General features: G+C 46.9%; 1 protein-coding gene and 1 long non-coding RNA gene across 3 annotated transcripts; one reads left to right on the top strand and one right to left on the bottom strand.

Moving 5' to 3' along the window:
• Window positions 1-33,447: 33,447 nt before the first annotated feature.
• On the bottom strand, window positions 33,448-65,062 carry LOC112547379 (uncharacterized). The gene is made up of 4 exons (XR_003091118.2): window positions 63,399-65,062; window positions 62,456-62,589; window positions 34,751-34,836; window positions 33,448-34,291 (listed from the first exon to the last, which is right to left on the bottom strand). It is a non-coding gene; the product is annotated as an uncharacterized LOC112547379 (long non-coding RNA).
• On the top strand, window positions 49,952-59,726 carry NPBWR2 (neuropeptides B and W receptor 2). 2 transcript variants are annotated; one of them, XR_001368920.3, is made up of 4 exons: window positions 49,952-52,522; window positions 53,046-53,225; window positions 55,629-55,721; window positions 59,092-59,726. XR_001368920.3 is itself a non-coding variant. In XM_006132479.4 (2 exons), exon 2 carries the CDS (start codon window positions 53,694-53,696, stop codon window positions 54,690-54,692), a length of 999 nt encoding a protein of 332 aa, XP_006132541.2. In that variant the 5' UTR covers window positions 49,974-52,522; window positions 53,046-53,693; the 3' UTR covers window positions 54,693-55,547. The 2 variants fall into 2 exon arrangements, 1 of the variants encoding a protein (XP_006132541.2); XM_006132479.4 differs by lacking the exons at window positions 55,629-55,721; window positions 59,092-59,726 and having other exon boundaries at window positions 49,974-52,522; window positions 53,046-55,547.
• Window positions 65,063-71,496: the final 6,434 nt, after the last annotated feature.

Below are 71,496 nucleotides of genomic sequence, written 5' to 3'. Positions count from 1 at the left end.
ACACAAATCCTTTTGTCCATTTTTTTCTTTCTGGCTCTGGAATACATTCAGCTGCTGAAGGGGAAGCTGAAGGCTAAAAACAAAACGTCACTTTGTAGAAGTGTTGACCTGCCCCAAAGTCAACTAACAGCTCAACCAGGAACAGAATTTAGAATCCCAAGTTTCTAGGCCAGTGTCCTGACTTCCAGGCTAGACTACTTCCCAATCCTTTAGTCATGTCTCAGGGTGCGTCTACACAGCACCGTTATTCCAGAACAATGGCCGTTATTCTGGAAAAACAATACTAGCATCCACACAATAATTGCCTTATTTCGAAAGAAAATCAAAATAATGGAATGTTGGTAAACCTCATTCCATGAGGAATAACACCTCCTCTGAAAAAGCTCTTCTGGAAGAGAGTGTGTGTGGACGCTCCATGGTGCTATGTCGAAATAGCTCTTCCCGAGAGCCATTCTAAAGTTATTTCTCCCCAGTGCCTCCTGCGGCTCTAAATCGAGAAGATGCATCCATATTAGGGGAGCCGGCCTCTGACTAATTTTGAGGCTTCCCTGTAGTGTGGATGCTCTATTTAGAAATAATCTAGTCTGGAAGCTATCTTCTGGAATAGCTTTTTCCTAAATAAGCTTGCAGTGTAGACATACCCTCATTCATAAAATGACACGGATGTTCACTTCATTCAAGAAAACCTGAATATTTAGATCCTTTGTATTCAAACACCAGTACAAGGCAAGGTCATTATCATACTCTTATCCTTTCTATTATCTCTCAGTTCTTTTTCAATCATTCTGAGGTTTAGGCCTCTTTGTTTATTTCTTCTGCATTGAAGCTGTACGTGGAATCACATTTCTCTCCCTCCTCCAGAATAAACGGGCTTTCTAGCCAAGGATGTACTTCCATGAAAAGGACATAAAACAAATTTCAATTTAGCATATGAAAGATCTAAAATTTGCAGGGAGTTGACAAAAAGCTCCCGGGAAATGAAATACTTTATTTCTTTGTCTCTGTCATGTTGTCATCATGATAGTTGCAATTACTGCCTTTTCTTGACATTAACAATGCACGCCCAGGAGACATTCTTAATTGGGTATTTTGCTATTTTTTTATTTCAAAAGCTTTATTAGCATTTGGAAAACTTTTTCTTAAAGCACAATACTGCATGTGTCCTAGGCTCTTTGGGATAGGTCTGGTTTGGATCCACACAAGCAACCTAAGAGCTACCACAATGCCAGCACCACTAATAAAGTATCCGAGATATTTTCTTTCTGATTCAGACTTTAAGAGGACCAGAAAGTCTCTCTGAGCCAGGCCAAAAATTATAGTAAGTTTTCTGAATCAGGGGCTGTTCCCAAAGCCATTCAAGTCAATAGTGTTGATCAGACCCGACATGCTAAAACAGCCAATGGTGGCTGGTGGGCCGATTTTCATAAAAAGACTAAACAGATATAAATTATTTCCAGTTCATTAGGGCTTCCTGCTATTGAAAAGGTGTTTCCATTCACCAGCAGAAAAGGGAAATGTTGCAAAATGTCACAACACAAATCCCTGCAAAATGAAGAGAAACTGATTTAATTTTATACTGGCCCTTTCTGTACCTGATCCTAGAAAGAATCTCACCAAGTCAAAACAAGCTAATGTTTTAGCTACTCCACTTTAGAGCACGATCGTTATAGGACCGGAACCGTTAGAAGTGGAAGAGACCTACCGGTTGAACCTCTCTTGTCTGGCATCCTCTGGACCTGGCCAATGCCGAACGAGAGTTTACTGGACCATGGGAGGTCAGTATTGTCTAGCAGCATTATCAACCCATCCATGGCTTACTGGGCTTTTAGGCCAGGTCTACACAGAAGGGGAAGGTCGAATCAAGATACACAATCCCAGCAACATTAATTACATAGCTGGAGTTGACATACATTGATTCGAGTTTCCCCACCATCTCCACGGCAGGAGGCTGACGAAAGCAAATGCTCTCATTGGCTTCCCTTACTCCTCACAGGAGCAGGAAGACCAGCCACTGATAGGGATGCCCTCTGCGTTTGATTTAGCAGATCTTAACTAGACCTGATAAATCAAAGTCTGGAAGATCGATAGCAGCAGCATCGATCTTCCCGGAGTGAAGACATGACCTTGGAAGGCCTTTAGGGGTCAATTAGAGTTAAATCACAGCACAGAACACAGAGAACCAGGACTGGTGGTTGTAAACAGGAGGCAAGGTGGCTTGATGAGAAATCTGCATTGACCAATCTTGAAGACAAATGCAATTTAGAGTAGCTTCCCCTGTGCTGTTGTAGATTATGCCTATTGGCTAATGGCCCCACGTGGGTGTTATGGTGATCAGAGTTAGCTGTAACTTGCTCTTTTGTAAGCATGGCTGTTTCCATTAGGATCAGGGCATGGGACTTCGAGTGACAACAGGTCTGCATTCCCCAGAGAGTCTCCTTATCCCCAAAACAGGTTGAACCTCAATAGTCTGACACTCTCTGGTCCGGCAACATCCATGGTCTGGCATGATTTTAGTTCACCAGATGTCCATTCATCATGGGTGTGGCCAAGTTTCTCACAGTTCCATAAAGTTTGTTTAGAGCCACCAGTCCTGGCTCTCAGAGTTTAGCTCCAGTTGACCCCTAAATGTCTTCCAAGAGCCCACTAAGCAGTGGAAGTGTTGATGTTGCTGCTAGACAATATTGACCTCCCATGGGTTGGCAAATTCTCTGGTTCGACACCCGTCAGATCCCAAGAGTGCTGGACTAGAGAGTTTCAACCTGTAGTGGGTTCTTTTTCTTCGTTTTGTGGTTTCTCACCGAAGCACTTGACTCCAGGAGCGCAGGGCTTGAAGAGAATCCAAAATACATTGGATGATTCCCAAGAAAATCACCGGAGTGGGCAGTGCTGCTCGTGTCTCCTGATAAACAAGCCACTTAGGAGAGAGAGTCCCACCTAAGAGAGCCTGCTGAGTTGTTATGAGTTCTTTCCTGGAAGGATCAGGTTAAAGAAAAGGTCCTCATGAAATTGACAGAGAAGCTCAATCTAGTTAAAACATAGGACTGGGAATCTTAGGAGGCAGACTGCACAGACTCATGTGTGACCATAAGCAGTGCTCCAACGCTGCTTTCCTAGACATACAATCTTTAAGCGTAATTTCGGAATAACAGTGCACATCTACACTACAAGCCTTTATTGCGAAATCATGGCGAGCTGGAAGACTTCTTCCTCCGACTCCTGTAACCCTCATTTCACGAGGGCTATGTCTACACTGGCCCCTTTTCCTACTTCAAAGTAGGAATAAGAGATCCTCCGGAAAAGGGCTTTTTTTCTGGAGGATCGGGGCCAGTGTAGACGCTCTTTTCCGGCTTTTCTGAAAGCCGGAAAAAAGTGGCGGACATTTTTATTTAAATGCCGCGGGGGATATTTAAATCCCCCACGGATTTCCCTATTATGACCTGTAAAATTAGCATGCCCCTTTTGGAAAAGGGGCCAGTGTAGACGTACCCGAGGAGTAAGGGAAGTCAGAGGAGGAGCGCTCTTCCTTCAACTTCCTGCTGTGTCAACAGCGCCACATGCTGAGTTAAGCTATTTCGATTTAAGCGACGCAATTGACATAGCTGAAGTTGCAGAGCTTAACTCGACTTTTGCCCAGCTGAGTAGATGTGCCCCAAGTGACCAGGCACAATCATGCTCATCTGGTCTCACCTCCTGCACGTTCCAAGCCGCAGAACCACCCTCACCCACTCCTGCATCTTGTTCCTCCTCTCCCACCCTTCGTCTGCCTTGTCTTTCTCAGTTTGAAGAAGGGACCATCTCTGAGTATGTCGGTCCGGGCAGCTCCTAGCACAAAGGGGACCGGCTCTCAGCTGGAGCGTCTAGACTCTGCTGCAACACACATATTTATTGATAATAGAATGATCTATCCTCCCCTCTGCCCAACATTTCTGCTGGAAACGTCTTTAAAGTGCTCCTAGTTTTACTTCTGTCTGACATAGGATTTCAGGGGGAACAGCGGTCTGACAGGTGGAAGGAGCAGAGGTTACATCAGTTTGTGGACAATCCTTTGTGTTCCTAAGTGATTCATTTCTCTCACGCGCACCCTGTCCTTGCCTCACAGACAGTGTCGGCTCCCTTTAATGGAGGCCTCATTTATTTAAGCTGTTCTTGCTTTTGTTGCCCTGCAGTGCCCTCTTAGCCCTACTCTGGGGCCTTGATTTCCTTGACGAGTGTACAGTGGCTGGACAAAGTGGACTCGGTGTTATTAAGGTTAACCACCCACTCCTATACAAGATGAGGAACATTAATAACCTCCTCCTTTGTACGGGCTGCTTTTGCCGAGCAACCGCTGCCTGGATTAGACTTTTCTTTGCCTTCCCAACCGGTGTGAGAGGTTGGACTCAGCTCTGTTGACCTTTGGGTAATTGGCACTTGGAGTGTTATTTCCTGCACTCTGCTGTGCTCGGGCCTGATTGTAAAAGTCGGTGTGTTGATTTCAGATTCAAAGCGTTTTTAATGGAAGGAAATCTCATACGGGACCCACTTCCGCTAGGGAGGGGGAGCAGCCTGGGAAAAGGGCGGAGAACACTGAGATGCACGGAGGGCACAGTGCATTTTGGAATAGCACTGAGATGAGCCCAGGGCACATAGCAGGCCCACGCAGAACACAAAGGAATTAAGCCCTCTGCCCCCCTTCCCATTGTGGAAGAAAACAAGCCTTCACTCTGCATTTGTAAGCAACAAGTAGCCAGAGACAGTTTATTCAAGCAATATTGCAAGGGAAGCCTGATTAGGATGGGAGGAGAGGGGGAAGCCCCCCTTAGGCAGATCTTCGAATACAAACAGTTATGAAGCAGCTTATATACTATGCAACAATGGTTAGACAATTATCTCTTAGTTCGAATTAGTGCTGTAGTGTAGACATACCCTAACTTAATTCGAATTAGTTCATTCAAATTAAGCTAATTCGAACTAGTGCATCTAGACCTAAAAACTAGTTCAAATTAGCGTTTTGCTAATTCGAACTAGCATGTCCACATTGCGTGGACCCTGAACCGAAGTTAAGGCTGGCCAGAAGCAGTGCCGGCGGGGCATCAGGTTAGGACTTAGAGCGTGGAGCTGCTGTCTCAGGCTAGCCGAGGGCTGTGCTTAAAGGGACCCGACTTCCACCCCAGACAGACAGTTCTCAGGGTTCCCCGCTTGCTTGTCTACCTCGATGAGGGACAGCAAAGCAGTCCTGGCGTGGAGTGCCCTGGGTGCCCACACTCGGCACATAAATAGCACCCGGCCATCAGCCCAGCTGCACTTGCCGCAGGCTGCCATCTGGCGGGCGCTCGCCTCTTGCAGCTCCAGGCAGGCTCCCGGGAGCCACCAGCCTGGTCCCGGGAAGAGGTGGGTGGCTGGCTCGTGCCGTGCCAGGTGCAGCGTCTGCTGGCTGGGTGCTGGCAGGCTTGCACCTGGCACGGGCACCGTAGCCAGCCCGTGCCCCTTTAAGGGCTCCGGGGCTGGTAGGGGGGCAGACGAGTTTCCCTGGTTGTGCTCAGAGTGGCCACCAGGGCAAGCTGCGGAGGGCTAGCCTCCCACTAGTTCGAATTAAGTGGCTACACAGCCCTTAATTCGAACTACTTAATTCGAACTAGGCATTAGTCCTCATAGAATGAGGTTTACCTAGTTCGAATTAAGCGCTCCACTAGTTCGAATTAAGTTCGAACTAGCGATTTGCCTGTGTAGCACCTATGAAAGTTAATTCGAACTAACGGCTGTTAGTTCGAATTAACTTTGTAGTGTAGACATACCCTTAATTCCTCCCAGATGCTACCTTATTTTCAAGGTTCTCACTGCAGTCAGCATTCCATCCTTATCTCCGTACGGAGGTGAGAGGTGAAGGCAGCATCTTATTACAGCTCTCGCGTTGTCAAGAGTCAGAATTAGCCTGACTCTTGCTCTCTTGCTAAGAAGACTAAGATGGCTGCACACAAATTCCCTTATTCCCTTTTTCCTGCCTCCACACCATGGAGGGTACACCTAGACTGCAAGCGTCTTTCAAAAGAGAGCGTCCATGCCTCAAAACTGGATTGTAAAAGCGATCTGCTTTTTCGAAAGAGAGCATCCAGACTGCATGGATGCTCTCTCGAAAGAAAGCCCTGATTGCTAGTCACAGAATGGCCATCAGGGCACCTGCACTTTTTTCGATTGCCTCTTCTTTCAAAAAATGTCCCTATTTTGCATCCACATGTGTCTTTTTTCGAAAGAGCTCTTTTGAAAAAGGCATTCTTCCTCGTAATTTGAGGTTTAGCAATATAAAAAAACCCCTATGTTCTTTTGATTTAATTTCGAAAGAACGCAATTGCAGTGTGGACATAGGTGAAGTTTTTTTGAAAAAGCAATGTAGTCTAGACATACCCTTAGAGAAAGAATTAAGGGGAGGAAAGAGAAAAAGGTCCAGAATTAATCTAAAGCTGAAAGAGATGGCCAGCTCATCTAGGCCAGGTCTGTACTTACCCGGGATTGACGCTCCGGAGACTAATCTTCCAGGATTCCTTTTAGCGGGTCTAATAAGAACCTGCTAAATTGACTGTTGATGGCACTTCTGTCAACCCTGGGGCTGCACCGGGTCGCAAGGAGTAAGGGAAGTTGGTGTGAGAGTGTCTCTCGTCGATTTCCCACCAAGGGAATGCTGCAGAAATTCGACTTAAGAAATGTCGACTTCAGCAACCTTATTCTCGTGGCTGGAGCTGCATACCATAGGTCGCCTTTCTCCAGTAGTGTAGACCTGGCCCTAGTCTGACCTTCTGTATATCACAGGCCACCAGCTTTGCCCGCTACCGGCACGCTAGCCCTAACAACTAAACCACTGCAACCTGCAGGAGGTGAGATATGTGCCACAGGCAGAGAAAAGGAGGACAAAGGACTGATTAAGTGAGATTCACCCAGCTGATCCAGGTAGTCGATTCATGCCCCAAACTGCAGAAGGTGGCAAAATACCCCAAGGTCACTGCCAGACCAATGTGGGGCAACCCAGTGGAGCTATGCAGTTTTACACCAGCTAAGGATTTGGCCCAACAAGTTTAATAGGAGTGGAAGCCCCAAATTTATCCCCACAGCTACAGCATTGACTCAGCAAAGTTCTACAAGGGGTGTATTTGACCCCCCTCATGTTAAATGCAAGGGGTCTTGCAATGATGGAGATTCCACAACCTCCCTAGGCAATTTATTCCAGTGTTTAACTACCCTGATAGTTAGGAAGTTTTTCCTAATGTCCAAACTAAACCTCCCTTGCTGCAGTTTAAGCCCATTGCCTCTTGTCCTATGATCAGAGGCCAAGGAAAACAATTTTTCTCCTTCCTCTTTGTAATGCCCTTTTAGGTACTTGAAAACTGCTATCAAGTCCCCTTTCAGTCTTCTCTTTTCCAAGCTAAACAACCCCAGTTCTCTCAGTCTTCCCTCAGAGGTTATATTTTTCTAGATCTTTAATCATTTTTGTTGCTCTTCTCTGAACCTTCTCCAGTTTCTCCACATCTGTCTTGAAATGCAGTGCCCAGATCTGGACAAATACTCCAACTGAGGCCTAATCAGCGCAGAGTAGAATGGAAGAATGACGTTTCATGTCTTGCTCACAACACCCAAGATTTCTGAAACTTCCCCACAATACATGAAAACAGGACTTGGAGCAGACTACTGGTCTATCAAGTCCAGTATTCATAGAATCATAGAATCATAGAATAATAGGACTGGAAGGGACCTCAAGAGGTCATCGAGTCCAGCCCCCCGCCCTCAAGGCAGGACCAAGCTCCGTCTACACCATCCCTGACAGATGTCTATCTAACCTATCTATCAGCCTGCCTTGTCAGTGTCCAATATATTCAGGCTTCAGAGAAAGATAAATATCCCTATAATGCATTTGTCCAGTTGTATAATGCTGTAAAAGAGACCATCTTACTTGAGTCCTGCTGATGCCCTGGATTATGGGTATGGCCTACCCGTGCCTCGGCTTGCAGATGGTACAAATGTAGCATTTTTGCCATCCATCCCCAGAGATACAAGATTCTATTTACTCTTTCCAAACACAGGGTATTGTGAGAAGGTGGCACAGAGGAAACGAATGACAAAGAAGAATTCTGTAACCGTCTCATCATGGCAGCTGGGGATATCTTCGTCTCCACTGGGTTACTTCTGCTGGGGACTCTGTATCAGCAAATCCTGCATGGTGGACAGCTATGGGCTCTCGGTCACATTCCTGCAACTCCAGTCAACTAAGCTGAGCTCTCTGTTAGACCCAGCCCACCCACTGAAATCAATGGGTTTACAGCGATGCAACTTGGATCAGAGTCTGACCAAGTGGATTCAATATTTGGGAGACCTATTTTCAATACAACTCAGGACGCGTGTTCTCCAGGTGAGGAGTCTCTGCTGTTCTCAATGGAAGCTGCTCCGTGTCGAGCTCCCAATTGCACCTCTATAAACCGGAACTCTCTGGTCCGGCAACATCTGTGGTCTGGCAGGACCACGGATGTTCCAGGATCAGATAGTCCCAGTACACTGTGAGGGGTGGGGAGGCCTGGAGTCCGGTGCAATGGGAGCGGGCCTTGCACAGCTCATCTGGGCTAGGGGGGAGGAGCTGGGAAGCCCAGTGCACAGCTCATCTGGGGTGAGGGGGAGGTCTAGGAGCTGGCATGTGGCTTAACTGAGCTGAGTGGGGGTGGTCTGGATGCCTCAGCTAGGTTGGGGGTGGGTCCGGAAGCCAGTGTGTGGGGGCTGCAGCAGAGAGGCCAGAAATGATCTCCCTGGTCCAGCAAAATCCCTCATCCAGGACCAGTCAGGTCCCGAGGGTTCCAGACCAGGGAGGTCCAACCTCTAGTATATTTAGGTTTGGACCTGGGAACTGAGCCCTTTTTGAAATCTGACTATTCAGACACAATTTAGTAGACTCCCTCTGCTTTTTCAGGTTTGATATTACTGGGTGAGTTTTTTGACCTAGTGTTATGACGGAGTCAGACTAGAGGATCCTAATAATCTTGTTTGGCCTTAAAAGTTATGAATCTGAAAATTTAGGAAAAAAAATTGGAAAAAAGAATCCAGCAAGAAGGAAGGAAAAATTCCACTCTTGAGGTTTTCCTATTGCTTGACATTCTTGAAAAGCTGAGTTTCTCTATTGGGTAGCCATCCTTAGAGCTTTTCAATGTACTTTTGTATTTACCTGCCAGTGTGAGACCAAAAAAAGTTTTCTTCTTTAGAATATAAAATGCTGCAGAGCCACTGTAGGACTGAGAAAACCTCCCTCCTTTTTTTGTATGTGATGCACCATATTTCCTGGATGGTAGTAACTCAGTGGGAAATTTGAATGCTTTTGCAGATTTGGGTTCTTATTTCTACCCAGTAATGATTGCTGTTTGTGTTGCCGGGTGTACTGAGCCATCACGGTCAGTGTCTATCAATAACTGAAAATTAGCTCTTCTGCTTGCCAGCTGGGGCAGATTGTAAGGAGAGCAACACAAGTTTCTAGTGATCTCTAATTACAGGACACAAATAGCATACTATAAGCCTACGACAATAAAATGGTACCTGTTGCTACACAAATGTCTCCCCCTTATTTCCATTCTTGATTGACGTGGTTGTCTCTGAATTGGGACTCAAAATGAAGGAATCTATCAGCCCTGTTGTATATTTTTGTGATGTGTTTGTACACCCGGCAATTGTGATTCTGCTCCCTGACTGGGACTCCTGGGTGCTTTTGACCTACAAATAATAATAGAGACTCTTTGAGCCCCTTTCAGCTCCTTTCTATGGTCTCATTGCTAGGACCTACCAGTTGGGTCAATGCCCTGATAGATGGCTTTGTCCACGCAGATATTTTGCAGACCAGAAGTAGGTTGCTCCGACTGTCAAACAATCTTTAGGAAGAGCAATCAATGATCCTGGAAGAATTTCATGGAAGAGCTCAAGAGTTATCAGAATTCAAGGTTTCTTGCGGAGCGTCATACATCCCCAAGGAAACAGCTCAATAGCTATTGCTCCTTTTATCCTGTTAACATATCTAAGAGAGACAGCTTAAAAACAAAGAATTAGAGAGACTGGCACAGAGAGACAGAATAAATGACAATTGACTCAGAACCTCTGATCTACAAATGATCTCGTTCAGGAATATTGATTAATAAAAAGGTTGTTCAAAAATCTATCCAAGAAAAAGTGTACGTCACAGGTGCCATCAATTAAAAGTGACACCACTGCCTGCACTAAAAAGCTTCCCAGCCTGGATTTCACAGGGATTTAATGTTTATTTCCTGGGCTGCATCATTTGTGGATCCATTTCTGAATGTCTAAAACTTTACCCAACACTTTGATTCAACAGAAAAATTAGTTTTCTCCAAGTGAGTCTCATGTAAATTAGGACATTTTTTAAAATGCACCATTAGTTCCAATCTGTAGAGCCCTGCATATCGGGAAACTTGTGCCCGTGAGAAGCGGACCTCTGGCTAGCTAAAATCATGCTTGACTTCAGATATTGCCACATTAAAGAGTGCAAGGTTAGAGAGGTTCAACCTATGTTGACAACTGGAGACTCCGTTGAGGCTTCACAAACAGCAGGCTGGTATTTGCTGTTATTAGTCTCTGTCTGTGGTGCTGAAATACATGTGGCACCTGTGGCTATATTCTGATATCCAGCACCCTGGTTTCAAAACTCCACTGAACTCTATAGGTTTGCTCCTGGCTTAAGCTTCTGAGAAATCACAATTAGAACTCCATTTAGACAGGTGCATTGTTGAAGAGAACAGTGCCCCCAAAGACGTGTGAGGATGAATTTGAAGTCAAGGCATCGTCTTGTTACAAATTTGGTAGAGCCCTGAGCAGCTACAAAATTTGTGTCTGCCTCTGCATCTGTCCACACAACAACGAGCTGCAGATATCTACATTGAGATTTGCAAATGCGGATACCTGGGGATGTGGAACAGATATCTGCAAATTTGCAGGGAACAAAATGTGTAACGACATTTGCATCCACAGCTGCAAAAATGAGCTGCGGATATCCATGGATTTGCAGGGCTCTAGGCATCTGATCCATAATGCGCAAATATGATCTGCAGATATCTGCTCAGCTAAGGTGGATATTGGTAGATCAACAGGGCTCTAGAGATAAAATTTAGATCTGCATTCATCTGCAAACATAGTCCACAGATATCCACATCCGGATCTGCATATCTGTATGCACCAGGGAAATGGGCTGAAACTTGAAAATCTGCCTTTTCAAAATGAAAAGACGGATGTGTAGAAAGATGTGCAGTGTGCCCTGAACTGCACGTGCAAAATGTCTGTGCATTCAAGGCATGTTCAAAATTACATGTATGATTACAGGCGGAATCCTAAGTATGTGATCCAGAGCAGTTGCAGTAATCGAAAAAAACCCGGTGGAACATTTTCCGCTTCCCCTCTTGTAAGTGTGTTTAAAAATTAGTCCTTTTTGCCTTGTCTGGGTAGAGTGGAAAGGGCTTGCATTTTGTTAGTGGTAACACAGCTGGCTTTATACGGTCTCAGAGACATGCTAAGCAAAACTGACTGAGCATCAATTAATGAGGAAGTCTACTTCCTCACTCAATCACATTCCTCCTTGCACTTGTGTTCAAAGTGCAGGGAATGATCGAGGGAAGGTTGAAACAGCTGATTTCTGTGATTTCAACAGGTGCCAAACCATGGCTAAGCAAACACTTACTTTACTGCCTATTTACAGTGTTGTTTAACAGAACTTAGAAACGGGAGCAATGCAAGCAACTTCAGCGAGCTGTACACGGTGCCAGAGAATCAAAATGCCCTCCCTCCCCCTCCCACCCTAAGACTCAGCCCTAAAGTCCCCAGCTCCCATCTGTGGTCTTGACTATCAGGCAAACGTGTCTCCTATTGTTAGGTCTCCATAGCTTATGTCTTGCACATCCTCACATCTATCTGACTGACTGGTAATGGAGCACGACCTTGGAGATACTGCCACTAAAATTACTCCAACAAGAAGTTCAATGCCAAATTTTGCAACAAATTAGATAAACCAACAAAAGGAAGGTTTTTTTTCAAGTGGCGCACAATCAACTTGTGGAACTCCTTGCCAGAGGACGTAGTGAAGACTAGGACTTTAACAGGTTCAAAAAAGAGTTTGATGGATCCATGGAGGTTAGGTCCATCAATGGCTATTAACCAGGATGGGTAGGAATGGTGTCCCTAGCCTCTGTTTGTCTGGAAATTGAAGACAGGAGAGGGATTATGTGAACTTGTTCTGTTCACTCCTTTTGGGGCATGTGGCATTGCCCACTGTCAGCAGACAGGATACTGGGCTAGAAGGACCTATGGTCTGACCCAGTCTGGCTGTTCTTATGTGGATGCCCACCTGCACTTGCTGGCATTATTTTAGCAGAGGTTAATTGAAGCCCTTCTCTCAGTGGTAATTAACCATGGATCTAGCATTAGTTGTTTATTCCACTTTTCTTCCTGCTCTTGTTTCTTTTCACTTGTTCTTTTCCATTAAGGAAGGACTAGATGTCCATTGTGGGTGTTAGGCCCTAGAAAAATAGGCCTAGGGCAGTTATGCTAAAGCAAATGTAACAAAGGTTTCTGGGTAGTCCCTGGGCAGAACTGGAGATAGGTTCAAGCAAGGACGCACCCTACACGCTTGCTCAAGTTGGCAAAATGAGATAAGCAAGAAGCTGCATTTTTGTACCTGCTGTGATGAGGAACAGTTTGTTTTGAGAACTGATAAGGAGACTCCCTGTTTCTGCTCTCCCCGTTTGTTCCAAACTCCCTGTTTATGTTCTCCTTTGGCCGTAACAAACTGTCTCCTTATTGCCCAGTACCTGTCTTTTGGGCTGATAAGAAATTGCTGATGCATTATGAATTGCTTAAGGCCATGATGTATAGTTGGCCAGGTGTCCATGGATACTAAAAGTTTCTAACCGATAAAGGAGGGTGGGTTGCTTGGGCAAATAGTCTATGACGCGACGGAACTGTCTATATAAGCCTACCTGTTAATGAAATCGTGGCTGGTTCACTTTGGAGACAGGCCGCTCTCTATTGTAAGTGCGCACTATTCAATAAAGAGCTCGTGATTGGATCTTGCTGGTGTTGCCTGTCTCTTTGCGGTCAGACAACGAACAGAGGCCGTCCGGGTTCGAGTCCCCGACATGGGTAAAATGGATGCATCTGCAAAAGGCATACATCCTTGCACCTACAAAATCCTTCAACAGGATGTACAAATCAGGTAAATGCAGACAGAGTCTTAGCCACACAGCTACCTGTTTTGCACGTGCAAAAGCTAATTTACAAGTGCAAATAGGAGGAACTATCACAAGCAATCTATTTCCACCTCTTGGGATGTCTCCACAAATGTGTCATTGATTCTCCCTAGACTTCGTGTTTCAATCACTGCTCTTACTGAGGAACACGCTTGGGACTGGTTTCCCTACATTTTCATGGTAAATCATTCGGGAAATATAAAGAAAAGTCCATTTTCTTACCCTATAGAAAGGTTGAATCACCAATTTACTTTCACATTTTGCCTTGTTTCAGAGCATAAAGAGGAACAGCTAGGAAGTGACTGACTAATCAATCTTCTCCAAATGGAGCCAGGGTGCAAATGAGCCAACTGTGTTCATTTACACTTATCCCTGACACGGTCATATTTAAAGCCGATCAGATGAGGGAAGACACAACAGGAGCCTAGCTAGCATGACGGGGGGAAGGAGGGGTGCTTGGTTTATGAACTGCAGTCAGCTGCTTGATAAATCAGCAAGTGTTAAGCCTGGCCATGGGGCATGTTGGCAAACTGATGGAGAGTTCAAAAAAGCCAAAAGCAGAGGCTGAGTAGCTGAGCTGACTGTCACATCTGGAGCGTTGCCTAGAGCTAAGCCAAGGATGACGAACAAGTGTTCCTCAAAGCAGTGAGAATTAATGATCTCGTCCGTGAAAAGAGGAAGCAGGATGCCACATTAGAAAACCATCCACGTGGTCTGGAGCAAAGGAAGGTAATCAGACGAGTGGGTAAGTATGCAAAGAACGTCATGTTTATGGTCTATAATTCCACTAAACACCAGGCCAGATTCTCCACTGCGGTACATTTGCAGCATGCCATTGAGGTCAATAAAGTGACATCAGTTTACTGTAGCTGATGCTCTCGCTGATACTTTTAGCTCTCGTTTCCTCATCCCCACCAAATGATTTCTTTTATAACCAACTTGCATACCTAGAAATAGATTTTTCTCCCTAGCTGCTTGTATATACAAGTTAATCCTCTCTAGTCTGGCACTCTCTGACCTGGCAACATCTGTGGTCCAGCAGGATTTTAATTAGCTGGATGTCCACTTATCATGTGTGTCACCAAGTTTCCTGCAGTCCCATAAAGTTTGTTTACAGCCACCAGTCCTGGCTCTCAGTGTTCTGTGCTGTTATTTAGCTCTAATTGACCCTGAAATGCCTCTCAGAGACCAGTACGCAGTGGAAGTATTGGTAATGCTGCTAGATATTTACCTCCCGTGGTTGGCCAAATTCTCTGGTTCGGCACTGGTCGGAGGGTTCCGGACTAGAGAGGTTCAACCTGTATTTGCATACATTCATCCTTGTTTTATCTTCAGGAATTAAATCATCCACCAAACAACGTGCTAATGTCTATTGACTCCTTCAGCTCTTTTTCTGTAGCAGCAAAGGAGAGTTTGTGTAACCCACAGGTATTTGGGACTTCAAAGTCTATACATAGGCACCAAGAGGGTTGAAATGCCATATATGCATCACTCCACCTATTCAATGCCAAACACCCTTTCAAGACATGCCCCCTTCACATTTCTGTTCCCTTATGCAAGCTCCTATATTCTTTCCTGATATGTCTATGTAGCAGATTTTCCTGGCATTGCTTGGGTCCTTAACGATATGTCTACACAGCAAAGTTATTTCGAAATAACTTTCCTAGCATCTACACAAGCCAACTGCGGAGGGCTTATTTCGAAATTGGTAAACCTCATTCCATGAGGAATAGTGCCAATTTCAGAACTGCTGTTTCGAAATAAGCGCTGTGTAGACGCTTATTTCAAAATAAGATATTTTGAAATAACGCTCTAGTGTAGACATACCCTAACTGAATTAAGGGTGGTTGGAGGTTTTTTTAAATAAAAGGAAAATGTACATTCTGCAATTAAATAATAGCATTTTCCAAAAATACAGTGTTATTTATATTAAGTTTATTTTTTATTTCGGCTCTATTAAAAAAGGGATTGTTAAATTTTTTCCATTGAATTTTTTCAATAAATGTCTTAAATGGGAATTCTATCAAGTATATTTTTTTCTTCATCCCTATGAACTCTTATCATTTGCTATGTTTTAACAAAATAGGGCTAGAGTCAATTTGGCTCCCAACAGCATTTTCTTCTAGCTTTCAAACCGTCTGCAGTGATTTAGCTGTACCAAAACAGAGCACAACTCCAAAATTCTCTGTTTAGTCTCTCTTCTGTAAGGTTTATTGAGATGCAATCCTATTCCAGCTTCATCCTGTTTTTCTGGCTCATCTTGGTTCCACCTCTTTCAATGTTCGCTCTGTTATGTCAGTTTTGAGGACTGTGCTTGATTTGGAAATTCGGTCTCTTTTCTATTTGGTTTTATGAAAAGCACTCCTATTCCAGGCACAACCCATTTCCCTTGCCCAGCCGACCCCTGACCTTGTTTTAAGTTGTGATAAGAGGAAGCTGTTTGCCAAATTTGGTGGTCCTAGTTCTTACCATTTAGGAAGAGTTCTTGACCAAAAAGACAGACAAACAGAAAACTCTCGGAAATATATAGTGGATCTTTTCAATCCCACAGATTTTGTCTGTCTTTGTGAGTGGACAGCACACTCCAAGGGGGAGGGTCTGTCTCTCACTATATATATACAGCTCCTAGCACAATGGGATTTGAAAGCAGTGCTGTTATAAAACAAAATCAATAGCTTCCTTACATGGTACTTATGTTCATTACTGGTACTCCAGAGTAGCGCAGAAGTGACAAATGTCTCCCAGCATGGGAACATGTCCCCGTCTATTGATCAACTCTCCGAGATCTGTTAGCACAAACAAATCTGGAGGCAAGAGTTTATGGTATTCGAGTGCTGTCCTGCCATCTCTCACATACTGACAGAGAGATTCCGTGCCTGCCGATCCCCCTGATGTATATAGGCATATACCTCCACTCTCCCTTTTCAGTTACATAGCACCTAATTGAAAGCCCACTTGTATCTTCTTCCGGGCACTGCCGGGAACAAAAGGCAGGATTTGCTCATTGTGGTTTGGACAGCTGGATTTCTAAGAAGCCTGATAGTAAGTCAGCTGTCTCCAATCCATTAGGTGTGAATCTGCATTTATTTTCTTCCTCTCAAGAGCATCTAAATTAATCTCTCCATTGGGGTAGCGTATGTATATTCATAATACTGTTCACTGAAAGCTTTCTAATTTAACTCCCGCTCTCTGTGCATGTGAAGCACATTAATGATGGAGAAGGTCAACAGCTGGCATGACTCCGACTTAGTACTGGAGAAGTCATATGGTTATAACAGAGGGAAGAGGGATTTGTTCCTAATTTGCTACAACCCACTGCTTCAGAGGTGTTTAGGTGTCTAGCTCCCTCTCATTCCAATGGGAATTAGGCATCTAAATACTTTTGTGGATCTGGGACTACCTGGCATATGATAAACTGTCTAATAAACTAAAGAAAATCAGCCGCAGCAAGCCCCCCAAGTAGGGATGGAATAATTTGCTAAGCTGAGAACCCAGTCAACAATCAGATACTCTAAGAATTAGAACTCAGGTCAAAGATATTTGAGGTTCAAGTTCATTTCAGCTTTCAGAAATCTCAAGACCTGGGCTGCTGCATGGTACTTGATTTTAATTGCCAGCAATAGAGCAAGAACTTTCTTCCAACAAGGTTGTTTAATCTTTGTCCAGCACTGTTTTATATATACAGGTTGAAATTCTCTGGTCAGGCACTATACATGGTCCAGCATAAGTTTATTTAGACAGATATCCACTGATCATGGGTGTTGCCAAGTTTCCCATAGTCCCATAAAGTTTGCTAAAAGCCACCACTCCTGGTTCTCAGCGTTCTGTGCTGTTATTTAGCTCTAAGGGTATGTCTACACTACCCTCCTAGTTCGAACTACCGTTACTCCTCATTTCACGAGGTGTACGGGTAGTTCGGAATAGGAATCCTAGTTCGAACTACCTAGTTCGTGCCCCGTGTAGCCGCGCTGCACGGGGTTCAAACCAGCGGGGTTTTAAAAATGGCGGCTCCCCGCTTATGAAAATGAAGCCCGGGAAATTCAAATCCCGGGCTTCATTTGCAAGTTCGGTATGCCTACATTACCCCGCTAGTTCGAACTAGCGGGGTAGTGTAGACATACCCTCATTTAGCCCTAAATGTTTTCTAAGGCTATGTCTATACTGAAATGCTATTTCGGGATACTGGAGTATCCCGAGTCTTCCCAGCAAACTCGTTATTTCAGACTCGCTATTCCAATGTCCCTGTAACCCTCATTCTACGAGGAGTAAGGGACATTTTGGAATGGCACTTTATTTTGAAATTTGGTGCTGTGTTGCCAGTGCCAAATGACAAAACAAGCTATTTTGAAGTAGCATCAAAATAAGATATGCAATTTGTGTCACTCAAATTGTGTATCTTATTTCACCTTACGGTGCTGTGCAGATACAGCCTAAGAGCCCAGTAAGCAGTGGACGTGATGGTAATGCTGCTAGACAATATTAATATCCCATGGTTCGGCAAATTCTCTGGCTCAGCACCAGTCAAGTCCTAAAAGTGCCGGACTAGAGAGGTTCAACTTGTATTAGGGAAATATGTTGTAGGTCAACTTGCCTTCAGAAATTATGGTTATATCTAGGGATAAGTATATCTGGCAGAGCCTGGAACAAGAAGCAACTTTCACAAAATCTAGAGATATCCCAAAACTCCAAGGCTATGTCTACACTGGCAGCTTCTTGCGCAAGAACATCTTGCACAAGGGTTATTGTTCAAGAAGTCTTGCACAAGAACATGTCCACACTGTCATGTGGGAGATGTGCTTTTGCACAAGAGAATCCATGGTAGTGTGGATGCTCTCTTGTGCAAGAAAGCTCTGATGGCCATTTTAGCCATAGGGCTTTCTTGCGTAAGAAACCCCCGCCCTGCATCCACACTGCCCTCTTGCACAAGAGAGCTTACACCTGTTAGAAAAGAGCATAGCTCTTGCGCATGAAGTCCTTTCTTACCACGCCGTACTGTAAAGCTTCTTGTGCAAGAGCGGGTGGGCAGTGTGGATGCTCTGCGGAAGAACGGCCGTTCTTGCACAATAACCCACCAGTGCAGACATAGCCCAAGAGTCAAGCCAAGTGTTCCAATCCCAGCTGCCAATCCATAAGTTTGGATGAAACAAGGTGAGGAGAAGGACCTGGATCCTTTGGATTCCCTACTAGATTCAGATCAATAGCAAAGATATACACCAAGAAGGACATAGGAACTCTACAAATTATTGCTTGAGTGGGGATGAGGAATGAATGAATAGCTGTCACCCTTTTACAATCAGTTTGAAAGAGAAACATTTCCAAAGAAGAATGCTACCAAAACTACCATCATTTTTAACCTTATCTCTATTTTTATTAATATGATCATTGTTTTTATTGTCTTGATTTCTCCTTAGTATTTTGAAGAGTTTGGCAAAACTTGTTTTGGAGAATGTGAATTTCTTTTCTCTCTCTCTTGCCCTTTCAAAGGATTGGAGCAAAATTCCTTATTGTGCAGAAAGAGTTAGAAGAAGATGCCTTTAAATGTGGAATTTCAACTGGGCATCTTGTAAAAGCAGAACAGCTAAGAACTGCTTGTTCTCCGTTCTTGTGGTTTAAAGATGGGCCTGTTTTACAGGAGAAAAGCAAAAGGTGGACTGTTTCTTAGGTGACTTTGACAGCCTCCTGGTTTGTTACGCTTTAGTCTCCATACATGAGGCATCTTGGGAAGCAAAGATAAGAGAGATGATCGGATGAAGATTAGTATAGTTGGGCTGTGTGGGTCCCTTAATATTAGCAGATAATGGGGATGCTAGATCATCCCCTATTCTTGCAGGCTGTTTCCCCAACAGACATATGGCTGCTGCAAAACCAGCTCCACTGCATGTTCCAATCTGCTATAACAACTAAGAATAAGTCCAGGCAAAGTTTTAGGGATTCATTTCTAGGGCTGGTTCAGAAACAATTGTTTCACTAGAAAGCCAAAATGCCAGTACAGCACTCTCTCTCTCACACACACACACACACACACACACGAAAAGTTTAGACAACAATATTCTTTTTACCAGCAACATTTTTCTTCACGATTTTTGGGTGGTTTAATTTGGAAAACATGTTTTTGGTTGCTGAAAGTTTATTTTATATGGTGGAGTTTTAGGGTTTTCAACACCAACATGATGGATTTTTTTTTAAAGAAGTAACTTTATTTTGTATGAAAATTGCTGTTCAGTCAAAAAAAAACCACCCTCTTTCTAGCCAAAACATTTGAAAGGCAACATGACAATGAAACCCATCAGCTGTGAATAAAAGATTAGAGAAGGAGAAGATGCCTAATAATAATTGTGCAAGAAATGATGGGTAGAGATGAGCAGGAAATGGCTGAGATCTATGATTCTGAAAAATGTTCTCATCCTGAACATGATAAAAAGTCAATATTTCAACAATCTTCACAACTGAAAAGCCAAAGCCAATCCGCCCCCCCCCCCCCCCCAGCATTTTGGGTCCTTCAAAATTCATAGAATCATAGAACACTAGAACTGGACCTTGAGAGGTCATTGAGTCCAATCCCCTGCCCTCACAGTAGAATCAAGAACTGTCAGATCAACCTTGACAGATGTCTATCCAATCTGTTCTTAAATATCTCCAATGATAGAGATTCCACAACCTCCCTAGGCAATTTATTCCAGCGTTTAACCACCCTGACTGTTAGAAAGTTTTTCCTAATGTCCAACCTAACCTAAAATTGTTTCAGTTTGATCTTTTCAAAATGCTTGATTTCTATGGATGCCCTTTTAGAACCATTCTTTTGTATAAATTAACTAACATTTCAAAAAGAACATCATTTTGAACCAAAAAACATTTAAAAAAAACGTAAAATGTTCAAGCTGGTCATTTGGATCATTTCAAAACTTGTTTTCCCAAATTCTTTAGAAGCAGGAGATGCCTCAAAATCAGCCTTTTCTCTGCCCCCGTGTCTGAAAAAAACGTTTGTTGGAAAATTGTCTATCCCTCTGCTGATGGGTCTGATGCAGGACCTGCTGGGTGAATTGCCTTAATCTGTGTTTTGCAGAAGATTGGACTGGATGATCATAATGGTCCCTGCTGATCTTGAAATCGGTGAATCTGTGACAAGAAAATAACATGTATCTGCTTCATATGCAGCAGTGTCAGCTTGTAGTTGCCTGGGGCAGTATGTGGATGATCTGGGATTCACCTAATCCTGGTACAGAGACAATACAGCTTGCTGGGTAAAGAGAAGACATCAGTCCTTCCAGCTGCTAATCCATGTCCTTTAATAAGCACTAAGTAAAATTGCAACAGCAACGAACTACATGGTATCATCTCAGATAGTCTAGACATTTCCCCAAACTCAAGCCAGATCTATACAAACAGACAGAAATTGATGCAAGACCCACAACTCCAGCTATGTGAATTACGTAGCTGGAGTCGCCGTACCTTGCACTGATTTTCTGTGGCGGCCCCTCAGAAGGAGGTTGATGGGAGCATTTCTGCTGTTGGCTTCCCATACTCCTCACGACAGTGAGGAATGCCTGTGCCAACCGAGGTGCCCTCAGCATTCGAGTTAGCAGGTCTTGTAAAGACCCTCTAAATCAAATCCCAGAGCATCAATCAGCGCGCTGAGTGTCACTCCTCCAGTAAGTGGAGACATGGACTCACTAAGAACCATTGTTTCACCACCCTAGAGAGCCATAATGCCAGCCCGGCAATGCTGCTACAGCCTATCACTGAGGGCATGGGATGAACTATATGACGGAGGAGGGCAGATCAAGAGGGAGCTGTTTTGTCCGAGCTGCCTTTGGAAGTTGGCAGGATACTTGTTTGCCACAAACTGGGTCATTCCATGGAGCATTTTGTTTCCAGCTTTTTAGCACAGGAACTGAGCTGAAGCCCCTGGAAGTCAGTGGGAACATGACCGTAAAGAAGGAAAATGAAACTGAAGACATTTCCAACATGGGCTTTAGAATATCTAATAAAATGCTGCGCCGTGTAGCGAAGGGAATGATCCAATTCCCTGTTTATCGCTGCTTGGGACGTCATTGCAAACGATTAAACACCTGAGATGAGGAGCACTGAGCTCTGATTTACAACTCCCCCATCGGCCTCTCATAAAGCATAGTCCTCCTGCAGCAACTCCTTTTTACAATTGATTTCCTGCCGGTGGAATTGAATTGGAAGAGGCCCCCGATTTATGAGGAGAAAGGAAGAGATGGGGGATATTTTCCTCTGAATTCTTTCTAAGCAGCATGGTTGGATTTACATTTTCTGTTGCCAGGTGGCCTTTTGAAGAATGCATTTTGGGTAAATACCCATTCGCCTGCCTACTTGCACATGTAAATGGCAGCCGATGCTTGTAAATAGGATAACCACAGAGGGCCTGATCTAAAGCTAGTTTATGTCATTTGGAACTTTTCCACTGTTTCCACTGGACTTTGGATTAGTTCCATCATAGTCAAGGGGAGCCAGAAAAAGACTCCATTCTTCCAAGTCACAGTCCATGACTCTAGCCACTGGCGTATTCTATTATAGGATTAATCTACCTGCCTCTGAATCAGACTACTTCTACATTTCCATAAAAACCTGGGGCCTCAAATATCAGAGACTGGCTCAGCTGACTTGGTTCATGCTACGGGGCTCCAAAGAGCAGTGTAAACATTTCTGTTCTGGATGGAGCTTGGGATCTGAAACCTGGCAGGGGGAGTGGGTCTCAGAGCCCATGTAGGAATGTCTATGCTGCCTTTTTTTTTTTTTTTTTTTTTGCTCTACACCAGCTGAGCCAGGCTATGAGGTTTGATGCTGTCAGGTTTTATCACAGCATAGACACATCATGAAATGTGCTTGTAGTGGCTGCAGTGCAGACAGCAAATAGTTCTGTTGCCGACCGACAGGATGGGAGTAAAAAGACAAGTGTAAACCAATATAAGCTACAGGCACGATGCACACATCAGTCATTGAAACGTCGACTTAACTTACATGATAGCAGGGAATGATCAATGGAGTTCAAAAGACCAGCCAGTTTCCTAAGAATTGGTTGTGAAATTGAAACATAAATAACATCCTCCGAGTCACAGTTGGCTGTAACAGAATCCATTTACACACAGGAAAAGACAGGTATAATGGCTTCAATGGCCAGATGGTCTAAATTACCATGGCTCCATTAGAGACAATGGAGCTATGCCAGTTTACATTAGCTGAGGACTGGTATTTGGTTTTGTACATCATTCCTGTTTTGTGTATACTCCAAATGTATTTCTGTTTTCTGTAGCAATGTGGCAATCAAGTAAATGGTCTGCTCATCTTCTATCGCTTGCTCCCTTGCAATCCTCTCGTTACAATTATTGGGCCAAGCTCTGCTCATGCTATAAACTTACAATCACACGTGCAACTCATTTCTACCCACTAACCTCCCAACCTCCAAATGTCCCACAGTCTGCCAGGAAGAAAGAACCTTGAAAACACACAGGCCATGTCTACATTATGCAGAAGATCAATGCTGCTGCATTGATCTTCGGGGGTTCGATTTAGTTGGTCTAGTGAAGGACCGCTAAATCAAACTCAGAGGGTGCCCCCATTGGCACCGGTACTCCTGCTCCTCGTGAGGAGAAAAAGAGATCTCCCACAATGTGGATGGCGTGGAAACGCAACTTAAGATACATCCACTCCAGCTAAATAATTAACATAGCAGGAGTTGCATATTTTAAATCGACCTTCTGCTGCAGTGTAGACCAAGCCACAGAGAGCTATGCCAGACCTTGCTTCTGAGTACTGTTTGAAATGCATGAAGACAGAAAACATTGATTTTTCTTTCTTCCTGGCCTCTGACTATGAAAAGTGAAGAATAATCATTCAGAAAATCTCATCCTCTTGACTGCCACCTGAAACTTTGTGTGTATTGGAGTCGCCTGAAATCAACTAGCAAGTATATGTCGCTATTCTAGCTTCTTTTTTTTCCTCACTTGGTTGAGACTGTGTTGCCTGAAAAATACTGGGCAGCTTGAAAGATTTAAAATGCTAGGAAACTGCAGAGCAAAGCAGGGAGGGAAACAACAGGACACATTTTAAGGAGCTTTCTAAAGAATTAGTTTCTTTCTATGCACTGTGTGGGTTAGGTCAGTCAATCCTGATGAGTTACTGTGCCATCCGTAAGAATGAAAATGCTCAGTTTTCCAGCCGTTCTCTTACTCACCCCATTATGTTCATCCTATGTTCCACTAGCTGGATGAGATCCTGGCTTGGTGGGCCTGCTAATAGTGTGTCTCCATTGTGCTTGTGTTATTTTTGCTAAAAGCAGGTCAATTGCTTGGACATGAAAATCCTTCTCTCCATAAAGTTCCCAAGTGAATGTGGAGGTGAGACAGAAATCGCTTCACAATGGGGAGAAAATCAAGTGGGAAATTACAATCCATAAATACAAAGGCTGACCCCAAGACTCCTCAAAATCAATGGCAAGACTATTATTGACCTCAGAGGGGCCTGGATTGCCTCCAGCTCTCTGGGATATTTTAAATATCACTTATTCCCCCTTGTTCTGTAGCTGAGCGAATTCCCGGGGACACCTGGAAATTGACAATCACAATAGTCCCACTAATAAATATGCAAAAGGTCCCTTGATCTTTTGTGCATGAGACTTCCAAATGATCAATGCTGGAAGAAGACAGGTTGAGACCTGCAAATCCACGGCTATCCATTTATATCCGTGGGTATCTGTGGCTCATTTTTGCAGATACGGGCATGGATGCAGATACAATTTTGCATATAGAACCTTGCAAATTTCCAGATATCCCCAGAGGTGTAATCATTAATCATCATCATATAATCTGTGTCATTTTTGCAATGAAGATACTCATTTTTATCTGCACAGAGCTCTAGGCATATGCAACGTAACAGAACCTCATCTTCCAGAAGGTTAAGTTGCTAGTATCTTCACTGCGAAGTTAGCCCTGGTGCCCAGCATCCTGGGTAATCTAATTGTGGTGGGAGCAGCCACCCTGCAAAGCACTACTTAAGTACTTGTGCACTCACTAGTGTGTACTTGTGCACTCACCTGCGTGTGTCATGAGGACTTTGGGAGGCACGTGCCCCGGTGATTCACTCTGCAGTAAGTGGGGCGACTCACTGACTGGCAGGGAATTATAGGAGAGTTTGCCTGCCTTCTAGGGCACCCCTGGAGGAATGGCGGGATGACACTGAAGACCTTGCTGACATTTTTACTCCTCTTCCCGAACTGAAAATGGAGGCTTCTTTCAACACAATGCTGGTTTTGTGAGGGCTTCTGGTTTTACTCCAATGCAGACTGAAAGATTCTGAACCTTCCACAGTTATCACATGGAATCAGACCCACCCACATGGGGGGGAGCAGAGGGGCAACAGCCCCAGACTCAGCTATTCCAAATGCCTGGTCGTCGCCGCCGCTACTGGGGCAGTGGCTGTGGCCAGAGCATCGGGCCCTTTAAATAGCTCCTGGAGTGTTGTGCAGTGCATTCTGGGCATCCTGGGGGCTGTCTAGCTTCAGTCCCGCCCCTTCCTCACAAGGTCCCACCCCTTCCTCCTGAGGCCCCGCCCCTCCCAGAGGCGTGGAGCAGGGGCCCGCCACAAAGTGTGGGGGAGGGGAACCAGCCCAAGTGAAAGTGGAACCCTGAGTTCTCATCCGCCCCCCCCCACACCCATTCCCAGGCAGGCAAGCACCACTTAACTCCAACCAGAGAGTTTCGTGTGTGGATGGGAGCGGGGACAAGGGCAGCCAAGCTGCAGGTGTAGATGGAAGCCCGAAGACATCTGCCTTCACTTAGTGCCCTGACAATACAGTGTTACTGCAGCAGAGAAAATGGTGGGAGAGCCTAGGCACCCCGAGTCCATACCCTGTGTCCATGGCTCTTGGTAGAGGCGAGCCAGGGAGATACACAGAGCCATGCATGGATACAAAAATGTGGAGCCACATCCGCCCAGCTCAACTCATCGTCCAATCCGAAATCCGGGTTTTTCTTGCATCCACACAACAAACCATCTGGAGGGGAGATGGGGAGGGAGCACACAGAAGTGAGGAGGGGCAGGGGCATGCAGAGAAGCAGCAGGCAGTATGAAAGCAAGGACCAGGGGTGAGGGACAGCAGGGACCCAGGGCCGGGCTCCGGAGATCAGTGTTCACCAGGTGAGAGGGGAGAGGGGGGGAGCAGGGCCAACATTTGGACCCTCCTTCAGGGAGATTTAGGATGGAGCTTCATGCACCTTTTCCTTGCTAGCGTGCAGGGGCCTGCCTTGGCGCCCACCCCCCCCACACACCCTGCCACCAGGCAGCCGGGCAGAGAGGAGAGCCCTGTGTGGGTATCCCTCCACTATCTTTGGATATCCACAATATGAAGCAGATATCCATGGATACGTGGGCTCGAAAGATACGTGCTAGTTACCACTGATCAGGTGGTCTCATCTCACACTGTGTTTTGCCCTGACACTCAAGCTCTGATACGCAGGATCAAGACCTTGGCTACGTCTAGACTGGCATGATTGTCCGCAAATGCTTTTAACGGAAAACTTTTCCATTAAAAGCATTTGTGGAAAAGAGCATCTAGATTGGCACGGACGCTTTTCCTCAAAAGCACTTTTGCCATTTTCGTGATCGGGGCTTTTTGGCGCAAAACAAATCTGAGCTGTCTACACTGGCCCTTTTGCGCAAAAGCTTTGTTCAAAAGGGCTTTTGCCCAAACGGGAGCAGTATATTATTTCCGCAAGAAGCACTGATTTCAGACAGTAGGAAGTCAGTGTTCTTGCGGAAATTCAAGCGGCCAGTGTAGACAGCTGGCAAGTTTTTCCACAAAAGCAGCTGTTTTTGCAGAAAAACTTGCCAGTCTAGATGCTGTGTTTCTGCTACAGCGTTTTCCATTGCCCCCATCCTGACAGCTTTCATGTGTCCCAATTGTCAATGCCTAATAATTTGGTTCACCCTAGACAGTGACGGGACTCACAGCATGAGTACCCCTAATGCCTAACTGCAGGGGAAGGAGTTGATTACACCTAGCCTCAAAATAACATTGTGATTATTTGTGGCTCTGTGTGTAATTAACTGCCAAGCAAGTTGCAGGGACGTGTAACTAGGCCGCAATTTCGGACTACTTTACAGAGGAAAACGAAAGGCTTATCAACCCAGGTAGAGAGCATGGTGGTGCCATTTATGCATCCAAGGAAGAGAAACCAGTTGCACAGCACTTTCAAAGAGAAAGCAATAATTCCCATTATCAAAATCAGTTTCTTGGCATGGAGCCTCCGGCAGGCTCCACTTACAAGAAAATTATGCTCATCCCCCGTCTGCTGAAATTGAAAAACATGCTGACACAGAATTCTTTGCCGAGACACCAAGTGTGTTTCCAACTGATAAAATGGCATTCCATTATCGTACTTAGAATCTCTGACAATAGAGACGCAAAGGAATAGTTCATCATATGCTGGCCCTTCAAGACGAGGCAGGCTTTCTCCATGCATGACATTGTCTCCGGCTTTATCTTCCTCGTAGAAATTAGACACCTGATTAGAGGCTCTTGCACAGGCTGGTGAGTCTAGGTTACCCAATAGGCAGCCTACACTTTCTTTTCCCTCGCTTCCCTCCCATTCATTCAATTTCTGCTCTTGGAACGCCTCCTCCCAATCCTGGTTGTTTACACCCTTTGGATATTGACGCATAGTGGCTGGGATGTCCAAACAAGTTTACGGCAGTCGGAGACCCCGTTTGGTCGGCGCCTTTGAAAACAGCAACCAGCGACCCCAACGCTGTTAGTTATTTTCCCATCCATTCGGCTCTGGTGATCTGTTGAATGGGAGTTTTGCAACGGATGCCCGCAGAAGCAATTGGGCCTGTCGTCTTTCCTAGTAAGTCTAGTTCTCCTACCTCTGGGGATGACTAGACTACAAGTCTCTTTCAAAAGAAGCTTTTTCAAAAGAGCTCTTTCAGAAAAGCCTCTTTCGGAAGAGCTCATCTAGACAGCCACAAGACAATCTGGACGCTCTCTTTCGAAAAAGCCCTGTTTGCGGTCAAGAACGCCTTTTTTCAAGAGAGCTTTTTTGAAAAAAGGCGCTCTTCCTCAGAAAATGAGGTTTACCGCTGTCGAAAAAACCACCGCGTTCTTTTGATTTAATTTCGAAAGAACGTGACAGCAGTCTAGATACAAGTGAAGTTTTTTAGAAAAAAAAAAGGCCACTTTTTTTAAAAAACCCTCTGTAGTCTAGACATAGCCCCTCAGTCATTCCCTGTGGCTCACACCAAATTCCTTGCATTGTATAGATGCTCAGAGCTGTGCATTCCCTGTGTCCTTTGCCATGTGAAGAGAGAGCTGATGACTCTGAGTACACAGCCTCATGTTCAATAGAGGCCTTTTCTGCCACATTGCCTTGTGTTTCAATGTGCGTCCATGGTTTGCCCCATTGCTCTATACTGAGAATTAGAACATGGACACTGGCTCTATGAGGAGTCACCAAACAGAAGTTCTTTGGCCAACATTTTTGGCAGGCCTGGGCTCCAAGCATGAGCGATAATAAATGTATTCTGTTGGAACGCTACACGGTCAGGCTTGGTTAATCCAATACTTGACCGAGTCCAATTCTTTCTTCTGTACCATACAATTGTCCTAATCAGCCATCCCCCTTGGCGTGAAGACTATGCCAAGAAGCTGATGATCCTGCTTTCTGTTCCTGGAACCCATTGCGGCAGGAGACAGATTTTGATGAGTTTCTTTAACAGGGAACATTGCAACGGTCTGTCATGCAGTTGCTGCAGAAAAGGCTAATATCTTCCTGGGAAATAGTCAAAGGAGTATCTTATGTCAGACACAAGAGGTTTCTCTCCAGGGCTGGCGAGGCTTCAGATAGAGTCCTGTGTCCAGTTCTGGGGTCAACACTTTGGGCAAAATGTGGCCAAACTGTAAAGAGTCCCGAGGAGAACTACAAACATGCTACGTTAGGTTTAGAATACCTGACCTATACGGAAAGGTTTACAAAAAACTGGCCACACCGGGTACATCTACACAGCGGCACTGTTTCGGGATAACATCCGTTATCCTGAAATAGCGTCCTGCGCATCTTAACAGCACACCCATAATTTCAAAATACATTCGAAATGGGCTTCTTCTTCCAGCTTCCTGTAAGCCTCATTGCACGAGGATTAAGGAAGACGCCGGAATAGCGCTGTATTTCAAAATTGTGTAGATGGTGCCAAATTTCCAATAGAATTTCCAGAGGTCCTGCCTAGAGCAGGGGGCTGGACTTGACGACCTTCTGAGGTCTCTTCCAGCTCTAAGGTTCTATGATTCTATGAAATAAGCTCCGCAATGTGTGTGGCACAAATTGCATTGCTTATTTCGAGGTACATGCCACTGTGGAGACGCAGCCACTGTGTCTTGAGAAAAGAAGACTGAGGAGGGACTTGAGAACCGTCTTCAACTGTGTTAAGGGCTCTTGTCCCTCTTCAGTGAAAGTAGAAGTCATGGGCTTCGTTGGCAGTACGGGAGATGTAGGTTCAAATCCTCATCACTGGAAGTTTTTAAGAAAAAAGACTGGACCAATCTCTTTCAGGATTGGGCTAGTTTTCCTCAGTCCTGCCACAGCACAAGGAGTTTGACTTGGTGATCACTCGGGGTCCCCTCCCACCTGACATTTCTACAATTCTAAGTATTAAAACATTTTCTAAAACATGTACTTCAGGCAAATGTGAGTCATCCGGCTGTCATAACAGAGCCGGGAAGAATCCGGAGTGAATAAAGTGTATCAAACTGGCAAATTCATTAAGCAATTCACACTTACCTTACCCTGCCATGATTATAAGGCTTATGTACCACCCCACTTGTGCCACTTAAACAGGCTAGGTGATCCATTTATCTGTTGCTTAGAGACATTTAAGTATATTGTGTTGAATCTGTTCCCTGGCAGTCCTCCCAGGAACTCTGTGTGCTGTTTATCAGGGGGCCTATTTAGTCTATTTCGCTGTGGTTGCTTGCAAAGTCTCTATATTGTTCAAAACAAGTCAATCCAGGCTATAAAATGACTCCTTGTGAAAAAAAAATCCTATTGGTTGTAACCCACATGAGAAACCCAGTACTCATGAGCAACAGTAGTATCGCCAATGTGGGCGACGCAAAAGTCACAGACAACCCTTTAATAATAGATAGCGTGTCTATCTGTGGGGTTATAAGCAAATTCAATAAGAATTTGGTGTGAGTGGGAATTGTATTTGAATCCTGTTCATCAAACTTCCTCTCTTTCATTTCTAACTTCATCCAATCACAATCAAGAGGCAGTGACCTAGTTGGTAGTGGAATCATTAGGTTCCAGAGTTAACGCCACACCGAGCTATTGCTTGAAGTCTCAAGCAAGTCAGTCAATCAGAGAAGAATGTTACAGTATTCACAACACACACGTTTTTTCATCACAAGTCTCACAGTATCTGGAGTTTTTCTTATAGTCCCAGCTCCTGGAGTCATGTGATTATAGGAGAACCTCAACTTTCTTTCTTTAAAGTTGCGCTTCTGACCCTTGTAGTTGCAAGAAAAGTCTTTAAAGTGTGATCCACAAAAGCTCAAAAACCAGAAGCTGAATACAAAGAGGCACAGATAGACACATTCATTTCTAAAATCTCAAGATTTTGAAGCCAGGCTTGGGTTATCTGGGAGCCTGACACATGATTTTTGAGTGTTTAGGACTGGTTATTCATGTCAATATAGTTATTTATGCCACATTAGTGAACTGTGGACTTCAACCCATTCCATGAGTGAGTAATCCAGGCCAAGATTTAAGCAGAGCTGCTATGGGAACACTGTCAACTCACATTACTTGTACCCAGCATGCTAAATAAAATACTCTAGTTGAGTTTGCTGCAACTGACTCCTGCCTCTTGTTGGTCACCAGGGACACGATGGTGTGCAAGATTAATGTCTAAACCCTCAGGGCTAGAAACACAATTTTTCAAGTGAAAACTTAAAGGCTCTAAAAGCAGACTGAGTCACTGCCATAGCAATTTCAGAATGACTTTGCAGTAGCATCGAGACGCCTCAGTGATGAGGTCCCGTTGTGCTCGGTACTGTACAAACACTTAGTGAGAGAAAGTCCCTGCAATCTAAATAGACCTGAAAGTTTCAGGTGAGAAGGGAAACAGAAGCACGGGAGGATGAAGTGACTTGCTTAAGGCCAACCAACAGATCAGTGGCAGAGCTAGAAATACCAGCTCTCTAGATGTCCAGCCCAGTGCTTTATCCATTAGACTACACTGCCTCCCTTCTGGTCCCTGTTTATTTATAAGGAGCCTTGGATGTGAGCATGAAAAAAGCAGAGCAGAATACACGTCAGAGAGGTAAAAGAGTTTAATTGACTTCTTCCAGGTGGTTGTCTGAAGAACTATGAAAAGCATATTTTTGACTGCACCCTTTTAATCATAAGCATATTTTTAGACTGTACCTAGATTGGCAACTCTTTGAAGTAAAGACCGTGTCTTTTATGTAAATTACTAGGTACATTTACAGAGCTCAATTAATTAATAACAACATTTTCTGCTTGACGTGAAATATTTCTGACAACACTCCTTCGTCGTTGAGCTCCAGATGGCTTCTAATAGCAACCAAATGAAGTGGAACACCCAGCATTATCGAGTCTAGATTTCTGCATGACAAATGTTGGACCCAGGATTAGAAAAATGATATAGCATCATTGTGATTATCTGTTCCCTTTTAATCCCAGAGACGCCCTATAGAATTCAAAGCCCATCTCTTTGCTGCACATGTTATTAGCAAGCCCTTCCAGGTCTTGGATGGATTGTGCTGCAGCTAAATAAAACAGAATAAAGAAAGGAATCTGTTTCTGGTGATATCAATAAACACGTCGCTTTCTCAAAAGAACGACATGGAGGATGCAGCTCTTTGAAGAGCGCAAATAGATAGGAGTCTGTCCTGTCTCAGCGAAGTCACAATATTGGATGCAGAGGTGTTTGTATCAAAAGAAAAAGCAAACATAGCCAGCCAACTAGCTATACTTACCTATATACAGTGAAAGCTTTGTTATCCAGCACTCTGTTAACCAGAAAACTTTGTTAACCAGCATTGCCCCCAGCCACAATACTGTCACGTCTTCAGGCGCACAGGCCTGGCTTGATGTACCATGATTGGCTTAACAATTTTTTATTTAAGAAGTACTAATCATCTTTAACTCAGAATAGAAATGTGAGACAAACTGCCTCACACTACAATACTACCAATATTAAAAACTTGAGATTTACTATTATTGTCCATTGGTTTTTCCTAGGTTGATGGGACCCTCAGATAACCGGAATTTTTAGATAACCAGAACGCCCTATTCCCCGAGCGTGTAGGATAACACAGATTTCACTGTAACTTATTTTCAAACATTTCTGGGCCGAAATACAGACCAGAGAGAAAGACAGTAGTTCTCTTCATTGTTTGTTTGCAGCAGGCAAGGAGGTCTGCTCTGGCAGAATGATTTGTTTGACTCATGCATGAAGCGAGTTGCATGTATGTGACACTCTGTGCCCCAAACCGCAACCTAGCACCCCATATTTAGCGTGGTGATGTAATCATAGGTTTTGTAAAAGCTGGCCTTGTGAGCTATCACTCTAAGGGTATGTCTACACTACTACCTTAGTTCAAACTAGGGTGGTTAATGTAGTCAATCGAAGTTGCAAATGAAGCCCGGGATTTAAATATCCCCGGCTTCATTTGCATCTTGCCAGGCGCCGCCATTTTTAAATCCCCGGTAGTTCGGACTCCGTGCCCGCGGCTACACACGGCATGGAGTAGGTAGTTCGAATTAGGCTAATTCGAACTACCGCTACTCCTCGTGGAACAAGGTGTAACGGTAGTTCAAATTAGAAAGCCTAATTCGAACTACCTACTCTGTGCCTTGTGTAGCCGCGGGCACGGAGTCCGAACTAGTGGGGATTTAAAAATGGCGGCGCCCGGCAAGATGCAAATGAAGCCCGGGATATTTAAATCCCGGGCTTCATTTGCAACTTCGATTGACTACATTAACCACCCTAGTTTGAACTAGGGTGGTAGTGTAGACATACCCTAAGGGTATGTCTAGACTACATGGCTCTGTCGCCAAACCCATGTAGATTAGTTTACTAGACAGACCCAAATGAAGTGGCAATTTAAATAATCGCTGCTTCATTTAAATTAAAATGGCTGCCGCACTGAGCCGATCAGCGCTAGTCTGGACGCTCCGCAGTCGACATCAAAGGCATTTGTCAACCGCCCCGTAATGCCTCATGGGATGAGGTTTACCGGGGTGGTCGACAAATGCCTATGATGTCAACCAAGACATGGGTGAACGTGCACCACCAATAGAATCAAGAAAACCGGGCTATGGGCACTCTGCTAATCAGCTGGGAGGCATTTGAATTTCTTCTGAACAGCTGCACGAGCACCCAGCTGACAGGGAACACTGGAGCTGGATGTATTTGGGGCTGCAGTTTCTCTACTGCTGGTTCATGCAGTGGCTGGCCAGAGTCTGCACGTAAGTACAGCCGGCTGTGTTCACGCCTCTGTGAATGCTGGTGGAAGTTGTCGTAAGAAGAGGGCCTGAAACATAAGCCCATGCGTCACAGGCCTACTGTGAGGCCTGAGGCCTGAGCAAAAGTAGTCAAGCTAATATCAAGCGAAGTTGAGCTGTGAGCAGGAGGCAGGCCCTGATCACAGAATCTGGCCAGACTAGGGCTGATATTTCAGAAACACACCTCAGGGTACTAGGCACAAATCATGTAAACACACTCTGGGATAGTGTAACCCACACACCCAGGCTATGTCTACACTCGCGGCTTCTCGCGCGAGTAGTACGCAAATGAGGCTAAGCATGAAATATCGCCAAGCCTCATTCGCATACCTAATGAGCCACCATTTTTTTCAGAAGAGGCTCTTGCGCAAGAAGGAGCGTCTAAACTGCCCCTTCTTGCGCAAGAAAATCCCTCTTGCGCAACGCCATTCTTCCTGAAAAGTAATAGGTGTAACGGCATTGCGCAAGAGGGTTTTTCTTGCGCAAGAAGGGGCAGTGTAGACACTCCTTCTTGAGCACGAGCCTCTTCTGAAAAAAATGGTGGCTCATTAGGTATGCAAATGAGGCTCGGTGATATTCCACGCTTAGCCTCATTTGCATATTACTTGCGCAAGAAGCCGCGAGTGTAGACATAGCCCTAGTGTGGTTCACTGTCCCATGTTGTGACACTTAGACCACTTACAGCGAGAGATAAGAACAAGGGAGCTCTACAGCCTAAGCTGGGAGCCAGTTGATTTTATATCTCAAGCTGTAGAGGCTCTGACACTAAGCTCTAGAGGTCCCAGGTTCAAATGCACCTGGTGGCAGTTACAATAGCACCTGAAAACCCTGTTAGGAAAGCTCTTGGTACAAGCACACTTCCTATAGAGAACAAGAGCATAATGACCCATCCTCAGGGTAAGGTCAGCATGACAGCAGGGTGGATAGGGATGTTTTGATCAAACCAGCATGTAGAAGGTATTGGGTGGCACCCAGGTACAACAGGAGTGACGCGTAACTTATGTGTATATAGATGTAGCTGCGAGGAGCTGTCTCTGTCCAGCCTGGGGGCGTGGAAATTGCTGACGATTGAGCTGGTCCATTACTGGGGGCATTCACATACTAGCAGCGCTGCAGACATCGGATTCAGGGAGCCGGAGACTGTGCTGCATTTGGCCTTTGTACCTTATCTGATTTTGTGGCCACTGCGGTTTTCTCAGAGTTTGCTATGCTGGGGCAGTGCACAGAGGGAGCTTGTGCAGGCAGCTGAATGGTAATCAACATTTGACAGAGCAAGGTACTTCTCAGGCCACTCAGCCTGCAGTGTAGACGTAGCCTCCATATGTGAGTTATAATAGCAGCAGAGTGCAAGAGGGAACTGAGGCTGGCAAGTCAGAGACCTCAGTGGTATCCCAATTGGAGGTTGCAGCCTGGGGGATTCATCACAGTGCAACTAACTGATTTTTCGGGTCAGTGCCTGAAGTATAAGGTCAATCAACTCCATCATTTTGCATCCACCTGAAACAAAATTGTTACACATATTTTGACAAACAAAACAATTTTCCAAACAATAGATTTGGAGCAAATGAAATATTCTGTTTGGCGTGAAAAGACAGGTTACATTTCACTTTGGAGGACTTTTTTGTATCTTTGTTTAAAATACAACCAAAACTAAGTTAAAAGTGAAAAAGTCACTTCAGCTTGAAAAAGCAAATGCACCTGGATTTGGGGCAAAAATTTGTCAGGGATGGTACGTAGTCCTGCTGTGAAGGCAGGGGACTGGACTCGATGACCTTTCAAGGTCCCTTCCAGTTCTAGGAGATAGGCAATCTCCATTATTAATTCCACTTGGTCTAATTTTTTTTTAACCAAAACAGTTCTGCAAGTTTGATGCAATTTCAGGAAATGTTTTCTTTGACTAGAATCTGCATTTTAGAGGGGGAGGGCACAAAAAAGCAGAGTTGTCTGAAAACTTACCCCCAGCCATAGCTACAGACAAATGTGTATGCTCAATGTTTCTGCATTCCTTTAAAGCGCCTCCAATCCAGCCTTGTCCACATCAGCTGGGGATTTCAATACAGAATGATTGATTGTGTTATGAGCTGCTAGTCCATTACACACAACTTTTCCATCTGGAAGCATTTTTTTTCACCCCCCGGGGATTGTTCATCAGTGGCTGCATTAAGCATGAAGCCAAAATCCTCTCCTGAAATAGTGCGTAATCTAGCAGCGTTTTGTTCTTGTTGGGTTTAATTCCCAATATGCTACAGCGATGTAGAAACAAAGAGCCCTGCGGAAAGCTGTGGGAGGCATATGCCCCAGGAAAACCTATGACTTCCAAGAGCCACTAAGGAAACAAGCAGCCCCTTGCTCCCAGCCATCTTCATTGGTCAAAAAAGGGTGGGTGGGGTCTGTCACAGCCCCGCCTCCTTTGGGTAACAGCTGCTGCATGAAGCTAGGCATTCCCTCCCAAACCACAAGCAGTGCAGCTGTGAGCAGAAAATGCAGGCAGGCTAGGGCATGCACAGGAATCAAAATGTGGCCTTTTTTGGAAGAGCTTTTCTATGCCCCCCCGGGGCTGGAGAAGCTGGCTCTCCCCCCACCACCTCCTCCCCTGCCATAGCCGATGAAGCTAGCTTTTTCCTCCTCCCACCCCACCACCACTGGGAGAGCTGGCTTTCCTCCACCACCCCTTCTCCTCATGGCCAGAGGCACTGGCTCTTCCCCCCCACAGCTTGGGGCCCAGTGAGGCTGTGTGGGGCGGAGAGAAGCTCTCCCCACTTGTGCACTTCCCTGTGGGGAGCAGGCAGGACATGGGCCCACACAGGGAGCAAACTGGGCCCAGGGAAGGTGAGGCTCTGTAGAAGGTGGGTATAAACCCTGTTTTGATCAAACCCATGTATGATAAGCCCCCTCTTGCCTTTCATCTCCTCTCTCTTCCCTTCACCTGGTGGTAAGAATATAAAACAGCTCCATGGCTAAATCCAGACAGCTAATCCCTATCCACCATAGGGCATATCGCAGGAATGGGGAACTTTTTTGGGGTTTTGAGCTTTTGGGGGGCTGCTCACCCACAGAAAAATCAGTCAGGGCCACACAAAGACCCTCCTCACATTCCCCTTACACATCAGAGCTTAGGGGACCCAGGGTAGTAGATTTTGTGGGCCTCCTCATGCTCTGGGGTGGGGCACAAAAATGAGGAGTTCACTGTGTGGGAGGCGGCTGCCGGGAAGAGGACTGTGGGGTTTGGGATGGTGGTAGGGTGCAGGAATGGCCTGGGGGTGCAGGAGCATCTGGGGGGCGAGGGTGCTTATCTGGTGCTGTTCCCCGGGTATGCACATAGCTCTGTGTCCCATGCTGCTCCCAGGCACCGCCCCCTGCTGCTCCTATTGGTCTCAATTGCACCCAATCAGAGCGGCGGAGGGAAAGCCTCTCGCTGGAGAGGGTGCAGCAGTTCATGGCTTCACTTCCTCCCCAGCCTGGCAGAGCCCACGAGTTGGATCCAGCCCCAGGGTTCGGGGCTCTTCCCCCTGAGCCAGCACTGGTGCTCCAGTCTTGGGGGGGCGGGAGTTCCAGCAATGGCGTCCTGATGTGGAGGGAGGGGAGAACACTGAGCCTCAAGGGGCTGGATCCTGGCAAGCTGGGGGCCACATTTATGGCCAAAACACAAACCAAAGGTTTGGGTGAAACTTTTGGCAAGTGCTTCTAAATCCACAGGCAGGAACCAGCGCTGGTCCAGGAATAAATCACTCACTAAAGCAGGGGCCACATTGCTAATGAAAAGCGAATGGCTTTACCAGCCAGACTGGGACCTTTTATTCAGTTTTTCAGGAGGTAACATTTGCAGTCCGTTTGCTCAGTTCTGGACATTAAACACTCCACATAAAGGTGGCTATTGACAAGCCTGGACATCTAGAAATAAATTGCCCAGCTGGTCTGTGATGCCAGAAGAGCCCTGGAGGTACATTATGTCCAGGGAGAAGTGTGTGTTGAGTGCGTGTCTTGAAATGAGCTCTGCTCTTTGACGTCAATAACAGCCAAATATGCTAGGATTCTCCCTCCTCGTTCATTACCTGCAGGATGTTTGTGTCGACACTGCACTCCTCAAAGAGCAGCCAGTTGCAAATCTCCCTTTCTGACTAACACTTGGATTTCCAAATCATGGATTGGACCAGTGACATGGACTTCTTTGGGGCTAGGAGTGCTTAGATTGGCTGAGAGAGTGGAGTTGACTCCCTGGTCTTGGGAACTGCACGTGTCTCCTCCAAGACTGGGGGAACAAAGCAGGAGGGGAATCCTATAATGCATCATGTCGCTAAGGTTAAACTCTCTGGCTACATCTACACTACAAGGTTTTTGGGCAAAACTGACCCTTTCTGTGCAAAAACCAGTGGAGCGCCCACACCTCAAGTGTGCTTTTGCGCAAGTAAATGGGCAGAAGAGAAGGGTTTGGGTGGTACAGAGCTGTGAATGGCCATCAGAGCTTTCTTGCGCAAGAGCGTCCATGCAGTGTGGTAGAAATGTAGCCGTGTTAGTCTGGTGCAGCTGAAACAAAAAACAGGACTGTGTAGCACTTTAAAGACTAACAAGATGGTTTATTAGGTGATGAGCTTTTGTGGGCCAGACCCACTTCCTCAGATCAAATAGTGGAAGAAAATTGTCACAACCATATATACCAAAGGATAAAATTAAAAAAATGAACACATATGAAAAGGACAAATCAAATTTCAGAACAGAAGGGGGATCGGGGGGAGAAGGAAAGGAGGTAAATGTCTGTGAGCTAATGATATTAGAGGTGATAATTGGGGAAGCTATCTTTGTAATGGGTAAGATAATTAGGGTCTTTATTCAAATTTGAGTGTAAAGTGTCGAATTAAGCATGAATGACAGTTCAGAGGATTCTCTTTGAAGTGAAGCCTTAAAAGGTCTTTGAAGCGCTCTCTTGAGCAACAGCACATCACTTTTGCAATGCACCTTGAGGTCTGGATGCGCTTTTGTGCAATAAGTTTTTGCAGAAAGTCTCTTCCGCAAAAGGCTTCTTGTACAAAAACTCTGCGGCGTAGACGGAGCCTCTGTGTATAATCCAGGAGAGAAAGAAGCAGCCCAAGGGCCTAGAGAGGCCTCTGATATGTGGACTATGTGCCTGTGTCTAGACTGCATCCCTTTTCCGTAAAAGGGATGCAAATTAGACACAGCACAATTGCAAACGAAGCGGAGATTTAAATCCCCCCAGCTTCATTTGCATAAACATGGCTGCCGCTTTTTTCCGGCTCAGAGCTTTGGCAGAAAAAAGCGCCAGTCTTTTAAGAGGAATAAGGGATCTTTCAGAAAAGGCTTTATTTTCCGAAAGATCCCCATCTAGACTGGCGCTTTTTTCCGGCAAAGCTCCGAGCCGGAAAAAAGCGGCAGCCATGTTTATGCAAATGAGGCGGGGGGACTTAAATCCCTGCTTCATTTGCAATTGCGATGTGTCTAATTTGCATCCCTTTTACGGAAAAGGGATGCAGTCTAGACACAGCCCATGTGATTACACAGAACACCACCATGCAACCATGCCTTACTGTCATGAAGCCCTGATTAGTGTCTGCTATCTTCCCCCTACCCCCTCCGATCTGCTCCGAAATCAGAAGCGCTGCTCTGAGGAAGAGCCGAGCGGTGCTCACACACACGCCCCAAAGAGCAAAGCCAAACGTGGAAAAGCGGAGGTGTGGCATGACAAAATTACAACTGCCAAATCCTTTGGTGGAAAACCTGTCTGCTCCTCTCTCCACAGCTAGCTCCAAAGGGAGACTCTCTGGTACCGACCCCTTCATCAGAGAGGGAGCCATGTTGCTTTCTTTGACGCTTTTTGTGGCATCTCATTAGTGCCTGGAGGAAGGCAAAAAGACACCTCTCTCTCTCAAGTGGGGAACAAGCGCTCTGAAGAGCAGAGACGGGTGGCTCTGTGGAGCCTGCTTGTGGTTCTCTCCCTTGACAGAGCCTGTCCTTCGAACGCTACACTATTCCACTGACAGAAAAAACCCTGATGAGCTCTGTAATGAGGAGCCACTCAGGGGGAACTGGAGGACAGCTTGTTACCACTTGAAGGGGAAAATACGTGGGGGAGCTATTAAATCCCCACTTGCTTCCTGCAGCTCCGTGCTGGCATTTCCCTGATACACTGCCGAGCGGCGCGGAGCTAGCTGATTACTGATTTTTCTGTTGTCCCTTTAACGATCTGACTCGTTACCATTGGTGAGTGTATCTCAGCTTCTGCCGGCTTTTGCTTACTAGCTGCTTCAAAGTACAGTGTGCCCCTCCCCTCCGCCCGTGAAGAGCTCATCCACTCTCGAGTGCCCCTTTGGTGCTGAGGACGTGTGTCCACAAGCTCCTCTGCTCCAACTGGCTCTGGGAGGGGAGGTATCCCAGATGCCCTTTCTTCTTGGTTGCCTGGAAACAGGGTTCTTCTTACCCCCTTGTGTAGCTACTGGGACATGGGGCGGGGCCAGGCCTGCCCACTCCTCTGTAAATAACAGTTGTCCACTAAGTGTCATTACTCGCCCACTAGGCCACTCCCCCAAGAAGCTTCTCCATCCACCCACTCCTTCAAGGCTTTAAGAGAAAGGCCTCACATCACCCTGTCCAGGGTTCTGCAATTTGCCATAGTTCACCACAGCCGGTCTTCAGCCTCTGGACCTTCAGCCAGGTCTGCAATCCAGCCCACATTCAGAACTATCCAAGGGGCTGCTGTTTCCCAGACTGTCCCTGGGTCTGCTTGACTTGAGCTCCAAAGAGGAACTGCCACACCCTGGCCCAGCAGCTTCTTTATACTGGCTTGCTGGGCCCTGATTGGCTGAGGCAAAAGCAGCCACTCTAGCTTGCTTGGAGGACCTCTCCTCTGCTCTTTTCCCTGGAGCAGAATGTGGCAAAGCCACCAGCCTCCAGCAGGGGGCTTTGGGCCTATCCCATCTCGTCACACCCCTACTTGTGATAAAATGAAGGGACACCTGGTGGATGTGCAGTGAGGCAGGAGCTGTGTGTCATGGGGCGTTCTGTTGTCTGCACACTCTGCATTAGAGCCAGGTGCCCCGCACAGCATGCTTTAGGTGTCTGGTAATGAGGACAGTACCCATTTGCTGTCCTGCATCACAGCCTGTTGTCCCTCCAGGTGAAAGTGACAAGTTATATTGGCAGGAGATAGGAAGCCCTGACATAAATATAATAATAACATATGGAGATATACCTATTTCATAGAACTGGAAGGGACCTTGCAAGGTCATCAAGTCTAGTCCCCGGTACTTATAACAGTACCAACCCTGATAAATTTGCCCCAGATCCCTAAATGGGCCATGCAAGGATTGAACTCTCAACCCTGGGTTTAGCACCTCAATGCTCAAACCACTGAACTCTCCTTCCCTCTCATTGTAACAGCCACAAAATCACGCCAGGTGTGGCTGTAGGATTGTTTTGTCTTTACGTCCGGGTTAAAGGCGTGGGACCGATACTTCTCGTCCATCACAGGACAGAGCAGTGAAGAGCAGCCATTCAAGCTTACCCCACCAGTGTGCCCTCGGAGGTGCACGCCTGAGCAACTGCACAGAAAAATGTCTAAGTCCACCCACCTCCTTCACACAGCCACACAGAAGCACTCACCTTCCTGCTGGCTCAGGAAGGTGAGTGGCATGGCTGCTCCCACAGCTGGGGCCGCGTGGCGGGCGGGGCCGGGGGCTGCTACTCTGGCGTCTGGGGCTGTGTTGGCGGATGGCTGTTCCAGCTGCTGCTGCGGTTTGCAGCCACGTGGCGAGCCAGAGGGTGTCTGTCGCTGAGGTTTGGGCTGTGGGCAGGTGGCTGCTGCTGGGGTTTGGGGCTGCAGGTGAGCATGGTGCTGCCACTGGGGGTTGAGGCAACGGGAAGGTTGCTGCCCAGGGCTTCAGGCAGTGGCCATGTGGCAGGCAGGCAACTGGTCCGGGGCTGGGGCTGTGTGGCTCAAACACAGCATTTCTTCAGTCTCGAGTGTGACCAATTCTGCTCTCACACAGCGGTAAATCAGCACTAGTGAGAACACAGGTAGGTGAATAAATATTTACTCTTCTTTTAAAAAAAGAACAGATGCCCACAAAATAACCTTTTGGGAGCTGTTTTACTACAGCTCTAGTTTTGGGGCTTACTCTGTAAATGTCTTCATTAGAAATGGAATCACTCTGTTTTGAACTGTCCTTGAAGACTAAAATGTAGGGTTTTTACAGCTCTTGGTGGTATGCTTAATGCACTTGATATTAGACTTTGTTCTCCCATACTTGTACTGAAATAAAAGAATCTTTAAAGATGGAAGGAAAAAGCGATTTGCCATCGTAATCATAAGCAGTGGAATATGGAAAATCTAAACAGTCTTCAATATTGTACAAATCAAAGCCCTGGTCCATGGGAATTTGCATATCTTCCTCCGATCATTTTTTCGAAGGTGGGTCTTTCAAAAGTGAAAGTAGGCTGGACATTTTTTTTCCTGGAAAAAACCCTTTTTCGAAAAAAAACCCCCGCTCATCCTAAAAAAAAGAGGTTCACACAGTTTTTCGAAAAGGGTTTTTTTCCAAAAAAAATGCATCCAGACTACTTTTGCTTTCGAAAGAGCCGCTTTTGAAAAAGCGATTGGAAGAAGATATGCAAATTCCCACAGAATTTGCATATCGACTTTTGAAAAAACCCATAGTTTAGACATAGCCTAACAACGCAAGTTGGAGGAAGGTTGGGCAACTCTTCCTTTGTATTCTTCCTCAACAATATTCATCTGAAATGATTACTTGCGTGGTGCTCTCTGTGAAATGACCAGCAGTGAAATTTTTAGTACTAAATGTAACTAAAACTGTTGTTAAATGCATTCTTCATCTCCCAGTACTGGTACAAATATCATTTACCAGCTTGCTGTAAGCTTCTTGTGGTTCTTCCGTAAATTACATGGGTGTCATTAATAGTACCCAGTTCTGGTAACTCTTCCCGATACAATCAGCTACTAGAAGTGGGCCTCATCCTCCCTGATTGGATCCACCTCGTCATTTCTAGCCTGATTCTGGCCTGAATATTTATACCTGCCTCTGGAAATTCCCACTACATGCATCTGACGAAGTGGGTCTTTGCCCACAAAAGCTTATGCTCCAACACTTCAGTTAGTCTATAAGGTGCCACAGGACTTCTCACTGCTCTTCCCAATACAGTCCAGAAGACACATTCCACCTTCCTTTATAGCTATAGTAAGTCAAAGAAATACTATGTTAATGTAGCATCAATGTGAGTCTGCCTGTTCCTTTAGAACACCCGATGGATTAACCATAGATGCACACTGATAATAGATAGTTCTCCCCAGCTGGGGATATATCAGGTTAGGATAGCATCTTTAACTATACACTGAAGACATTTTTCTAAATACTGGGCATGAATTGGCCCAGTGATGTCTCAGGTGCATGTGATTTGGTTATTGTCAGAGCGTGCACGCAAGGTTCTGAAAAGCTGCAATTTTCAGGCTGCTACAGCTGAGTTGTCTATCAGCGGGCTTGGCTGTGTCTACACTGGCCACTGAACGACACAGCGTATGTCCTTCAGAGGTGTTACCCCTCGCCTCCCAAGACAAAAGTTTTGCGGCAGCAGGTACCAGTGTGATCAGCGTGTGGTGTGCAGGAGCGCTCTCCTGCTGACAATGAGAATGCTGTTCATTGAGGGTGGAAGTATTTTGTCAGCAAAAGAGCTGATAAACATCAGCTGCACTGTCCGACTTTTATTGGCATGCCTGCGTTGCCACCAATCACAAGAGCTAGTGCCCTGCCAGGCCTGTCAAAGAATAAATCCCATTAGTTGAAAGAAGGCGGAGGGAGGGAAACAGAGGTTGAAAGGAGAGGAAAATGGGGAGCAGGAGAGAGAGTAAAATGGACAGTAAAAAAAGGAGCAGTGAATGGAATTGCAATTTTCTACATTCTGCCTATTTCCGATACAATTTCCACACACCGTTTAAATGCAGGCACCAATCAGATGAATTGTGCCTCTGCCAACTTAAACTGCAAGCACAAGTCAGACAGCTATTTGTGCTGACAATCGATTTTGCTAGAATAAAACCCTTTGTCCTGTGGGCAGGTGTGGCTTTTTCCCGGGGCAGTCTTTGGAAATTGTAGCCCTTCAAAAACTCCATTTCTCCCTGAGCTGTTGACTGGCAGGGGAGCCAGGTAGACACCGATGGTCTCAAGTCCCAAGGGGGCTTGCAAACATTTCCTTTGCTTTTGACCTGTGCGGGATGTGAAAGTAGACTAAAATATATTGTAAAAGTAGAATGAATTAAAGAAATGTTGTGTGTTCCTCTAGCAGGAAGAGAGATGTTAAGGTAAAGGTGTTTGTGTGTAAGCAGGAAGAAGGGTGTTGAGGCAGAGGACAAATGTTCCACTTAAGGGTGACAGTGAGACATTAACAAGAGATTGGTGAGAGTTGATAAGGAAATGAGATACTTGACTGACCCCAGGTAACTTTGTCAATTCCTGCCCTTTTTCAATCTTTTGTCTGTTCAATCTTTTTATCTGTATAAATAAGGTGGCTTGGGTTTGGGATAGGGTCTCATTTTTCTGGTTGTATTAGCAAAGCGCTTTGCTAATAAAACAGAGTGGCCTACGAAAATTGTGAGTCTTGAGTCAACTTTGACCCGGACTTGCAGCTCTAAAGCTTGGCAATGAGTTTTGGCTTTGAATAAACCTCGGCTACGTCTACACTGGCATGATTTTCCAGAAATGCTTTTAACGGGAAAGTTTTCCATTAAAGCATTTTCGGAAAATCACGTTTAGATTGGCAGGACGCTTTTCCACAAAAGCACTTTTTGCAGAAAAGCATCCGTGGCCAATCTAGACGCGCTTTTCCGCAAAAAAAGCCCCGATCACCATTTTCGCGATCGGGGCTTTTTTGTGGAAAAGAAATCTCTGCTGTCTACACTGGCCCTTTGCGCAAAAGTCTTTCAGAAAAAGACTTTTGCCCGAACGGGAGCAGCATAGTATTTCCGCAAAAGCACTGACAATCTTACATGAGATCATCAGTGCTTCTGCGGAAATTCAAGCGGCCAGTGTAGACAGCTGGCAAGTTTTTCCGCAAAAGCAGATGATTTTGCGGAAAAACTTGCCAGTCTAAACACAGCCCTCACGTTTACAGGACAACACCATCAGAACTAGTGACAAGCTGAATCTCTCAAGTCTGGCATCCTCGGGGCCTGACCGGTGCTGAACCAGAGAATTTGCCAAACCACGGGAAGTCAATATTGTCTAGCAGTATGACCAACACTTCCACTGCTTGCTGGGCTCTGAGAAGACACTTAGGGGTCCATTAGAGCTAAATAACAGCACAGAGCAGTGAGAGCCAGGACTGGTAGCCATAAACATGTTATGCAACTGCAGGAAACGTGTCTGCACCCATGCTAAGTGGACATCCAGCTAACTACAATCATTCCGGACCACAGATGTTGCCGGATCAGAGTGTGCCGGACTGGAGAGGTCTATCCTGTAGTTTCTCACCCCCTTGGTGGGAAGGATAAATCAGTGAATCAGTTCCCCCAAAGCAGGGCTGAAGTCCCTGGAAAAAGTTTGCAAACCTCCCTTTGTAATGAAACCTTAACCCTTCCTGTGCACACTGATCTCTCTGCTCTAACGATGTCTGTGTTATTGCTGTGGAGTTTATGTCTGATCGTCTGTCTCAGTGTCCGGCTGTCTCCTTGCCAGCCAGCACTGCAAGCAGAACTCTTTGGCTATGTCTACACTGGCATGATCTTGCGCCAGAGCTATGCAAATGAGGCTAAGCGTGGAATATTGCTGAGCCTCATTTGCATATCTAATGAGCCGCTATTTTTGCGGAAGAGGCTCTTGCGCCAGAAGGGGCTGTCTACACTGCCCCTTCTTGAGCAAGAAAAACCCTCTTGCGCACTGCTGTTACGCTGATTATTTTCAGGCATAACGGCATTGCGCAAGAGGGTTTTTCTTGCGCAAGAAGGGGCAGTGTAGACACTCCTTCTGGCACAAGAGCCTCTTCTGCAAAAAAGGCAGCTTATTAAATATGCAAATGAGGCTCGGCGATATTCCACGCTTAGCCTCATTTGCATAGCTCTGGTGCAAGATAGCGCCAGTGTAGACATAGCCTTTGTGTCTGTCTGTCTGTCTGGACTGGAGTGCTCGATGGGCGTCAATAGCAAACGCCAGGAGTTTGAAGGTGACAAAATGCAATTGATTTTAGCATGTGAATCTCTTTCCTCTTCCTTAAACAATTCAGTTTTGTTCCTTAACCTGAAAAAAGCCAGGCTGGACTAGTGTGGGTTGCTGGAAATAAAACCTGGCTCTGACAAAGGATTTCCCCAGGATAAAACTCGTGTCACACTTTTATTGTAACTTGTGTCACAACAGTGATCGGGGGCATTCTAAAGAATGGGTCAGAACAGTGTTAAATCACTTAAAATCTGTACAATAAAACAATCTGTACAAAGCCTCCTTCATGAGACACTCCGAATTCTTCCCTAGAGCAGGTCCACTTTCGGCACCCAGTCAGGTCTGGGCTCAGTGCAAAAACCAGGATCATGTGATCAACGCCTGTGTCCAGGGGCGGATATATGGCAGGACGAGCGGGGCGGCCGCCCCAGGCCCTGCGCTTCAAAAAGCCCCGCGCATGCGCTGTGACAAAGGGGGGCCCTGCAAGATTATGCTGCCCTGGGCCCCGCAAAACGGTCATCTGCCCCTGCCTATGTCATAATGCACACACACAGGAAGGGCAAATTGAAGTTGCCCAAGGTTTAGTCGAGATTTAAACATTTAATTTCAGTGACATGATTTCTGAGGAGAGGCGGAGGCAACTGGACTTATTTAGTCTGTAGAAGAGAAGAGTGAGGGGGGGATTTGAGAGCAGCCTTCAACTCCCTGAAGGGGGGATCCAAAGAGGATGGAGAGAGGCTGTTCTCAGGGGTGAGAGATGGGAGAACGCGGAGCAATCGTCTCAAGTTGCAGCGGGGGAAGTCTAGGTTGGATATTAGGAAAAACTATGTCCCTAGGAAGGTGGTGAAGCACTGGAATGGGTTCCCTAGAGAGGGGATGACAGCAGGACTGGGCTCCAGATAAGGTGGGAGGGCAGCTTCACTCTCCAGGGAGGGGCGGGGCCTTGGGTGGAAGGGGTGGGGCTAGAGGTAGCCAGCCCTCAACTCTACTTGGTGTGCGCCCCCTGCTGACAACCCTCACAGCTGCCTGGAGCGCACTTTTTGGCACTCCAGCTGTGATTTAATAGGCCTGGGCTTCCAGCTGCTCTCCCTGCTGAATTGCTGGGTCTCAGGGCAATTTCACCCTTTGCCTCCCCTTCCGGTTAGCAAGCCTGGGGGGTGGAATCTCCATCCTTAGAAGTTTTCAAGCCTCAGCTTGACAAAGCCCTGGCTGGGATGGTTTAGTTGGGATTGGTCCTTGTATGAAGAGCAGATGGGACTTCAGCTGTTTTCAAACTACAGGTCTCTACCCTGCACCGGGTGGTGGGATGTCGGGCGCTGGGTCTCCTTGCTGCAGGGGGGTCAGGTGACCAGTGGGGTGGGGGGAGGAGGGCCTAAGGCAGCTCCCTGCTTGTCTTGGCACCACAGACTGTGCTGTGCCCCAGAAGCGGCCAGCAGCAGGCCTGGCTCCTATGTGGGGGATGAGGCACACAGGGCTCCATGCACTGCCCCTGCTCCACGCACTAGCTCCACACTCCCATTGGCTCAAGGTGAGCCCCTCCTGCCCCAGCCCTGAGCCCCCCCAAGTCAGACCCCCCAAACCTCTCCTCCTCAGCCCCTCCCCAGAGCCCACACTCCAGTCACATGATGGTGGGTCACGGCATCGAGCATTTCCTTCAACTGGGTCATGAGAAAAAACGTTTGAAAACCGCTGGCCTAGGTGACCTCCTGAGGGTCTCTTCCATCCGTTATATTCTCTGACTCGGTGCCATCCAATCCACTAGGGTGTCCATCTGAGCAGAAGGGTGGACACAGGACAATGAGCAAACAGGAGCATTTCGTTTCTATACCTGGACTCAGCTTGGTGGTGCCTACGGAATAGGGATAGGCCGGAGGGGTTTTTGGGGCAGTGCTACTATCGATAGTGCTGTCCCAGGCCCTCGGGGGGCAACGAGCAACATCGACAGTGCTCCGTGTCGCTAGAGCAGTGGTCCCCAACCTTTTGAAGCACACACTTTCTGAATTTAAATGCAACCCAGGATCTACCTCAAACCCAAATATCTTGGCCCCACCTCCTTCGTGCCTCTTCTGAGGCCCTGCCCCTGCTCACTCTGTCCTCCCATCTCCCTCCCTTTCACCAGGCAGGGGCAGAGGGTTGGGGTACAGGCTCTGGTCTTGGGTTAAGGGATATGGAGTGTGAGGGGGGCTCTGAGCTGAGCCTGGGGAAGGGAGCTGGGGTTCAGGGTCTCTAAGGGTATGTCTACACTACCCCCCTAGTTCGAACTAGGGGGGTTAATGTAGTCATACGGAGCTGCAAATGAAGCCCGGGATTTGAATTTCTCGGGCTTCATTTGCATGATCCCAGCCGGCGCCATTTTTAAATGCTGGCTAGTTCAGACTGCGTGCCGCGCGGCTACACGCGGCACGAACTAGCTAGTTTGGATTAGGCTTCCTAATCCGAACTAGCTGTACACCACGAGGTTTGGATTAGGAAGCCTAATCCCAACTAGCTAGTTCGTGCCGCGTGTAGCCGCGCGGCACGCAGTCCGAACTAGCCGGCATTTAAAAATGGCGCCGGCCGGGATCATGCAAATGAAGCCCGGGAAATTCAAATCCCAGGCTTCATTTGCAGCTCCGTATGACTACATTAACCCCCCTAGTTTGAACTAGGGGGATAGTGTAGACATACCCTAAGGGAGTTTGGGTCCAGGGGGCTCAGGGCTAGGGCAGGGGTGTGGGGTGTAGAGGGGGTACATGACTGGGGCTGGGGTTCGGAGCTGGCTCCAGCTGGACACTGCTTACCACAGGGGGCTCTGGGGTGGTGGTGCAGTGGGGCTAAGGCAGACTCACCCCTGCCCTGGCCCTGCACTGACAAACTCCTTCCATCCCAGGCCCTGTTGTGCCCCCTCCCCCGCAGTCTGTGGAGATAGAATATAGGGTGGGAGAGGGGCACCCTGACATCAGCCCCCTTCTCCTCTCTCTTCCCTGCTCTGTATCTCATGCAGGAGGCTTCTGGGGGTGAAGCAGCTCCAAGGCAAAGGGCAGGAGATGTGCAGCAGTAGGGGGAGGGGCAGCTGAAGTGCTGTGCTTGATCGCCTCATGGCCAAACCAGTCAGGATCATCTGTCAGAGGCTCCAAGATCTACTGGTAGATCCCGATCGACTGGTTGGTGACCACTTCCAGGGCTGGCCTTCCCATGAGGTGAACTGAGGCAGCCGCCTCAGGTGCCAGACTGGGGGGCAGGAGGGGGGCGGGGAGGGAGCCACTAGGTCCCAGAGTTACGTGTTACTTTTAATTTTTGAACAAGGCATTTTAAGTTGTTAGTTCTTTATTGGGGTAGGTAGCAGAGCAGTCCCATGAGAGGAGTAGAACAGGAAGAAGGCAGAATTGAGACCTTGCAAATTTTGGCCCAAGCGAGGGAGCATGGGGGCATCATTTGAGCTCCCCACCACAGGTGTCAAAGTGCTGTGGGCCGGCCCTGACCACTGCCCTAGAGCAAACGAGTCCTTAGGAAAGAGAGAGCTCGTGTTAATGCAGTGCTCTCCAGTGATCGGGAAGGTGGCAGGAAACGTGCAGAATGCACACACGAGAAGTATCTACCTCCACAGTGCTTCTCCACACGCTGCCCGCCCGTCTTTACAGACACACAACGAGAAAGAGAACATTTAACCGGCTCACACAGGAAGACTTAGACAGTTCTTATTTGATAAAACAGCAGGGCCCGGTACACTTCAGGCGCCTCTTAGGCAGACTGTTTTCCTCCGTGATGAAGGCACCAGCATCACAGGACACCAATTCAAATGACAATGGACAGCTCAGACTGTGGTCACCCACAGCGAACTGTTTACCCGTCAGCCTTCAAACTCTCCTCTGCCTTTCAGAAACAGCCAATCAGGTTCTCTACTGCCTTCACTGATAAGGCACATGTATTTGGAGAGAAAACAGTGATATGAACCAGACTGGAGAAGCTTCAAGAATTCAACTTCTGTCCATAGCCCCAGAAAATAACATGATCCTGTCGGAGGGACCAGGACAGACGACTAATTCCAAGGGTATGAAGTCAACTTCCATGACGAGACAGAGAGTTGTGTCATTTGGACAGGGATCCAAATTCATCCTTGGTGGCTTTCCATTCAGGTTAATGAAGCAACACTAAGGATAAATATAGCCAAATGGATTAATTTTTTTTAAGCGTGTGAGTCTAAATTGCTGCTGAAAAATTTGTGTGCAGTTCTGTTGTCCCTGTAGTCGGGAAGCGGTGTGCAAAAGTACTAGTATGCATTACTGTTGTCCATTTGCATGTGCAAAGTTCGGATTTTGGAGGTTTATCTTGGCTATTCACATTTCACCACTCCTTAGATATGGTTTTTTCCCCATAGGAAACTGACCCTTTGAACAGTAAATTCAGTGGTATATTTTTGAAATATGCGTTCTGCTCCAATTCTGTTTCTCTAGGTCAGATCTAGAAAATAGTTCCCAAATTCTGCATTTTCACTGTGCCATTTGAATCACATAATATATTGCCTGAATCCAAGCCCATGTTTCTAACTGGACTGTGGATAGCAAGTCTGTTGCCGAAAATGAACACCGCTGCAGATAGTGAATGCTATACCTAATATTATTTTCATGGTTTTGCAAGTAACGATGGTACTTTTTTGTATACATTTTAACTGAGGAAGGGGGAAAGAAAGGGGAGATCATATAACTGGAAGAAGAGGAGATAGGAACTAAGGAGCCCTGATTAAGTGGTCCCTGATTTTTGATCTCTCATCTTGTAAATAAACTGAGTGACTCCACTGAAGTGAATGGAATCCCATTGGTGTGAATGAGGTCTTGTCTACACAGGAACACTTTGGAAAGTTAATCCAAATTAACCAAATATGTGAATTTGAAGTGGATTAGTTGAACTGACTTAAACCTACATGGCAATACCCTCATTCGGAATTAAAGAGTCATTAATTCAGTTCACTTTAATTCTCTCCCAAAGTGAAATAAGTTATATCTAATTAAGGCTACTAATTCTGAATAACAGAATTTAATGTGATTTAACTAATTCACTTCAAAGTCACACTTTTGGTTAATTCATATGATCTTTCCCCGTGTACACAGATTCTGAGAGGAGAATCGGGTCTCAAGGCTCTGTTTCTCTTCCTTTTTCTACCACTTGAAAACCTCAAGATGGTTTAGTTGGGGCAGGGATCAAGATTTTAGTCTTTTGGGACCGTGCCTAGCACAGTGGGTTCCTGCTCCATAGCTGGGAGCTCCTAGGTACTATTGTAAACCAAAAAAATAAATCAACATCATCTTCTTGCCCACTTCTCTTCCTTGGGGCTGGGATGGTCAATTTCTTCTTATGACATTTTTCCAGGGTATTCTGATGATCTTCCTAATCGTAGGATGTTTGACTGCCCACTGACTAGTCAAGTTTGTGATTTACACAGAACACTCGTTTGGAGGTAGATGTTTCATGTGGCCACTGCAAGCCCATTATACCCAATCTTGTCTATGTTAAGCACATTTGCACCAGTGTAGATAAATCATTCCCCATGTATGCTCTTAGGGTACATCTACACAGCAGTGTTATTTCGGAATAACTGACGTAATTTTGAAATAACATAGTGTGCATCTACACAGCAAGCCGTTAGTTTGAAATAATGTCAAGATGGAGGACTTCTTACTCCAGTTTCTGTAACCCTTGTTTCATGAGGAGTAAGGGACGTCGAAGGACGAGTGTTCTTCCTTCGACTTATTCCTGTGTAGACAGTGCCAAAAGCCGAATTAATCTATTTGGAATTCAGCTACGCAATTGAAGTAGCTGAAGTTGCATAGTTTAATTCAACTTTTGTCCTGCACTGTAGACATGCCCTTATAGACTGTGATCCAGCATCCTTAACCTCCTCTTTGAGAAACTAAATAGACTGACTTTCTGGAGTCTTACTGGAAGGCATGTTTTCGAGTCTTTAATCATTCTCACGACTCTTCTCTGAACCCTTCCCCATTTAATTCAGTCTCGGCAGCTGCTTAGATGGCTGTCAGGAAAGAATCATCGCTCCCCTCAGTGTACTCTTTATTCTTTTCTTCATGACAGAGAGCATCTGTGTTCAGCAGAGAAATACAAAGTTACCTTCAGGATTTCTATACGGTGAATGGAACTCCAATATCCACCACATAGCCAATTACCCTGCATGACCTTAAGATGTTACCTTCATGTCCACTATAAAACACCGCTATGCACAGGCGTGACTCCATTCCTGCTCAGTTACTGGAATGCATCCAAACTTTGTTGTGTCCGGGAAAATACAAATATCAGGAACATGCCCTCCAAATAGCTGCCCGACTGGGATCAAACCTGCTCTCCGATATGTGGGACAGATCCTCGCTCATGTTAACATGAGACATTGGTGTGAACCAATGTTCCCTCTAATCCTTTTCATCCATGTGTGGATTATTGTCATCCATGTGCAGAATACATTTTTTATGTGCACTGAGGCATGTGCAAATGTGCATGATCAATAGAATCACAAAACCTACCAGTGGGCGCTCTGCCAGTCAGCTGGGCAGCATTTTAATGTCTCCTGAGCGGCCGTGAAAGCTCACAGCTTACAGGAAACGCTGATTTTAACCCCATTCTGCAAGAAACGGTGGCTTCATCCCACGGCCCAACAGTATTGGCAAACACCTTGCCTTGGAGAATCAAATGGTATTTTGACCGGTGATTAAAATACTCTTTTAACTGGCATCAGAACAAAAAGGCAGGCAATTTGGGCCTAGCTGGTCCATTGTTAATAGACTAGAGACCTTTTTCACTCTTGGTGGTGTAAATCCGAGGCAATGGCATGCACATGAACAGTGTTACACCAGAATAAAATCAATCGAATAAGAGTGGGTCCCGTCGTTGCTTTTTACACAGACCTGTGCAAGTAAAGAGGACAAATATGTTTACATTGAGGGGGGGATAGTTGTGATGAGTTTCGTTCCTCCTAAATGAGTCTCCTTCATTTTGCATTGGACAGCATCTCTCTCTGATGAAGACTTTTGCTGTGTTTCATGCCAGGGCCAGATCTCTAAGGGGTGTCAATCCACTAAGATCCACTGACGTCCTGTCTTAGCAGCTGACCGTCAAGCAAAGTGTCTCACTGAACGATCTGTACCATTGTCTTTTGCGCTCATACCTGGATGCCTTACACCAGGCAGAACAGCCAAGTGACAGCTTCCACGTGAGTGGAAAGCTTCCACATTTGAACAGTCTCAGCCTCACAGCTCTGGTGCTGCTTGTGCATTTCAACGTCCCCTTCATTCCTGAAGTGTCTCATCTGATGTTGTTTTTTCAGCATGAAGATTGTTTGCTATTGAAATAGCGAAGTGCAGCTATCACCTTGATTTTCCAAAGTGGTGCTTGGTTTCTGATCAGATCTGCACCAACATCAACAGCGGCAGATAGAGCCAATTGTCAGGACTGACTGGTAACGTCAGCATAGCTTGAGACCCTCCCTCCAACTCAGATTAAAGAGAGAAGAGACTGAACAGCGGAAGGCAGCAAAGTGCTGGAGAACACAACAAGCTCCCCCCGGCTTTTGCAGGTAAGAGGAACAGACAGCTTTAGCTTTGTGTGAAAGATTCTAGCTTGGGTATGCCTTTGATTATTGTTGTGTACTGGCAAAATGCTGCTGCTGTCTTGGACTTTTTTTTCCCTTTGCAAAGCCTGCAGAGGAGTTGGGAAACCTTTGCCCTTTGTGGATTTGTTTCCCTGCAGAGGAATTTTGGAAAGTGCCTGGGGAAAATAATAGCCACAAAGAAAGCATCAGACAGAAAGATGTAAATAGACGGGAACTGCTCCCGCAGTTATTCTACACCTGTGTTTGTTTGCAGGAGCATCTTTTCCTCCTTTTTTTCCTGTATAAATATTGAACTTTTGGGACCGGTGGCATCGTTGTGTGTGTGCCGAGTCTCACATACTATTACACTTTTATTGTCTTAGGGATGTTTTTGCTACTGAATAAGGTCTGGGGCTAAAGTTAGCTGTACTTGAGAGTTCTTTTCTTTTCAGACAAGCCCATTCAATCACAGCTTTTGTTTTTTTGTTTTGTTTTTTTCTTTTCGCAGGGCTTTAGGAAGCGACCGGGTTGCCTGCAGTGGCCAGATTCCCACTGGATTGGGCTGGAAAGCAGAATCCCCATTCACTGGAGGTAAAAAGATTGTGGAAGCCCCTTGACCCAGAGGAACAGACGCACTAAACACTAAAGTCTTCCCACTGGCCGGGGCAGAAAAGCAAGTGGCAGCAGTGTAAGTAACGGCAGCAGACTTCCTGTGAATCCCCCGCTCGTAAATCGTTTGCGGGGCACAAAGCTTGCCTGGGTTGGCTTCCCTCCCACCCAAGAGGGATCTTTGCTCCAGCTGATTCATCCTGAACAGCCAGACCTCTTGAGCACCGCCCAGCAACCACACAGACTGAGGTGCGCAAGACTGAAGAGCTTTTGTGGGTTTTTTATTTCCCTTGCTTGCTTGGTGTGAGGAAGCCCCAGTTTTACCAGCAGGGCTTCTTTTAATGGCGTTTTGTCCCCCCCCCCCCCCACGGCTGAGCTAAACATTTCAAATTTTACAAGGTGACTAGACACGCAGGTTCCCGCCTTCCTTCAGAAAGTCCCTGCTCTCCCGATGAACTGTGAACCTCGCTCCACCAGCAACAAGGAGCTCTCCCTGCCAAGGTCTGCAATGAAACCAGAACGCCGTTCCTGATCCGAGGAAGCAGGCATGGGAAATCACTCCCGGGAAAGCAATCTGACCAGCCCCTGCAATGATACGAATGACTGCAGGGATCTGGACAATGGCACGAGGTCCAACTTCACCTTCCATGACCAGTCTACTGATTTTTATGTTGTCCTCCCCATCATTTACTCTGTGATCTGTGCAGTGGGGCTCACGGGCAACACCGCCGTCATCTACGTGATCCTCAAGGCCCCGAAGATGAAGACTGTCACCAATATGTTCATTCTGAACCTGGCGATAGCCGATGACTTGTTCACTTTGGTTCTGCCCATTAACATTGCTGAGCACCTTTTGCACTACTGGCCCTTTGGAGAAATCCTCTGCAAGATCATCCTGTCCATAGACCACTACAACATCTTCTCCAGCATCTATTTCCTCACGGTGATGAGCATAGACAGGTACCTGGTGGTCTTGGCCACCGTCCAATCCAAAAGGATGCCCCATCGCACCTACCGCGCAGCACGAATTGTCAGCCTATGCATCTGGGCCTTGGTTACCATCATCATTCTCCCTTTCTTCATCTTTGCCAACGTCTATGTAGATAACCTACAGATCAAGAGCTGTGGTCTAAACTTCCCCAAACCCGAGAAGTTTTGGTTCAAAGCCAGCAGGATCTACACCCTTATTCTTGGCTTTGCCATTCCCGTGTCCACCATCTGCATTCTGTACACCATGATGCTGTACAAACTGAGGAATATGCACTTGAATTCAAACGCGAAAGCCCTGGACAAAGCCAAGAAAAAGGTCACCATCATGGTCTTCATCGTCCTGGCCGTGTGTCTCTTCTGCTGGACCCCCTTCCACCTGTCCACCATCGTGGCTTTGACCACTGACTTAACTCAAACCTCCCTGGTCATTGGGATCGCCTACTTCATCACCAGTTTGAGCTATGCCAATTCATGCTTGAATCCTTTCTTGTACGCTTTCCTGGATGACAGTTTCCGGAAAAGTTTTAGAAAGATGCTGGAATGCAGAGCGGCTTAAGAGATGGGCCATGCCACTCTGTTCCCTTCCCTCTCGTGGCTTTGCAGGGGCGACCTCGCAAACTTTTCCGTGTCTGGCTGAAAAATAGACAAGCTATACGTCTTGTTTCGTTAGGCTTTTTGTTGAATGACTATGTATGTCTGTGCTGTTTCTTTTGCATTTTCATAACTAATAATAAAGTTTCATCTTCTTTGTATGACTCTCACAATCAAAGTGGGGGGAGGTTGTTGTCTTGTTTAGGGGGCACATTCTGAAATACTGAAGGCAACCTTTTTAGAAAATGTACTCTTGCCATCTCATGGTCTTGTGTTGCCACCTGCTGTACAATCGCAGAAGAACCGGGTCGCTCAAAGGGCTGAAGCTATCACGCTAAAAAGATCAGCCTTTTAAAAGTGTGCTTAGCTTTTTGTTATTAATCTACCTGCTGTAGGCCAAATTGTTATAATGCTGTAGGAGGAGTTGCCAGATACATTTCCACATTATAAAAATGGACTTTAATGATGAGATAAAATGGTGCATATGAAGAAACCTGCATCTGTGTGTGTGTGTGTGTGTGTGTGTGTGTGTGTTGGACATAATTTGATTTCAGAGGAGAGTCTGTTTTCCCCTAAGATTTCGCCTTACCTCATCTGCTCACGTGAAACAAAGTAAAAAGAAGTGTCTGAAAGTTGCAATATCTGAACTAAACAATATACAAATATTGTGGTGATAATTTGTGTAGTAGCAATGCCAAGAAGTTTCTTTTCTTTTTTAATGTTTAGAAAGATAATCTACGTTCAAGTGTGTGATGAAATAAATGACCTTGAAAAAGTGTCTGGTCTTTCTACTAGAAGCAACATTTTTTAGGAAACATGGTTACCTTACTCATCCCAATCATCGCTGCCATGTAAATTTCATGTCACCTGATTTATAACCCTGCATTGTTTCTTATAACAGAGCAAAGACATGCTACATATCACAAGAACAGCCCTAGAAAAAGTGTCACCGAGAGACTTTCATTCCACCCAGCAAATGCTTAACTTGAAACAGGTGAGTTGATCTGTTAATATTCATATTTATTATTTGTATTATTGTAGTGCTTAGGAGTCTTTGTCATGAGCCACGGCCCTGCTGTGGTAGGCACTGTATCATCAATATCTCAGGGAGAGAGGAAGATCTATTTCAGGTAGTAAAAGAATTGCCAGTAAAAGAGCTTCCCCCTTCTAAAACTAGGCTGGTGACACTTCAGCACCCAAGTAAAGTGCTCTGAGCTCTGTGGATGAAGAGTGGTTATTAGAACCTTTCCGCAGGTCCCCGTCTGAGGTGCCCTGATGCAGTCCAGGAGGCAATCAAAAGCTAAGAGCAACATAACTCGAGCATGTTTTAGTGCTAGTGTAACCCACACACCTGGCTGGGCGTGGTTCACTGTCCCACGTAGTGGCATTTAGACCACTTACAGAGAGACAGAGAGAGAGAATGAGTCTGCTCTACAGCTGGCTTTTAGCTCAGGCTGTAGACGCTCATACGCAAAGCTCCAGAGAGCCCAGGTTTGGTTCTGCCTGGCAGCATGACACTAGGATGCTGGATAGGTCTACCCTTCTGTGGGCATGCAGACGTGAACACAGCATGCCCAGCTGGCATGGATAGGAGCAGCAGTGTAGACAGAGAAGCATTGCTTAGACAAGCAGAGTGCCCAGCATACCCCCTGACCCGTTTATGTGCCCTACACTACGCCTCCCATAGTGACATGGTTATTTTTAGCAGTGTGGTATCCTGCTGCCATGGCCGGATCCTTTCCCAGCTGCCTCCCCCTAGCAGAGCCTTTCCATGCTGCAGCGCAAGCATCGGCATAGCTTAAGAAAGCCCAGTGAGAAAAATCTGTTGCTGATCAGTTTCATTGAGTTTTCCTTTGTGCTAGTGTCATGGGCTTGGCTCAATTGGGATACCTGTTGGTTCTCTACACCTTTCATTATTCACTCAGTGCACAGTCAACCTGTGGAACTCCTTGCCAGAGGATGTGGTGAAGACTAGGACTTTAACAGGGCTCAAAAAAGAGCTAGATAGATTCATGGAGGTTAGGTCCATCAATGGCTATTAGCCAGGATGGGTAGGAATAGTGTCCCTAGCCTCTGTGACAGGAGACGGATCATGTGAGGTTTAACTGTTGTGTTCCCTCCCTCTGGGGAATCTGGTATTGGCCACTGTTGGCAGACAGGATACTGGGCTGGATGGACCTTTGGTCTGACCCATTATTGCTGTTCTTATATGTTGAAACTCTCTAGTCCGGCACTCTCTGGTCCAGCAACATCCGTGGTCTGGCATGATTTTAGTTGGGGGTTGTCCACTTCACTCGAATGTAGCCAAGTTTCCTGCAGTCCGGTAAAGTTTGTTTACAGCCACCAGTCCTGGCTCTCAGGCTGTGTCTAGACTGGCCAGTTTTTCCGGAAAATCAGCCGCTTTTCCGGAAAAACTTGCCAGCTGTCTACACTGGCTGCTTGAATTTCCGCAAAAGCACTGACTTCCTACTGTCTGAAATCAGTGCTTCTTGCAGAAATACTATGCTGCTCCCGTTCAGGCAAAAGTCCTATTGCGCAAAAATTTTGCGCAAAAGGGCCAGTGTAGACAGCTCAGATTTGTTTTCCGCAAAAAAGCCCTGATGGTGAAAATGGCGATCGGGGCTTTTTTGCGGAAAAGCGCATCTAGATTGGCACGGACGCTTTTCCGAAAAAGTGCTTTTGCAGAAAAGCGTCCGTGCCAATCTAGACACTCTTTTCCGCAAATGCTTTTAACGGAAAACTTTTCCATTAAAAGCATTTCCAGAAAATCATGCCAGTCTAGACACATTATTATCTGTAATGTGCCCATAATGTCTTCTAAGAGCCCAGTAAGCTGTGCAAGTGTTGGTAATGTTGCTAGACAATATTGCCTTCCTCTGATCTGGCAAATTCTGTGATTCGGCATCGGTCAGGTCCCGAGGGTGCCAGACTAGAGAGGTTCAGCCTGCACATCTCTATCTTCCCTCCCCTGCATGGAAGGCAGTGTTTAAGTGCAGAGTACCGTGGTTTGGGGTTGGTGCACAGCATTGCTAACAATCCCACCCTAACTCCTAGCTCTGGTGGCAGAAAAATGACATGTTGTGGGAAATTTCCACATTCCCAAACCAGATCCCATTTTGCATGGGAATGAAAAGTTGAGATGACAAAAAAAAAATGTGCAAACTGAAAAATTCGAAAAGGTTTTAAATCAGAGATACTGAAACAGAAAATGTAGACATTGCCGTCAAAACAAATTGATTTGATGTGTTAGTGACGTTTGTCATTTCAGTTCTTAGTTCTTACAGGCAGAAAACTGAAAAAAAATATCCAAAACATGTTTTCTGTGCAAAATGTCAATTTCAACACTTTTCCAGTGGGAAAATTTTGACCAGCTCTAATTAGCAAGTTGTCTCACAAAACAGATGTTGAATCCTTAGCTGAGCTGATCCTCATGCTGCACTAATTACAGGAAAGGGCTCAAACCTTAATCCAGGGGTTCTCAAACTTGTGATACCTCTCAGTTGCTCGCGACCCCCCTCTAATTTGTTTGTGATCCCCCTCTAAGTCACTCGCGACCCCCCTGGGGGTCGGGACCCACAGTTTGAGAAACACTACTTTAATCCAAGATAACTAAGTGTTGTGCTAGGCATGAATCATTAGAGAGCAGAGAATTTTTTCTCAGGTGACTGGCTGGTGGGTTTTGCCAAAATACTCATGGTCTGACTGACCCCACGTTTGGGGTCGGGAAGGAATTTTTGATGGGTCAGATTTGCAGCGGTCTTGGGGGTTGGGTGGGCAAGGTTGCCTTCTTCTGAAGCCTGGAGCATGGGTCACTTGCTGGTTTCAACTCAAACAGAAACTGTGTGTCTATTACAGGAGTGGATGGATGAGGTTCGGTGAAGCAACCCATCTCCTGGTCTCGCACTGCCACTGCTCTGACTGCTAGGCATGACTGCTCAAGCTATGAGTCTAAGAGGGCTTTGTTTGGGGAGGTTGTGTTGTTATGCCAACAGAAAAATGACTTTGTGTGTGGGCTGCATCTAAGCTAGAGGACTATGCTGGCACAGCTGTGTCAACATAGTCTCTGGAGTGAAGATGCACCCTCACCTTTCATATGAAAAGCATTTCAAGTCCTCAGGTTTGCAGAGAAAGAGCTAAAAACATGACCTGAGTGCATCCTTTAGGCTCAGAAAGCAAAGACACATAAAAGACCCAAAAATAAATTATGTATTTCTTTTTCAACTCATTATTTTAAGCCAGTCTCATGATTTTTTTTATTTGTCTCCTGATGCTGGTGCACCTGAGGTTGGCCGTGTTCCCAGGACAAAGAATTTTGCACTGACATAGCATTGCTGGGAGACTAAGTTTCATTTTTGTTATTCCAGGAAATTAAGGAGGAGGCAGCAGGTGGCAGGAGGCTACGGAGTTAGCAGAAGGTTGTATACATTCTGGTTGATACAAGTGGCATGTAGACAATATTTTTGTCCCTCGGTAAGTAACAAGTTTCTTTGTGAGATTGCTGATGTTTGACAGGCATACACCATGCATCTGGGTTTTCCTGGATGTGACCTCTTTCAGACATCCAGTTTGGAACACCAGAAAAATCACAGATTTTTTTTAATATTTCCAAAATCTGCTCAGAGGAAGATTTGAAGACCAAAAAAGAGGTCATGACTGGGAAAACCTGGGAGGCTAGTGATCCTACTCATGACCTCCCTACACTCACCTTGTGACCCCTTTCTGAGTTGGGAGCCCGCAGATGGAGAAAAGCTGTACTTGGGTACTCCCCAATAACCCTGAGGTCCAACATAGCCAAAAGTTTCTGGTAAACGATTTCCCGCGATTTCCACTCAATAGGTAGGGCTCTACCAAATTCATCATGCATGCTCATCAGTTTCACCACCAGAGGTTTTCCAGATTGGACAACTCCACAATTTCAGAAGTTTGCCTCAGAAATGTCATGACGTTCTAACCATGTGGACCTTAATCCAAAACAGGATTGTGCGCGGTGGGGGTGAGAAGTTTCCAAAGTTGTTTTGCAAAGGGGGTCCCAAAAATGCCACCTTCGCTTCTGTGCAGCCCTCAGGACAGGTGTAAATTAGGTTCCATCCTCATTTCTACACTGCCTCTCAGGGTGTGTCTAGACTACAGAGTTTTGTCGACAAAAGTGGACTAAACCTGCGTCTACACTACCGCTGAGTTCTGTCGACATAACATCGACAGAACTCAGCAGTTTTGTCGACGCTGGTAAACCTCATTTTACGAGGAGTAACTCCTTTTGTCGACAGAGTTCTGTCGACAGAAGGCATTATTACATCTAAACTGTCCTTTGCGTCCACACTGTTATGTCGACAAAGTGGTTTGCTTTGTCGACAGAACTGAATGTAGTCTAGACGCTCTTTGTCGACAGAAGCTTTGTCGACAGTATCTGTCGACAAAGCTTCTGTCGCCAAAACCCTGTATTCTAGACGTACCCTCACTGATCTCCCCCACCAAGAGTGACTGTGTTGGGGAAGGACAACTCTTGTCTCTCCCCAGCCTGGCCAGACTAGCAGCTGGGTGCCCAAGGCTCCTAGCAGTATGGGGAGATCGGATTTTACGGTGCAGGGCAGATTTCACTTTTTTCACAGCTGTGAAATTGATAGGGCCCTTGTCAGGTCCTCACGGACCTTTTTCCCCATAATGATCTGCACTTGATGGTAGATTCCTTTAGAATGTTCTGGCCATGCTATGAACACCAAGGGGAGGTCTTCAATCCACGGCATGTGCTGTTTCTGTCTTTCCAGCAGCATGGATTAAGGGTGCCGGCAGCTCAAGCTCTGGTGAAAAAAGCATGAGGAGGAGGCCCTCTTGGTCTTTTCAAGTCTTCAGCAGATCTGTGTGCGATGGCCTATGTCTTGTTTCTTTTCCCTGCATGGTGGATTTCATCATCAACTGCTCTTGCCCTGTTGATAGCCTTGAATGATCCTCGTCCCTTGGCCAGCAGTTTTGACTTCAAGGTTGGCAGCATCAATCAACCCTCTCCCTGGGCTTCAAGTTTTACATTCTGTCCCTTTGTTGTCAGCCTGTTCCTGATTCTGAGATGTCAGCGCGTTCTCCCACAACAAAACCCTGTGGGGGCTCCACGTTTTCCCTTTGACAGGACTTGGACTGTACCATGTTGGTTGTTCCTTGACCTGGCTCCTCCCATGCCTTGCAGAGGAGATCGAGGCTCATGTGGGGCTGCCTCTCATAGAACGGGGGAAAGGGGCAGCAAGGGATAAACCAGGCTGGGTGATGGGGATCTGAGGCTTTGGCCTTTTGGCTGGTTCACCAATTGAATTGCAGATTCACAGAGTGCAACACAATGTGCCATCCCCAGTGTCCCCACAGAGGGAAGGGCCTGCAGCCCCCTCTGGTTCCTGTGAATGGCTCAGGGCTTATCACACCTCTGCCCGCTCCTCCTCCCCCATGGAGGGGAAAGGGTCCTGGATCCCCCCATGAAATGGGTGGTTAGTGTAAGAGCCTGGGTCCTCCCTCTCCACTGGGCACATGCCTCCCCCAGGATCCTCCAGCTGTCAGAACAAAGGGGTCCATACTCTTAGGCAGCGGCGGATATAGGGCAGAGCGAGCGGGGCGGCTGCCCTCAATAGGCCCCACGCACGCTACTTCTGGTCAGCTGCTGCCGAGGCGCCTGCGCGAAACGCTATTTCCAGTCAGCTGCTGCCGAGGCGCATGCGCGAAATTGTGCACCCCTGGGTCCTGCAGAACTGCCTTGGGCCCCGCAAAATTATCATCCGCCCCTGCTCTTAGGCAAAGGCCAGCTCTGCTCTCAGACCTGGGGCAGCTGCTGCTGGCAGAACCTCTCCTGCAGCCGGGACTCCTGCTGCACCTTCTCCAGCATCTTCCCCGGCCAGTCTCTGGTTTTCTGCTGTCTCCCCATTCAGAGCGGTCTGGCTCGGCGGGGCAGGGTGCCAGTGCAATAGGGCATCCCCTGGCCAAAATGGGGAGGACGTGACTCCGGCTCACTCAGCTCAGTGGGGCTGTCAATCCGCTCCTCGTGCCCAGGAATCTGGAGACCCACCGTGTGCTCAGGCCGGTCAGGGGGTTGGTCTGTTGGCCTCTTCGCCCCTTGCTGGGGTCTATCCCGGGATAGTGCTCTAGCAGGCTGCTGACCGGAGTTCCTTTCTCCTGCCTGCTCACCCCTCTTCGGCAGCCCTGCCAGTCGCATTCCCAGCCCTTTGGTCCACCCCGCTGCCGTTAGCCGGCCAAGCAGCAGTGGCTGGCAGTGCCTGGATTAACCCTTTGGTTTCTGAGCTAGCGTGTGGACACATACGCTCCATGGAAGGCTCGCTTTGAAACTCTTCCTCCAGCTGGAGCAGGTTCTGTAAGGGCAGCGGGGCAGGATCCCAGTGGCGCAGGCCTGCTTCCTAACCCCGCCTGGCTCCATGGGGGGCTCTACAGCCCACCAGAGGCACCCTAAAAGGGGCAGCCCCTGCAGAGCCTCGGACACCTGCTGACAGGATGAGATGGAGCGGAGCTGGCGCATCACTGGGGCCCTGACGTCCTCCTGTCTCACGAGAACAAGGGCGGGTCAAAGGTTTGGCTGCCCCGAGGAACCAGGAAGGATTAAAGGCAACTGGCACCCTGGGATGGATTCGTCTTCCTCTCTAGTAACCTCCAGAGCCAGACCCCCCCTCCCACATACACCCCACTTAGGAGGAGCCCCTGCCTCCATTCCCTCATCTCCCTATGACACCTGTTCCTTACCAGCTTCTCGCTGTCCAATTGCTTGGTCTGGTGTTGGTGGCCGTGTTCTTCCACTCCCATTGGGGTGCATCCTAGAGAGCAGGGCTCTCTAGGGTGGGTGGAGTGTCCTTGGTGCCTGGGGAGGGGGGTTAATCCTAAATGGAACAGGGGGAGAAGGAGAGAGACAGACTCATCCTCCAGCTGGGGCCAATCTCAGAGTATTTGGTGAGTCTCAAAAGGGCTCCCATCACCCAGTGGGGGACAGTCTCAGAGGGGAGGTGGATCGTCCCATTGCCTGGTTTCTGTCAGTGTCACTTTTCTATTGGGGCCCATGTCCCAGGGGGTTTCCTTACTGCTGGCGGAGCAGCTGTTTGTAGATCCAGTAGATCCCCTCCCTGCCAGCCGGCCGGTATCCATGGCTCAGTCACTGATGAACAGTTGCAGTGAAGCCACCAAGCTCCCTAGTTTGGGGAACGGTGCTGAGCTCTAATGGAAGGGAAGGGGGGGGGCTCATCAGGGAAAGCTCAACAGGATGTTGACAGACCCCTCGCCCTTCACTGGCTCAAAAGCCCTTGGTCAGAAGAAGGGAATGACTGTGAGGACAGTCCCCATCCTCCCCCCCAGTCTCAGTGCTGGTAGAAGAGCCGATTCCCTTCGGGCCCACCTGGTTCTCTCGGAAGGAGTCTCCATCTCCTGGACCCCCTGGTGGCAGCGGGGAAGTTTGGGCAGGGGATTTGAGACTCTCACTCCTCAAGCCAGCCAGGGCCCTGACAAAATTCCATCTCCTTCCCCTGTCCCTGAAGAAGGAAGAGCCCTACACACCCCGATGGCTCTGACCAAGGATGGCCCACTGGGGTGCAGGCTAGAAGGACAGACTAGAAAATGGGTTTCCAGTCTCCCCTTTCCAGGTCCCCCCATCCAGCACTAAGGTAAAACTGCTCCTGCCTCTCCTGACCATGCTCACTTCCAAGATGTAGCAGAGCCTGCCTGTGTCTGAGGACTCTGCCAACAGGTGCCCCAGCCTGGCCTGCCTGAGGTCAGACAAGGCCTTGTGCAGAGCCCACAAAGGCAGGAACAGCCATGGCTCACAGTTGGGAAGTTGGGAAAACTGATTCCTGTTAAAAGCCCCCTGCTTGGCCAATCAGCATCAAGACTCTAAGAACTGGGAGGCTGAGAGGTCTCAGCAGATGTCCCAAAGGATGGGCCAGGTCACCACCAGAGGGGATCAGTCTCAGAGCACTTCCACCCCACCTATGTGGGACAGCCTCCTACAAAGCCATAAGGGGTATCTCTGAAGTCACCTCTGTCCTGCCTGGCTGATGTCAGGGTCTCTCTGTGAGGTCACCACCTCCCCGCCACTGTCCTCCAATAGGCTGTGGTCCTGTAACAGGCCTTTGTGATGTCACTACCACACCCACCCTTCTGCTACAAGGCTGATGTCCTGCCCTCGCCAGCCCGTTGGGACTCACTGACTCATCAGAATAAAGTGCTCTCAGATGAGCTGCAAACCAACCATTGCTCATCGTCAATATTCAGGCAAGTATTGGAGAAGAACTGGAACAATAGAGAGAATCAGCAACTGCCCACAGACAATAACGGCCGAGAAGCAGCACGATCAAATATGTGATTGTTTGTGACTTAAAGTGATTGCTTGGCCTTAAAGAGAACAAAAGGACCCGAGTCTTCCCTGTCAGTACCTACTGCTCTGCCAATCAACATCAAGATTCTGAGACCTGGGAGGTGGGGAAGTCTCAGCAGAAGTCCAAAAAGATGGCCCAGGTTCCAGGCTCTGAGTACTCTTGCACCTCTTTGTGAAGGCCTCCCACAGAGACAGCAACTCCCTCCCCCCCCCCACCTTGATACACACACCTCTCCTTGGTGGAGGCAGGGAAGAATGGAAAAGGGAGAAAAGAATCAAGAGAAGAAGAGAAAGAGGGATGGAAGGAGGAAAAGGGAAATCTAAACGGACAAACCCCCAATGCCCCCAGCAATTCTGTGGGACAAAGTTTTAGGTAGGAAATCAAATCACTTTACCCTAGTGTTTTCTATGCCTAGAATTCAGCTGGCACCAGGTGGACCAGATGGGACAGGTTCTGAGGCTCTTACCGTCTAAACAGGAACTACAAAACCAGTAGTAGGAAAGGAGGATAAAACCCCAATGAGGTTGCTCTTCATACTAATTCTCTCTCAGTCCCCAAGAAGAGACCCTGAGAAGGAGTCTTGCTGTTGCAAAACCATAGGAGTCGCTGAGGTTGCCCCTGCCTTGCCCCTCTGTCCTGCCTGGCTGATGTCAGGGTCCCTCTATGTGGTCAGCGCCTCCCCACCACTGTCCCCCAATCGGCTGAGGTCCTGCAACAGGCCTTTGTGACGTCACTGCCACACCCACCCCTCCCTCGGAAGGCTGGTGTCCTGACCCTGGTCTGCCTCTCTGGATGTTTGAGCGGCTTCCCCGGGATCATCCCAGTTCATGACAGCTGAGTCTGGGGATCAAGCTGGCTGCACAGTAAGGGCACGTTGACACAGCCGGGCTGAAGTCGAATTAAGCTACACAACTTCATCTACGTCAGTTGTGTAGCTTAAGTCAAACTAGCTTAACTCAGCTTTTGACACTGTCTACACAGCAGGAAGTCGAAGGAAGATCACTCTTTCTCCGTCTTCCCTTACGCCAGTGAAATGAGCAGGGCTCGCCGAACCGCGGTAAGCCCAGCTTGCCAGCCGCGCTGTTCAGCGATCTACGCATGCGCAGATTTCCGGAACCCGGCTCTTCCGAGTTAAAATCTACTCGCCACGAGCGAGTAGATTGTATAATTTGTCGAGCCTTGGAAATGAGGGATACCAGGAGTTGGAGTAAGAAATCCTCCAGCTCAACATTATTATGAAATAAAGGCTTGTAGTGTAGATACACACTCTGTTATTTTGGAATCATGGTAGTTAGCTGCTGTGTAGATGTACCCTAAAACTCCAGAGGCTGAGCCCTAGGCCACACTAAGTTTTTCATTAACTAGTAGACTTTAAGGCCAGAAGGGACCATTAGAGCAAGAAATCAGACCCCTTCACATCCCAGCCTTCCTGTAGATCATAGTAGCTAAGTTTTGATCCAAGCACACACCAGAGAGACATCTCGTCTTTATTGGAAGCCATCAAGAGACGGAGAATCTGTCACTCTCACTGTGAAATATTTGTGCTTTATTTCTAATATGAATGCGTCTGTTTTCACCTTCCAACCACTGGCCTTGTGCTGCCTTTTTCTGCAACATTAAACAGCCCTTTAACATGACATTTTCTCTCCAGGAAGACACTTAGGGTATGTCTACACTACCCTCCTAGTTCGAACTAGGAGGGTAATGTATGCATACCGCACTTGCTAATGAAGCCCGGGATTTGAATTTCACGAGGAGTAACGGTAGTTCGGAATAGGACCCTAGTCCGAACTACCTAGTTCGAGCCCCGTGTAGCCGCGCTACACGGGGTTCGAAGCAGCGGGGATTTAAAAATGGCGGCTCCCCGCTTATGCTAATGAAGCCCGGGAAATTCAAATCCCGGGCTTCATTAGCAAGTGCGGTATGCATACATTACCCCGCTAGTTCGAACTAGCGGGGTAGTGTAGACATACCCTCAGACACTTCAATGAAGTCACCTCTCAGCTTCCCTTTATAGAAGCTAAACAGACCTGGGCTCCACTTGATAGCACACAAGAAGGCGTTTTTCCTCAGCCTTCACAACGCTGGGCTCTTTGCTGCCCCATCTCCAATTTTTCAACCTCTTTTTGAAAAAGAGCAGGCTGCAGGGTCCAGTCTCAGTCTCACGGATTCTGAGACACCTGCCTGCCCTGCTCCCTCCTCTGGTCGTGTGACTAGTGATGGCTGTAGCCGTATTCACCACAGCATCCCCTGGGGGATCCTCTTGAGCGGCTTGCCCAGCATGACCCTAAATCCTTCTCAGAGTCCCTGCTTGCCTGGGGTCAGTTCCCCCTCCCGGGGGTGTGGCCTGCAGGCTTTGGGGCTAAGGTAGGACCCTGCATTTGGCTCTGTGAAAACCTGTTTTGTTCGCATGGGCCCAGCTTCCCAAGGGACCCAGCTCGCTCCACGTCACTGCCTTGGCCTCAGCCTTGTTTCCTACTCGGCTGGAAGTTTGTCACCCACACGTGGAACCAGCCGGGATTCTGTATTTTCGTCCAGTTCATTGATAATTATTTAAACAGTTAATCCCTGAGAGCCTCTGTAGACCCCCAGTGCCAAGCCCCTGCCCTTCGCTGAATCTTTTCCAGGTCCACTGTCTGCTCTTTGAGATGTGCCAACAACAACAGGACAGAGTATTCTGGGTGCAGGTGTCCCATGGACTTAGATAGTGGCACGAAGAGATGGGAGGGGTGACTGAGACCCATACGTAGGGTGACCAGGCCCTGGTCTACACAAGGGAGTTCTTTCGAAATAACCCCCCTTATTCTGAAATAATAAGTGGAGTGTCCACACTAAGCTCGTTATTTTAAAATAATAAGCAGCGTTATTTTGAAATCTGTACTCCTGCTTTCCTCGGGGAATAACGCTTATTTCAAGATGGCCGTCGTGGGGACACTCTGCTGCTGCTATTTCAAAACAACTACTCGCCAGCGTTAGTCATAAGAATTACTCCCCAGTGCTTCCTGGGGCTCTAATTTGAGGTAGCGTGTCCACAATAACGGAGCCTGCCTCGGACTCATTTTGAGGCTCTTCCGTAGCGGGGACACGCGATTTTCATTTTCTTATTTTGGGAGTTATTAAGTTGAATGTAATTATTTCAAAATAATTTCCTAGTGTAGATATATCCTAGATGGCCTACTTTTAAAGGGGCAGTCCCATATTGAAGCCTTTTTGCAGGTGTCTCTACTTTTCTTTTTTAATGGCAAAATGGCCTCTATTTTCTGTCTGTCCTCTTCCACTGGTGGGTCCTATTGCTGGCTACTGCCCACTCACCAGCGGTAAGTGGTGGGGAGGACGGTCCAGTGGCTGACAATAGGGGTCCGTGAACAAGGCTGGTAGTTGGGCAAAGCTGCAGTGTGCAGGGCCGGCTGCGCCCCCTGCTGGCCCATCAGTGGAGTCCCTGCTGCGTGCTCATTCTCAGCCTGCCCCCTCTCTGGCTGGATTGGTTGAAGCCCCTGAAGTCAGGTTCCCTGGGCCCTGGTGCTCAAGGCATAATTAGGGTTTAACCCCTTCCTGCCCGTGCTGTAGCTAGGGGACAGGAGGCAGCTGGGTTGTATCAGTGGCCAACAGCAGCTTGGAGGTGGTAGCTGCCTTTCGACTCTGTGCGGGTGGGACGGGGCAAGCTGCTTCTAGCCACAGAGCAGTGGGATGGGAGGGAAGAGCTGACCTCTGGAAAACCACAGGCCAGGTCACCCCTACTTCTGCCCTCACCCTCGTTCCTCTGGAACCAGCTTCCTTCCCCTCCCTCCCGCACAGCACCAAGAGGCTGCTGCTGGACGTGCTCTGCTGTGAACCCCGACAGAAATCTGGGGAAGGATCATGTGACTTTGCGTATCTCTCACATGTTGCCTTGAGAAGATGTGGCACCAGGTACCAAGAGGGGGGAGGGTGCATGCATGCCCAGCTGGGCATAGAGGTTGAAGAGCACTGGGCAGGGAAGTTTGGGTCAGGTCAGGTCAGTCAGTCACGTCCATACCTGGGTGAGAGAGGTGTACAGGGCTGGGTGTGACACCTCTCCTCCTGCAAACCTTAAAGATAAGAAAGTAAATGAAACGACACCAGCGAGGCAGCATTTCTTTCTAACAGGAACTCAGTCAGCTTGGTGTTAATTTGAATGTGTGTACTGCCTAGGTCTGATTGATTGTCACTGAACTCACTCGAGTACAAGTAATTTTACCCGGCGTCCCGTATTCAGTATAGGGAAATATGGTCACCCGAAGTAGATAGGTCGATAGATAGATAAGCATCGACTAGGGAAGCGATGACATTGCTTTAGAGGCTGGAAAGGGAGCTAGTCTCTGGAAGTTTGGGGTGTGTCTACCCCCAGGTTAGTCTTCGAGGTGGTAGACGTGTGAGGGTAGGAGTGTTAGCAACAGTCTGAGGAAGCTGGGGGAGACTTATATGTAGGAAGTGCAGGCTCGTGGGTGGCTATGGTCATCTTTTAAGCCCAGATCTGCTAGCAGATCGAAAGTATTTGTTTAACAAAGCTCTCAGCCTGAAGGGAGACGCCATTTTGGAGGATCTCCTTTTCTTTAGCAACTGTGCCCCCTAGTGGGAAATATATATTGGTCGACCAGGGTTTCCCAACCTATGGGTCGGGACCCAAATAGAGGTCGCCATTACATTTCAAAAGGGTCACCAGGTGGCTCTTAAGGAGACATTCACACATTTTTTGAATTGCCCTGGATCACCAAGTCTTCCTGACTTGTCAAAATGGGTCCCCATCTGGAAAAGTTTGGGAACCGCTGCTATAGACTATAAAAACAACCAGTAGTCCTGTAGCACCTGCAGCTACGTCTACACTGCAACAGTATTTCGGGACACCAGAGTATCCTGAAATAGCTATCCCACATCTTCACAGCAAAACCCGTTATTTTGGGCTTGCTGTTCCGACATCCCTGTAAACCTCATTCTACGAGGAGTAAGGGACATTTTGGAATAGCGCTTTATTGTATAGACGGCGCCAAATGAGAAAATAAGCTATTTCAAAATAGCATTAAAATAAGATACGCTCACTTTCGGAAGAAGTTTTTTCGGAAGATCTCTTAAAATGGATCTTAAAATGGGGGAGGAAACAACCGTAAGTCCTGTGGCACCTTATAAACTAACAAAAAATATATATCTAGTATTATGAGCTTTTGTGGGCAAAACCTCTGCTCACTTGAAAAAGTGAGTTTTGCCCATGAAAACTCATGATACTATATATATATATATATATATATATATATATATAGTAAGTCTCCCAAGGTGCATCTACACTGCACTGCACTGTAACTCAAAATAAAATACACAATTTGAGCTACACAAACTGCGTACTGCCAAAGCATATCGAAAAAGCCATCTGCTTTTTCGACAGATAGAGTCCACACTGAATGGATGCTCTCTTGCATTTAAGCTAAAGTTACAGACTAACATGGCTCCTGCTCTGAGATCTGTAGACTATATATTCCAATACTATACGAGACAGGATCTTCAGGGAGGAAATCAACCTGAGCAGAATCAAGTTTCGGAGATCATGGGGGAGAAGATGAGCTTGACTCAACCAGTGTGTCACAAACAGAATTCAAGTACTGTCACTTCCAAAAAGGTTTAAATGGGATGTTGGCCTTTCACTGGCTTTAACTAAATGTACAAGCACTATTGGTCCTACAGGGACACGAGAGTCAAGAAGCATGAGTGGAAGTCCAGTCAGACAGTGTGCCTAGCCCAGGGTGTTATCGTTACACGTTAGGTAACATACTGTGTTTGAAAAAAACAAGCAGTCCTGTAGTACCTTGGGGTATGTCTACACTGCCACCCGAGTTCGAACCAGGGTGGCTAATGTAGGCAATCGAAGTTGCAAATGAAGCCCGGGATTTAAATATCCCGGGCTTCATTTGCATCTTGCCAGGCGCCGCCATTTTTAAAGCCCCAGTAGTTCGGACTCCGTGCCCGCGGCTACACGCGGCATGGAGTAGGTAGTTCAAATTAGGCTAATTCGAACTACCGTTACTCCTCGTGGAAATCCCGGACTTCATTTGCAACTTCGGTTGCCTACATTAACCACCCTAGTTCGAACTAGGGTGGTAGTGTAGACATACCCTTGGAGACTAACAAAAAAATATATAGATGGGACCATGAGCTTTCAGATGGGAGTGTAGAAAAAAAGGAAAACCTCCCAATTTATAACAGAAAAAGAAGGGAGAGAGGGAGGGAAAAAAACCTGTCAATTGTAGTGCTGGTGCTAATGAGGCTAATTGAGTGTCTCTGCAATTATTGTTGACTAAATCCCAATATTGACATATATTTTTAATGTATGCATGACACACCATTCAGAATGACTTTTCAAAGGGATCTAAGAGAAAAATATTGCAACTGGGAGCCGGCCTGGCATAACAAAGTCAACTGAAGAGGTGAGAGATCAGAATCCATTTAGACTAGGCAAGAAGCTCCGATCTAGGACTCTTGGGACTGATACAGCTCAAAAATGTTTGCTTCAGATGCTTCTCCACCTGCCAGAAGGCAGAGGACTCCAACACTCTGTTCGTTCTCTTAGAGCAGACTACGGCCTATCGGCTGCATCCAGCCTGTCAGCCATTTTAATCCGGCCCTTGATCTCCTTCTGGGGAATGGTGTCTGGGGCTTGTCCTGCTCTACACGGCTCCCAGAAGCAGTAGTGCATCCTCCCTCCAACTTCTCTCCCTCCAACCAAATAACACTGTGCACTGCCCTTTCCTCAAGGGCCACCCCCCCCCCCACACACACACAGAGCTCCCATTGGCTGGGAACCATGGCCAATGGGAACTGCAGGGTTGGTGCCTGTGGGTGGGAAAGGGCACAAAGACTCCTGGCAGTACCTTCATGTAGGAGCCGGACATGCCACTGCTCCTGGGAGATGCTTGAGGTAAGTGCCACCCAGAGCCTGCACCTCACCCCTTCCCCTGCCCTAACCCCCTGCCTGAGCCTCCCACCTTGGTCCTAGCCCAGAGTACCCTCCTGTACCCCAAACACCTCATCCATGGGCCCACACCTGAGCCCTCACCCCTACTTCGAATATGGGACAGCTCTGGTACTGGGAATTCATTTAGACCACTTACAGAGAGAAAGAATGAGTCTGCCCTACAGCTTCATCTGGCTTTTAGCTCAAGCGGTAGAGGCTCATGCGCTGAGCTCCAGCGGTCTCAGGTTGGGTTCTGCCTGCTGGTTTTACACAGACACTGAGGGTATGTCTACACTGCCACCCTAGTTCAAACTAGGGTGGTTAATGTAGTCATTCGAACTTGCAAATGAAGCCCAGGATTTAAATATCCCGGGCTTTATTTGCATGTTCCCGGGCGCCATCATTTTTAAATGCCCTGTAGTTCGAACTACCTGCCCGCGGCTACACGGACTAGGTAGTTCAAA

The sequence above is a fragment of the Pelodiscus sinensis genome, chromosome 18 (assembly GCF_049634645.1).
Source record: "Pelodiscus sinensis isolate JC-2024 chromosome 18, ASM4963464v1, whole genome shotgun sequence".
In the NCBI taxonomy this organism is placed as follows: domain Eukaryota; kingdom Metazoa; phylum Chordata; order Testudines; family Trionychidae; genus Pelodiscus; species Pelodiscus sinensis.
The sequence above is the reverse complement of the archived record's forward strand: the minus strand, read 5'-3'. Positions and strand labels throughout refer to the sequence as shown.

Excerpts from the sequence above, each read along its gene's own strand:
- NPBWR2 (XM_006132479.4), top strand. The coding sequence starts at position 53,694 with ATGGGAAATCACTCCCGGGAAAGCAATCTGACCAGCCCCTGCAATGAT.